At 37.6% G+C, this 72,089-nt stretch overlaps 3 protein-coding genes and 1 pseudogene across 4 annotated transcripts; 2 read left to right on the top strand and 2 right to left on the bottom strand.

Annotated features, from left to right (window-relative positions):
- Positions 1 to 15,669: 15,669 nt before the first annotated feature.
- LOC110689158 lies at positions 15,670 to 18,907 on the bottom strand. 2 transcript variants are annotated; one of them, XM_021865887.1, is made up of 4 exons: positions 18,541 to 18,902; positions 17,691 to 18,392; positions 16,647 to 17,638; positions 15,670 to 16,357 (listed from the first exon to the last, which is right to left on the bottom strand). In XM_021865887.1, exons 2-4 carry the CDS (start codon positions 17,777 to 17,779, stop codon positions 16,323 to 16,325), a joined length of 1,116 nt encoding a protein of 371 aa, XP_021721579.1. In that variant the 5' UTR covers positions 17,780 to 18,392; positions 18,541 to 18,902; the 3' UTR covers positions 15,670 to 16,322. The 2 variants fall into 2 exon arrangements, with proteins under 2 accessions (XP_021721579.1, XP_021721578.1); XM_021865886.1 differs by lacking the exon at positions 15,670 to 16,357 and having other exon boundaries at positions 16,366 to 17,638; positions 18,541 to 18,907.
- A 5,748-nt stretch (positions 18,908 to 24,655) lies between these two features.
- Positions 24,656 to 25,117, top strand: LOC110689096. Its single transcript, XM_021865826.1, has one exon. It carries the CDS (start codon positions 24,656 to 24,658, stop codon positions 25,115 to 25,117), a length of 462 nt encoding a protein of 153 aa, XP_021721518.1.
- A 6,746-nt stretch (positions 25,118 to 31,863) lies between these two features.
- LOC110689157 lies at positions 31,864 to 44,685 on the top strand (annotated as a pseudogene).
- A 2,204-nt stretch (positions 44,686 to 46,889) lies between these two features.
- On the bottom strand, positions 46,890 to 48,620 carry LOC110689156 (RING-H2 finger protein ATL2-like). The gene has a single exon (XM_021865885.1). It carries the CDS (start codon positions 48,363 to 48,365, stop codon positions 47,433 to 47,435), a length of 933 nt encoding a protein of 310 aa, XP_021721577.1. The 5' UTR covers positions 48,366 to 48,620; the 3' UTR covers positions 46,890 to 47,432.
- Between the last annotated feature and the right edge of the window lie 23,469 nt (positions 48,621 to 72,089).

The following is a 72,089-nucleotide window of genomic DNA, read 5'->3' as shown; positions in this document are numbered from 1 at the left end:
TTTTTCATTTTTCTTTGTTTTCCTTGTGTTTTGTTACAAATTTGGTTTTCATTTTTGTATCAACTTACTTGCTAACCAATTTGAGCCTTATTTCCCTTTCTTGACTTTACCATATTACTAACCTATCGGCCTATGTCTTACTGACCCTTGTAATTAGTGAAGCATTGGCTTGTGAGGTTTGATTTTTGAGATTGTTGGATATGAGCAAGAAAGATGTGTGAATTGATTCAAGTATAGTTTTGAAAGTTGAACAGGAAAAGAATATGCAAAAAGGCTTGAGAAGAAAGACGCAATTCAAGAAGACCAAAGAAAAGAAAAAAAAACGAATGAATGGTGAAAAGGGATGAAGTAATGTTGTGAGATTTGTATTGAAGGTTGTAGTTTGAGTTTTGGTTCAATTCTTAGGTTGTTCATGAGAGATGGCCACTCTTTTGCTTCACTTAGGTTTTGCCACCAAAATTTTCAAATTGATTCCCAACCTTAACCCTTAGCCATGACATTACAACCCTAGTTAAGACCCTTGGACTTTAGAGGAGCGAGGTCAAAGACCGGTGGAGGGAGATAGATTTCAACCCTATGGAGAGAGTATGAATAGTTGAGATGTCGGGATGATCTTATGATTCCACATAAAATTTCTTTTTATGGTTCCCTCAAGGAATCATGAGGAGCTAACTAAGGGATGAATTGAAGCTAGTGGAGAGAACGCGGACCGTCTTGGTTGGGGCTAGGGCGGAGAATGAAATCATTATCTCTATGCTTAGCTTAGGTTTGTCTCTTTCAACCTTGAGCATCTTAGAACGTGTTTTCCCCCTTTTTTAATTGAGAAAGGTAAGTATTCTTTGGTGCATTTATTTGCGTGTGAGTCCAAATGGAGCATTTCCTACCTTGAGGCTTGATTGGTTTTTCTAAAACCTTGTCATGTTATGTTTGTTGAGTTTGTCTCTTTGTTCTAGTTTTCCTTGCTTGAGGACAAGTAAGAGGCAAGTGTGGGGGATTTTGATGAGTGGCATTTACGCCACTCTTTTATCCTTTTTTCTCTAAGGATTTTCCCCTCATTTGCACTGTTTGGTCCTTTTCTAAGCATTTTTCCTTAGTTTTTTTTTCTCCTTTCCCTTCTCTTTTATCTTTATTTTTCTTAGTTTTTTGCCTTCTCTTTATTTTGATTTCCATGCTTGTGTTTCGTAGGTATCATATGCCAAAAGAAGGAGGACTTCAAGGAGCCAAGTATGTTGTTCTGCGCGGCCTACTGCGCGGCTACTGTGCGGGCATGCATCCTTGGCTGTGCGGGTGCGTAGCCCTGTCAGAACCCGCGCAGCCAAGCTCAAGAAACAGAGCCAAACCAGAGATTTTGGGCGACTTACTGTGCGGTCTCTGTGTGGGCGCGCGACCTGCTGCGCGGGCGCGCAGATTAGCAGTGTGGGCGCGCCTCGTTTCCCCGTACCCTCAAAATTACGGCCGTGCAAGATACTGAGAGGGCGCACATTGCTACTACGCGGGCGAGCATATTTCGTGTGCAGGCGCGCACCGATGGGTTTCTGATTTCTTTGCGCCTTGTTGCTCAAGTTTCTTTCTTTTGGGGGAGCCACATATATATAGTCCGGACACTTTGTAATGAGTTGAACTAAGTTCTAATTTTAGAATATTAGCTTAATCTAGAGAGAGAAAGTAGATTATTACTCAAGTTTCCTTATTGTATTCAACTTTGGTCAAGTTTAATCTTCAATCAAGCAACACTTCAAGTTTTCATCTTTCATTAATCCTTTCTTTAGTAATCTCTAATCCTTAATTTTAGCTTTATTTATTTGCTTTATTGTTGCTTATTTTTGTTAATCTTATTAGTTCATCTAGTTATTATTGATTTCATTGTTCCTAATCATGTTTTGTTTTGAATTTCTTGAGTTTGTTTCTAGTTTTGATATTATGTTTAATCTCCCTTCTCTAGGCTAATCTCTTAGCTAGGGGAAGGGGTGGAAAATATGTGTTGATATTGGATGAATGATGATGGTTGGATTGAACTCATGCCATAAATTGATGAAAGACATGATTTTTGATAGCTTGAGATTATTGTTGCACTTTATTTGATGTTTTCTAGTTTAAATGCATGAAAGTGATTTGAACTAGATTAAGATCATCTCTATTTTAATGATTGCATGAGAATGAGTTATTAAAGTGGAGTTTTATAGATCATGTTTCTTTATTCTCTTGATTTGATTGTAACTAATAGGATGCATGAGAATGATCCTTATTAGTATAGACATCTTTCATTGATTTGCCTAGACTATTGCATGAGAATGAATTGTTTAGGTAGAATCTTGTGTTCTTTGGCATGTTTTTCATGATAATCATCATTATTCCTCTCTTTCTAATCATATTCGACGCCCCCATATCCCTAGCGTCTTTTCCGTTGATTTTAATCTTCATTTTCCTTGCTTATTAGTAGTTTTAGTGCTCTTACTCAAAAAAAACCAACAAAAACAATTCCCTTTTGACTCTTGCATTAGTGAATATTGATGTTGAATTAGTGTGCTTCCCTAGTGGTTCGACCCTTTACTTGCCACTTACTAGTTTGGTGTAAGTTTAGGTATTATAAGTGATTAATTTGATTAGGGTAGTAGTTTAACGACCTATTTAACCCGTGATCAGCAATAACGATTGGCCCGTGAAGGTTACACCCCATTCATAATCCATGAGATTACTAACTCCATATGGTTTAGAACCACGAAAGGAGGATCGGAGATGATGGTACGAAGTGAGTCATGGAGTCATATAGTATTGGCCTCTACTCGATTCTTATAGTGAAAAGTGATTCCTGTGATCTCAAAGGCATGCAGATCTCCAAACTATAATTAGGCTAAATTGGTTGAATTATTAATGCAACATATAATTCTAAAATATTTGTGATCACTTGATTTAATAACAAGATTAAAAAGGAACCTAAACCAGTTATCTAAATTATCTTACTAGGCGTGATTTCAATTACATATTCCCTTTAACATGCAATATGGTGTTCAATAAATATAATAAAATCATCATTAATATTGGAAGCAATTCAACAATAAATTGTTACTCAAATCATATATAAATAAACCTAACCATGATACTCGCAACAAGAATAAAAATAAGAGTAATTCAATGATTAATTACTCACTTTCCACATTTACTTGAATTTCTACATCATGAATAAATCTTTAGTAACTTTAATAAAAATATAAATCAAATTGAAACTAAATTAAATAAAAGTTTTGTTGATTTGGTCCAAACCCTCAGTTAATTCTACCTTTTACGCCTTGGTTTAAGGAAAGAACCTCGGGTCAAGTATGGACTCCTTGGAGTGCTTAGGGATGTATGGTGGAAGAATAGGGTGGCTAGGGTTTAGGCTAAAGCAAGATAGAGAGAGAGAAAAGAGAATGATTGTTGGTGTAAAGGGAGAGAGAATGATTTTTTGGTGATCAAGATTGTTGATCATTGAAAAAGGGGTGATATAACTTTTATTTATAAAGATACAAAAAGGGTCAAAGAATCAAGAAAAGATCCAAATTCAAATCGGAATAAAACTCTTGCGATAGACAGCAGTTTTTGGGTTCTTGTTTTCATTATATCTTTTGATCCAGAAATTGGAATAAGATAAATAATATGTCGTTGGAAAGCTCTTGAAATATACTTTTTAACCCAATTAAAATCAGATTAAAATCATTTATGAAAAAAATATATAGCTGAAATAGTGGGATGGTGTCAGTTTTGGATAGAGTTTCGTATTTCTTTTATATCTTTTGTATTGTAACTCGGAATTAATATTATAATATATAATTAAAAAGATAATTTCAAGAGATATCCAACCATATAATATTTGGATAAGAAATATGAGGCATGAAAATAAAATCTGACTATCTTTGAACGTCTTTCAATTTGAAAAGAATTAGGACTTCCAAAAGAGGAATTTTATTCAATTTCAAACTCTTTCATCTTACCTTTTCAAAAAGGATAATTAAGATCTTTTAGAAACTTATAATAAATCCTTATTTGTTTATGAATGGGATTAAATCCTTTGGATCCTCCACATGATCATTGGGTCGTAGGTAAGGTAGGCTTAGGTTCGGTTTAGGCTTGGTTTAGTATTTTGGCCATAATTTATTCGTTATAACTCGGATTTGGGCGTATAATATATCGTTGGAAAGCTATTTTCAATACCTATCCAAATATTCAATCATTGGACCCAGATTATGGACCAAATTAAAATGTTCTAAACGTTTTTATAAAAGGACATGAAATGAATGATTTTAAGGGACACGAAATGAATTATTTTGGATTGAAAGGCACTCCAAGATTAAATACTCAACCCAAACAATTATGGCGATAAAAGGTTTTTTATCATCAGGTTTGATTTTGGGGAGACATTTTTAGGTGTCTACGACCTCCTGTATCTATAAGAGATCATCCATTTTTGCCTCTTGGCTAGCACACAACTCTAGAATTTCCTTCGAAACAATCCATCTCTACACCTCTTTCAACTTCTTTTCAATATCTTCAATTTGTTTATCAAGGTTCTCAAACATCCTTCCACTCCACCCCCTAAGTTCACCCATCGGATATTTAAGTCTTACCATAGTCGACAATCCAACAGAGTCCCTCTAAGCCCCTTTGACGGTCATCTTAGAAGAGTGATCAAGTAAATAGGCCATCTCAAATTTAAAATATATTTTTTTTTCTTTTCAATCTCTTTCATCCTATTCGACCGCTACGTTGGTTAGACTTGTAATGAACCAAGTTTTCAATTGTCTCGTTAGGGAATAAATTGCACCATTGCTCATTGCCACAATACCTGTATAGCCTTTTACAAACATGTGTTTTCTTCACCACTCCCCTTTCCCAAGTGAACCACGGCCCCACATATCCAAGGTCTTGCATGTTGCACACTTCTAGAGTCTCGCGAAATTCTAGAATAGCTCACCTTTCTAGGTCAGCCCCTCATTCTTTCTCCATATAAGTCAAAATCTCATTAAAATCCATCCTATCAAAATTAGACCATCGACAAAGTCACAAAGAGTAAGAATGAGGTGCCAAGTTTTACATTTACTACCTGGCTAACTTTAAATCCCCATAAACCTCAAGCCTTCCCATCCGACTCCAAAATGTCCCCACAAATATGATATGCGATAGAGATACTAAAGAGAAAGACAAAGAATCACTCTTCCCGCAAATGCGAAGACCACCAAACAAACCCGCACTACTAACACCTATAGCACAATAGAAAAAATTTATTATTTTTTGTCTTTGAAATAAATAACAAATCAAGGGTAAAAGACGTGCACAATCTACGTAGTGCTGCGAACTAATGGCCAAGATATTTTAGATATTATTTTACCATATTCTTCCATATATTTTTCTTAATAGAATCTATGTAATAATATATTAATAAAATTACTTGCTTTAAAATATAGGAAAAATTGTCAAAATTCTTACAAACTTTGAGCGGTCCGCTAAAAATAAGTCAAATTTTTTACTATTTCTAAATAAACAAACTTTGGGGGTGTCCGCTATAAACAAGTTATTTTATGTGCAACCTAAATGACCGGTTAATTTTTTTTCCTTTTTAATAAATTTGTTTAACAATTAAATTAAATCTTAATAACAACTTTAATGATGGCTAATTAACAATTAAAAAATAAAAAAATTTCTTCAAAAATATATTAAAAAAAATAACCATCTCCTCCAATAGCTACCATCGGCGCCAACCTCAGCTCCCTCCCAACCCCCTTAGCGCCGGCCATGCATCCATATCCTAGTCCCCAGTGCCGACTCCCCTCTCCCACACGTCACCCCTTCCTTTTTCCCTGACGCTAGTTGAACCACTAAAATCCCTCATCCACAAAACCACAGAAACTCCCTCCCCCGCAAAACCACCGAATTCCCTACCCCAAAATCCTTCCTCCCCTGCAAAACCACCAAAAACCCATGTCCCACACTTGAAAAACCCTAATTGAACCATTATCGGTGGCTAAGGAGGTCCGATTTGGGTTTTGTAAAGGTGGGATATGGGTTTTTATTGGTGGTTTTGCGAGGGAAGGAAATTTTGGGGGAAGGGGTTTGGTGGTTCAGGTCAGTGCCGGGGAAGGGGCACTACTACAAAAAAGGGAATAGAAAACGGTTGAAATAGGCCTTATATAACGCCTCAGAGGCATTCTTCTGCTAAGCGATGTGTAAATTTACATAACGGTTACAAGAGGCGTTATATATGCAAGGGAAAAGATAACGGGTACAAGAGACGTTCTATATACAAGAGATAACTGTTCTCTTTCCTATTTTATATGCTTATATTAAATGAATAAAAGAGAACCGTTAGCTAAGATAACCGTTCTCTTTGTCGTTTTTTTTTTTTAAATATATTAATTTTGCATCATAGAGGTTGCATACATAATAATTCCATAAATTAATCAAATTGAATTGAAATGAAATTGTAAAAGTCAAATATCAAATCAAAAAAAAACTTTTATTATCCTTATATTTAAATAATTACATCTCAATTACATTTTGATAGAATTCTATAACCTAACTTAGTAATTAACAATGTGCTAAACTGCTAACAACTTCAGAAGTGCAATTTGAATCAACTTGAATTGCCCTTGAAATTCGAAACCACCTCCACCTTAATAATCCAATTCAATCGCAACGATGCTTCAAAAACCTGAACCACTAGTAGCGTCTCCACCAACCTCGACCACCGTACGTAACGTCTCCACCAACCTCGACCACTGCAGCGTCTCCACCAATAGTGCACGCAAATAGTAAAGCCGCACTATATACCCACAAATTAAAGATGAAAAATAAGAAATTATAATCCAAATCATAACATAGAAATCAATTGATAAAAGTTATAGATCTAAAATTAATAATTGAGAATTAAAATGCACTTTTGAATTCGCACACCTCCACCACCTCACACGACCCACCAATCAAATTAATGCCACCGTTTGCAACCACCATCTACCTCGACATTGTAAAAACCCAATCAACCTATAACAATTTGCGACCATAAAAAGAGAAAAACCGAGATTCCAATGGTTAGAGCTTTCGTGCACCGTACTGCATCAGAGTTGGGGTTGGAAATCAAAGCAATGCAACGAATAGGACAGTTATAAATAGAGGATGAAGACGACAGAGAGGAGGTTAGTTATTGGACGTTAGATCAAATTTTTTAGGATCGAACTTTGATAGATGAAGGTAGAAGAGGAAGGAGTAAGGGTTTCAGATGAGGGAAGAAGTGCATGAGAGATGAGGAAATGAAGAGGGAAAGTTATTTGAGAATGACGGCTATCATAAGAGGAATATTTTGGGCCTCTTGGTATATGTTAGATTTTTTTTAAAAAAATAATAATGTTAAACATATAGAACGGTTAACTAAGAAGGGTGATCTATATTGTAAGTGTAAAATTTGGATATATCAAATAAAACAATTAACTAAGAAATACGTTCTATATAATTAAATCACAATTTAATAAAATAAAATAAATCAAATAAAACGGTTAACTAAGATAGGCGTTCTATATAATCCTAGAGATCGCCTATCTAAGTTAACCGTTCTGTATCTTGCGTTTCTTATTCTAGGTTTTTATTAGTGGCGGTGACGCGCAGGGGAGGGTAGGGCGCTGTAGACACCCAAATGTGTCTCCCCAAAATCAAACCCAGTGATGAATACCTTTCTTGTCATTGATTATCGAACAAAGCGAATGTGTGAAAAGTCTAGTGATGAGGATATTTTTATTAAAATATCTCTTCTTTCTGTTTTTGAAAATATTTCTTTTCTTACCCTATTTTTGAAAAACGTGCATTCCAGTTTAGTTTGGTCCATGATATTGGTCCAATAATTATGTAGTTGGATGGGGTTTGAAAAGACCTTTCCAACGATATATTATAAGCCTAATTCCGATGAATAATGAGGAAGTTATGGCCAAAATACTAAACTAGGCCCAAACCGGTTTTTACCTACGACCCAATGATCATGTGGAGGGTCCAAAGGTCTAATCCTATTCTTAAACTAATTAGGATTAATTAGAAGCTTCTATAATTTTCTAAAGATCTTAATTATCCTTTTTGAAAAGATAAGATTAAAGAATTTGAGTTAAATAAAAACTTTCCTTTTATAAAAACTTTCCTTTTTAAATCCTAATTCTATTCGAATTTAAAGATGTTCAAAGACAGTCAGATATTATTTTTGTGCCTCATAATCTTTATCCAAATCTTATATGGTTGGATAGATCTTGAAATTATCTTTCCAATGATATATTATAATATTAATTCCGAGCTATAACGAAAAAGATATGAATGGAATACAAAACTGTATCCAAAACTGACACCGTCCTACTATTTCGGCCATATTTTTTATCTACAACTTATTTTAATCTTATTCTAATTGGTTTGGAAATTAGATTTCAAGAGCTTTCCAACGACATATTATATGACTTATTTGGACTTCTGGATCAAAAGATACGATAAAAACAAAATCCGCAAAAACTATTGTCCATCGAGTTTTATTTCGATTCGAATTCGGATTCTTTTCTTATTCTTTGACCCTCTTTTTTCTCTATAAATAGAGGTCATATCTCCCCTTTTTTGAAATCATCAACTCTCATCAAGAAATCTTGATACTCTCTCTCTCTTTCTAAACCAACCTTTTTCAAACAAAATTCCGCATTCACAAGATCTAGACACCTAGTCAAATTCGAAGTTACCTTCGCCCTAGATGTGAAAGGTTTGATTTCTGAGGGTTTGGTCCCAAATCTAGTCTAAACTTTCTTAATATTTATTTAATTCAATTCTTTGATTATTATTTTCCTTGAAGTTACTAACGTGTGTATTTTGTTATTGGAAAGATATACGAGGCATCCAAGTGAGTGCTTTAATTGTTTAATTGATATTATGATATAGAAATCATGTTTAGGTTGTTATTTTGATTCCTAGTATCATGTTAGGATGCTTTTCTTAGTATGATGTTTAGGGTGACAACAATAAGTTCCTTATATCAATTATGATTTCTATGATGCTTCCTATTTCTTTCCTAATATCATGTTAGTATCATGTTAGGGATAAAGCTTTGATCTTTGATGTTTAGTGACATGCTAGGGTTTGTTATTAATCTTGTTAGTATCATACCTAGGATCTTGCTATTATTATGCTTTATTTTTAACATGAACATGATTATTTTTATAATTGTTATAATTATTATTATTATTTTAATGATGATTATTGTTGCTTAATTATATTTATTGTTATTGATGATCATGCCTTTTATGCATGTTTAAAGAGAATTTGTACTTGTAATCACGCTTAATAAGATAATTAATAATCTTGTTTAGGGTTAATATGATTATAATTCAAGTGATCGCCAATAATAGATTTATTTGTGCATTAATATTCAACCAACATAGATTAAACAGGCTTAGGGTTAATCCTATTGATTGCATGTTAGTCAGAATGCGCACATGAATACGAGAAGAATAAAGTAGAGGCCTATTATTAGGACAGGTTCAATTTCTTTTATGTTGGATTTGTACCTTCATCCCCGAACTTCCAGTCATGGTTCTAGACATATTGGAGTTAAGGATCTCTTAGATCGTTAAGGGGTGTAACCTTCACCCTGTGAACGGTTTACAAGTTCCTAAAACTTGTTGGCGACTCTTTTGCTCTAGCTTCCTTCCCTTTGGACGTCACCATACTTAAGTGTATGATCACAGTGGGGTTCAAGTTTGGGGTAATGCTTGAAATATTCCCTACAGGCGCCGACGCCGAAAGAAGGGATCTGGGTGCGGCCGACGCCGAGAGGCTGGGTAAGGTGGCAATGGTGGCTAGGTTGGTGGGGGAATAAGTTTTTTCAACAAAAAAATTAATTAAATACAATAAAAATATTTTTAAAATAAAAATAAATAAATAAATATATATCAAATTAAATTGCTAAACCAATAAAATTTTGACATGTATCCCATGTAATCTATTAATTAAGTTACTGACCGATTATAACTTGTTTTAGACGCAAACCCCCCAAAGTTTATATATTTAGAAAAAATCAAAAGTTTGACTTGTTTTTAGCGGACGCTCAAAGTTTGTATTATTTTGGAAAATTTCAATTACTACCACGTATTAATGTCATTTTGAAAATTACTACCGCAAATTAAAAAACTTGTGAATTACTACCGTAAAAATTTTTAAAAATTTGATTTTACTACTAGAATCCACTTTAGGCCATTGATGACGTCACTTTTCCCCTTAAACCACGTTTAAGCATTTAAGCAACAAAAAAAAAATCCCCTTAACCCATGGTTACCCCATCTAAACTAAAACCCCTTTCCTTTCTTTATCTCTCACAATTTCACTTTAATCCGCTAAACTTCAACCTCCATTATTGAAGAAAACTCTATAAATTGGGGTCACAAGTCTTCTGATCTGCAATGAATCCTTTACTTTGCAAAATTGACAAGAAATTCAAGCAATGAAGGAAAAGGGAGGGATCATAGAAGGAAGAGGAACAAAAAGAAACAATTTACAATTCCACGCTATAATTCGTTGATATATACTTTAATTCAAAGAAAAATCACATACTATGCATAATTGATAGCTTAATTCAAATAAAAAAATACAAAAGCCCTCTGTTAATCAACCCAAAATCATATATCATTAACCCTAAAATTCGAAAACCCTAAAATTGGAGAACCCTAGATTTCGAAAACCATAAAGACAAATTTATCAGAGGTGAATAACATATTCTCCTGAGCAATTATAGGATAAATGGAAAGAATTAGTGTGAATTTAGAGCAAGAATCTTGGGGGTGTTTAGAAATGGTGAAGGAGGAAGATTAACTAGGTAAAGTAACCATGGTTTAGATTTTTTAGGTCGTTTAAATAGTTAATCCACTAGGTTAGCACCCATGCTGATGCACGGGTTTCACGGTAATTTATCTTTGGATTTTTGTAAATTTTGTTTTCATATTTTTTTGAGTTCAAAATGTTCATAAGTTCAATTTAATTGACCTTAACTATGCTAACAACTTAAATAAAGACTCCAACAACCTAATATCAATGGTACCTTTTTTAAATTAATTATCTAAATAATAGTTGTTACCTATTAAAAATTAATTAGCATTTTGTTTTTTTTTTTTAAAGGATTTGAGTGGGAAATATTTTCATGAAATAACGCTACGTGTACAACTTTGAAAAAAGATGGCATCAGCGATTGCTACTTTAGTATTAGTTATAGAAGGTTAAACGTGGTTTAAGAGGTAAAAGTGACGTCATGGATGGTTTTAAGTTGAGTCTGGTAGTAAAATCAAATTTTTAAATTTTTTTGTGGTAGTAGCTCACAAGTTTTTTAATTCACAATAGTAATTTTCAAAATGACATTGTTACGCGATAGTAATTGGCAAATTTTCTTATTATTTTTTACAATTATTCCTAAAACTAGGAGTTCCTATGTGCGGGCTAGCGTTTCAAGAAGAGTTATTGCAATTAGTCCTTATGTCTTGTGTCGGTTTGCGTACTATTTTATTATAAACTAGGGTGTTTTGCGTGCGCTTCGCGCGCGTTACTAATTGGAATTTTAGGGTGTAATTGTTGTCTTGAGTGCGGCAATGTGGGTTTTTTTTCCTCAAATACGTAATGAGTTTAAAAAGAAATTTTATATCCGGGTGCTAGTTACATATGTGTCTAAAGTAGTATTGAGCATGGTTATTGTTTTAAAAAAATTGATAATAATGTTTTTGGTAAGGGGAAAAAATGAAGTTTTCTATTGATTTTCCCAATTATCATGCCCCTCTCCTAAGCTAATTGCCCTATTATCTAAAGTGATTCCTTAAGTGCTCTCTTGATTTTCTTATGTGATTTCTTTTCTTAAGTGATATTTATTTTTGAGTGATCTTTCTTCTTTATTGAAAATTCTTTAGTGATATCTCTCTTGATGTCGTTTTAGCATTTAGTAACTCTTTTTCCTAAGCTAATTTCTTTTTTAAGTGGTCTTTGTTAAGTTGTCTCTATTTTTTCATGTTAAGTGATCTTTCTTAAGTGGTATATCTCAATGATCTTTTTGTTAAGTGGCTTCTTTCTCTTTTTCTCTCTTTAGATTATTCCCTTGATTTTCTTAATCTTTTGTGTGGTCTCTTTTTCTCTCGCATTTTATTAAGCCTTTTTTCTAAGATAATTACATTTTCATAAGCTAATTGTCCTAACTTTCTTAGGTCATGGGTCTTTCCTTAAGTTGTCTCTCTCACTCATGGTTTCTTTCTCTCCCTCTCCTAAACTAATTACCCTAAGTTTCTCTCTAAACTAATTGTCCTGAGTTTCTCCTAAACTAATTGCCCTGATTTTCTTAAGTTATCATTCTTTTTTTAGTGATGTTTCTTCTTGGGTGATCTTTCTTTATCTTGAGTGATTTTTCTTCTTAAAGTGATATTTCTTAAGTGGTTTCTCTTTCTTGTTAGCATTTAAGCTTTTTTCTAAGCTAATCTTACTTATTTTCACAAGTGATTTTTTAAAAGTGGTCCTCCTCTTTTTGTCAAGGGATTTTTCTTAATTGGTTTATCTCAAATAATATTTCTTAAATGTTCTCTCACTTTCTTTATGTTTCTCTTTCTCACTCTCTCATGTGTTATTTTGTAATTGATCTCTCTCTTTCTCTCTCTCATTGATCTTTCTTCAGAATTTAACTTGAGAAAATGTGATTAGCTTAATTGGTCCAATGAACCTTTTCCTAAGCTAATAACTCTTATTTTCTTAAGTGAACTTTCTCTCTCTAATAATAGTAATCACGGAATCCCTTGCCATAGATGGATATTTAACTCAAAGTTCTACAACAATAACTTCCAAATAAAACATTTAATAAAGAACACAAAATAAATTGATAGGTAGAAGCAAGATAAATTGATGGATCATTTACTTACTTTGACATCATCACCTGCAATACTGAAAATTAATATTTGTGACCCTAAGAAAGAAATGAGTTAACATTATCAGTTTATAATCCTACATATTACATCTCATAATCATCAATTGTAATCTAAATTGATATTAAAAAATGTAACAAGAACAAACCTGCACACAACTCACACATCTCAACATTTGTGTGTTATCTTTCCAAAAATAATTCAGACTATGCTGGCCAAATTGCCAAAGACAATCAAATTAAAAAGAAACACCAAAGCACACACTTTGCTAATAGTTTTAGACTGCTTCATGAGATCGAACAGCTTGCTAACCAAGACACTAAATATTAAAATCGAGTGAACATGTGGTTGCTAAAATTTTCGGTGGTCTGATGATGGTCAGAATCTCCTTTGCTACAGCGTATTAGGTAGTGCACTGTCCAATATGGATCAATCACCTGCACCCAAAATCAAACCCCACAATAAATTTCCGAAAATTAGTACATTCCTAAGAAATTTGTCAAAGTAATTAGGGCTCAAAGCTTGAATGTTCTCATTGATCTCCCATCATATATGTAGAGTACATAGTTTCCTAAGATAACATCACAAGATATTCTAAGAATTATCTTGAGTTAATTAAGGCTATAATTAAGGAAACTAACTTAGATGATAATAATGAATAATATTCTCCTAATCTTTCCTAACACCCCCCTCAAGTTGGAGCGGGTGGAGTGAAGACGCCCAACTTGGGAAGGAGATGTTCAAATTGCGATTTGCCCAATGCTTTGGTGAAGATATCGGCCAATTGAACATGAGTAGGAACATAGGAGGGATCAATGATTCCATCTATGATAACATCTCGAACAAAGTGACAATCAACTTCAATATGCTTTGTTCGTTCGTGAAACACCGGGTTTTTAGCAATATGTAATGCAGACTGACTATCGCAGAACAATTTAATAGCTTTGGGATGATGTACACCTAAGCTCGAAAGGAGACCCTTCAACCACTTTAATTCACAAGTGAAGGCATACATGGAACGACACTCTGCATCTGCCGAACTAGTAGCCACAGTTGGTTGCTTTTTGGTCTTCCAAGAAATAGGTGAGAGGCCTAGAAACACCAGCCATCCTGTCAAAGATCTGCGTGTCAAGGGGCATGCAGCCCAATCTGAATCACACCAACCCTGCAGAGTTAGGTCACTGTCAGAACGTAACAAAATCCCTTGACCCGGAGTACTTTTTAGATACCTAAAAACTCGCAGAGCTGCTTCCCAGTGTTCTTTCCTTGGTTCCTGCATGAACTGAGATAAAATATGAACCGAATCGGCTAAATCCGGCCTAGTGACTGCAAGGTAGATCAACCTGCCAACAAGTCTGCGATAAGATTCAGGATCAGAAAGTACAGGACCACTTGCTAGACCAAGTTTGTGGTTTTGTACCATAGGAAAATCGGCGGGCTTGGAACCTAATAATCCTGCTTCTTAAATAATGTCAAGAGTATATTTTCTCTGACACAAAAACAAACCAGAAGAACTACGGGCAACCTCTATACCCAAAAATTATTTCAGAGTGCCAAGATCCTTCATATGAAAACAGTCACTGAGATATGCCTTGAATGCCCTTAGAGCAGCGGAATTATTCCCAGAGATAATTAGATCATCAACATACACAAACACATAAATTTGTGTGTGACAATTAGTGTAAGTAAACAAAGAATAATCTGAGTATGACTGGAAGAAACCATATGCCTTCAAAGCAGAAGTAAGTTTTGCAAACCAGCATCGAGGAGCCTGAATTTCATTTTGCATTGATTTTCTCCAACCTGCGTCCTTCATAGCCTCCTTAAAAGACCTTGGCTCTTTGCCAGAAGTAATAGCTGCAATAAAATTTCGGTAATATGGAGAAAAACTCACAATTAATATAATGCGCTATAGGATAAGGAGTACCTGAGGGATGCGTTGGAGATGGAGTGTTAGGAGATGAAGATGATGGACTATTAGTGAGGACCGTGTGAGTCACATAATCCCGGTGTCGAACATTGGGAAACTTCTCACGCATACCCCGACCCAATTTCTCTTCTTGAGCTGCTGTTTGGGGTTGATTTAAAGGGGTGGCGCTGCTTGAGGTGTGCACTGAAGATGTTGGAGAAGTGGCAGGAGGCTGCCGCGGTTGAGCAGGGGCAGCAAGCTCACGTGGCTGCTGATCCGTGAGCTGCTGTGTGGGAGGAACAGCAAGCTCCGCAGCCTCCCTGCGGTGAGCACTTGTATGCCGCGGGGGGCTTGCGGAGGAGTCTGCTTCCTTTGGTGTATGTGGGGAAAGCACTACTAATTCTTCCCCATTAAATAATGTAGCATTATTTTCAACTTGCACCTCATTACCCAAGTTACAATTAGCTTGATTTTCCAAAGGGACATCAATAAAATCGAAATCTACAGGAATATTCATGGGCACAATTTTTTCAGGTACGATATTGGATGAGGTCGGATCAAGAAATGGAAAAACATCCTCGAAAAATTTAACATCTTGCGACACAAAAAAATCTTTCGATTCAAGATCAAATAAATTCCAACCTTTCTTCCCAAAGGGATAACCCACAAACACACACTTACGACTCCAACTAGCAAATTTGTCTCCCTTAGTTTTCTGATTATGGGCAAAACAAAGACACCCAAAGGTACGAATAGTAGTGTAAGATGGAGGAGAGCCAAATAAAATTTCGTTGGGGGTTTTATTTTGCAAAAGAGGAGAGGGAGTACGATTAATTAAATGGGCAGCAGCTAAAACACTCTCCCCCCAAAAATAAATCGGAAAATTAGCCTGAAAACGCAAAGCCCTCCCTACATTGAGAATGTGTTTATGTTTCCTCTCTACCCTACCATTTTGTTGCGGGGTTCCGACACATGAGGTTTGAAATAATATGTCAGTTGCATTGAAAAACTCACGCAAACAATTAAATTCTGTGCCATTATCACTTTGAACAATTTTAATTATTTGAGAGAATTGTCTATCAACCATTGCCACAAAAGACATAAACATACGAAACACCTCAGTTTTATCAATAAGCAAATATATCCAAACAGCACATGAAAAATCATCCACTATTGTCAAGAAATAACGAGCACCACAAGACGATGCATGCCTATAAGAACCCCACAAATCACAATGTATCTTTTCAAAAATTCTAGTAGTTTTATTCTCACTAATGGGAAAACTATCTCTAGGGTGTTTAGAACGAAAACAAACTTCACATGCTTTATTTAAACGACCCTTACAATTTTGAACGGGAGAGAGAAGCTTAATAACTTTTTTCGAAGGATGACCTAAACGCTTGTGCCACAGTTCTAGCAATTCAGACGACTCAGAAGTAGCCACATGTTGCACGGAAGCCCTTCTTTCGAAGTAAAATAGTCCATCTCGCCTAACACTCGTTCCAATCAGCTCCTTCGACTGGTCCTGTATAGCACACATATTTGAGTGAAATTGGACAGTATAATTTGTATCATCAATTAACTGAGATACCGAAATTAAATTGCAACGTAAATCAGGAACAAATAGCACATGAGTAAGAATGATTTTTGATGATAATCGAACCGAGCCTTCCTTTGTGGCATAAACAGTTTTGCCATTCGGAAGACCACCGGGCAATTAGAGATGGGTTGAGTATCAAAAAGCCACTTGTCACAACAAGTAACATGTCTAGAAGCACCGGTATCCACTATCCACAATGCATTATCAAACTCACCATTCAATCGGTCATCGGGGACCTTTGTGTTACCAATAAACCCGGCAATTGCCTTCCATTGATCCGCGGTGAACATTTGCGAAGAAGTGGCAGCAATATCCGCATTGTTTGGCTGAGATGTAGACCCGGCAACAGTTGCATTTGCTCGAGCCTGCCCACGACCCTTGGTCCCTGCCTTCCCTCGCTTCGAAGGGTTTGGCCACCACTCCGGAAAGCCCTTCAATTCAAAGCAGCTCGAGACTAGATGTCCTGTTTTCTTGCAGTGAGAACAGAGCATAGCAGCCCTGTCAGATTTGTTCTCGGAAGCACCTGGTTTCGGCTTCCCTTGATTTGTTCGGAGAGCGAACCCCACCACATCAGGTGGCTGCACGTCTGGAACTTGAGTAGAGGTACGAATGCGTTCGTCTTGCGTGATCAATTGATATGCCCTGTCTAGAGTAGGCAACGGGTCTTGGGATAGAATGTTGGTGCGAGTTGAAGCATAAAAATCGGTGTACAACCCCATCAGAAATTCGTGAAGACGAGCAGTATCCCGATGCTTCTCATGCTCGATGCCTGCTGTACACTTATCACAACAAGAGCAAGTGATAAGAGGTTCATGGTTGTTCAATTCTTCCCACAACGCTGTCAATTTACCAAAATACGAAGCCACGGTCATAGCCTTCGATTGCTCACATCGTGCAATTGAGGACTTCAATTGTTGAATCCTTGGACCATTAACAACCGCAAAACGCATCTTTAGAGTGTCCCATAGTCGTTTCGCATCCTTGTACTTCGAAAGAGTGCTCTTCACTTCGGGGTCTATTGTGTTCATAAGCCATGAAATTAACATGGCATGGATTGTGTTCCAATCCGTTTGAGTACACGGAGAGGAAGGTGTGGTGATGGTTCCATCAAGAAAGACAAATTTCCGACGTGCCTCCAACGCAGTTTGTATATCCCCTGCCCATTCATCGTAATTTTCGCCACGAAGTCGGGTCGGAGTAATGAAGAGAAATATCTACCGGAGCAGGCGCTATTCGAGAACAATTAGCCGAAATGAAGTCATCAGGTCTGTCATGGGGACCGAGATAGTACGGGGAAGTAATGTCTATACGCGGTGGTGGAGGCGGTGGTGTATCATCACCAGGCATGGTCGGTGTTTATGGCTCTCTGTTTTTTTTTTTTTTTTTTTTTTTTTTTTTGATGATTAAGTTACCTCGGCGACTGATACCATGTCAAAGTAATTAGGGCTCAAAGCTTGAATGTTCTCATTGATCTCCCATCATATATGTAGAGTACATAGTTTCCTAAGATAGCATCACAAGATATTCTAAGAATTATCTTGAGTTAATTAAGGCTATAATTAAGGAAACTAACTTAGATGATAATAATGAATAATATTCTCCTAATCTTTCCTAACAAAATTTCAATAATCTAATAATTTTTCACACCCTAAAACATCTTAAACTCACAAATTACTTAATACAAATATACCCCAGAAAGTAAATTTAACAATTCTACCAGTAAATATATCATCTCACGTTCTGATAATTACGATTACTAACAAAATTTCTCAGCCGAAAAGGAATTATTTGTTTTTTCGCCCAAAATTTCGCTATCTCCTCAAATTTCTCCAGATTTGTAAAACCCCAAATAAGAAATATGGGTGAATTATAAATGATAAAGTTTTTCTTCTCACGCGCCGTCGCCGCACTCAATACAAGAATTTTGTGTAACCTTGATCTGTTTTCGAAGCTCATCAACCTAAAAAACAAGAAGATAAAAAGGAAAAAAAAAAAAAAATCAAAAACCAAGGATCTGAGAAAAACCCTAGAAAATAGAGAACGAAATTAGGGATTGAAATGGGGTAAAATTACAAACAAATTGAAATAATTACTCATTAAATATACACCTTGTGACGGATCGTATGAAAGAGAGAGAGAGATGAGCATGGTGAGATACTTCCAGAATTAAAGATCACTCGCCGCCATTAGGAAGAAGATTGAGGTCGACATCATCGGAAGAGTTGATGAGAAATCCGACAGAATTGGGAGAAGAATTCCTTCTCTAAGCAATTATGGGCGACTGTGGTTGTGTTCTTCATGAGTGTCGTTGGTGAGATAAGGAAGAAGGACGAGATTGAGAAGAGGAGAGAGAACATAGAAGTTTGTCTGTGTGATGAAGGATGAGAGAGGAAAGAGATGTGTACATAGAGGTGAATGGGAATTTTGTCTTTTTCATTGCAAAATAATTGGAGGGCAAAATAGGAAGACCGCTGTAGATAAGGAAACCAAAGGCAAAATACAGGAGTGAAATCGTCCGGCCACTGTTCATAAGGATTCCAACCTTTGAGCAATTCTAATTTGTGTTCCCTCGCTTTTATAGGGTAGGGATACTTGTATATACATGTGATTAATGTGTCGAATGTTGTGTATCTTTTCAATGTTCTAAACGGGGATGCCCCACTTTCTCATAGTGAATAAATCAACAACTTTTTAACTATAGTGGACTCCACAATTGAATAAAGTTGAATAAAGTTGTTGGTTTATTTATGAAAATGCTATGTGAGAAACAAATTTTGTTTCTCAATATGAGAAAGAGGGAATTTCTCTTTCTAAACTTTAGCAACCTACTTTAGTATAATTAGACCCTATTCACCTCACCTTACAAAAATAACATTCAGTAAAAATAATTTCAATTCAGTAAAATTAATTTTAGTTCAGTAAAAATAAGTTTAGTTCTGCACGCAAAAATAATTTTAGTACAGTAAAAATAATTTCATTTCAATAAAAATCAGTAAACTTAAAGAAGAAATATAATACCATTTTAGTTAAAATAATTTCAGTTCAGCAAAAATAAATTCAGTTCAGTAAAATTAATTTCAGTTTAATAAAAATAACTTCATTTCAGCTAAAATAATTTCATTTCAGTAAAAATAATTTCAATTCAGCAAAAATAAGGTGAAGTGAACGAGGCCTTAGTAAGGGAATTGTGAAAAAAAAATTGTGTTCTAGAAATACAAATGTTTGATATATTTAAAGTACGAGTACATAATAAGATGAATCAATTAAACGTAAAATGATTAATATCACACGTCTATATTTTACTTGTATTTTGTATTATTAGAATTAATTTAAAGTCTTTATTATACTAAATACAAACTCTTATACGTGACTTGTCACATCGTGTGACTAGCTGGGGTTACTTTGTTAGTGTTGTAGGAGTTAATTCGTCAGTGTTTTAAGGATTACTCGATTTTGGTTGGTGTTATAGGGTTACTTGATAGCGTGATATGGCTTAAGTACACTCTTCAACACTATTATTGGGGTTTTTTCCTCAACATTTCCTTTTTTAACTTCTTATACATACCCCTATGTTTATTTTCTTTATATTTTTGAACAGATTATCGAGGTTACTTCATTGTATTTTTTACAACGATATTATTGCAAGTTATATATTTTTTTATTTTTACTATATATATATATATATATATATATATATATATATATATATATATATATGATAGATTGATAACACAATATGTGCACGATTAAAGTAGTATAACATCCATTCTGCATACCAAAAGCTTTTAGCAGTTAACATCTTTATTGCAGCTTAATTATTACCTTTATCATCTTTATTTTACTCAATAATTTGCACTTATCTCTTCGTCTAATGCAAAATTTAGAACACTAAATACTGTCATATGATCTTGTAATGCTTTGCCGCTTTGTAGTATCAATTTCTTAAGCACATTTTTTTTTAATTTATTTATTTTTTTTAAAAAAAAAAAAAAAAAGTAGTTATTGAGTGTAAAAATGTGTAACTAAATAGTTTGAAGGATAAAATTGAAAACATACAATTCATAAGAGTAATTGAGGATAAATGTGTAACTAAACATTTTGAAGGGTAGAATTGAAAGCACACTATTCATAAGGGTAAAGAAGATATATATTAATAATAGATACAATTAATAATAAATACTTGTATAAAATTCTTGTATAAATACTTATATATGTATTAATACTAATAAATATGTATTTTTATAATGTATATATACTCTAAAAATGTATGAGGTATTTAAACCATTCAAACCACACCACCAACTCCTTCATTGTAACTTCAAACCATGCTTTAATAATGGCAACAACCTGATCTCTTCCTCTTACCTTCCATTTTCATTATTTTTTTTTTGCTCTCTCTCCCCCCTTAACAATGCAAGGCCTAAACCTCTTAAGAAACAAAGCTCAAACTCTCGAAACCCTAAACTCTGATTGAGTTGCAGTTACAATGAAAATATTCAACGTTTTTTACAAGAATAGATTTCCCTCCCTCTCTTTGACGATGATGGTGGGAATTCGACAGAGGGGTTGTGGTGAGTGATAACAAAATTGTAGGTGAAGCTGAAAATAGAAGTGGAGACTAGAGAGTGGGGAGGTAAATTGTGGTGGTATTTCTAAATTATGGTGACAGACTGACAGTGTGAAGATGGTTGATAACATGGATGTAGTAAAGAACAACACGCATTGATTGAGGTGAAAAGGCAAGAGGGATGGTAAATGAGGGTATGATATTTTCTTTTACGTTGAAATTAAACGATAAGGATAAATAAGGAAAAGTATAGTGTAAAATTTGCCAAAGAAGGAAAAATGTCAAGTAAAAAGAATTTTTTCAAAAAGGAACACGGATAAACTAATACTAGATTAACTGACAAAGGAAGTATGGAATTTGAAATTCTATTAGGTAGTGTTTGAATATAATCATTTTAATTTGAAATGCTTCATTTCAAATCTGACATTTAAATACAGAAATTGAATTCCAAATTCTTTGTTTGGAAAAATTTAAGAATTTTAAATCAAACATTTCAAAGCTAGTATTTTGTTTGAAAAAAATGAACTTCCAATATTGAAATTAATTTTCAGGATTTCAACTTTCTCACTCATTTATCCATTTATTTCCTCATAAACTCTTAAAATTTCACCTACACATCTTGTCTAACTTTTAGATAACATCTTGTAATCAGAAGATCAAGAATAATTACGTTAGTCAAGCTGCATGCGGAGGATGGCAATAATGGTGGAAATAGCGATCGAAGTTATATAAAGTTGTGGTGTTGGTGGTTGTGCAGTAGAAGTTGTAGGGAAGGTGCAACGAGAGTTATACAGTGACATAGAAGAAGAGCCAATTGTAATTTAGACAGCGGGAGAAATCAGGAACGACAGTATTACCAGCGAGCGGCGTAACGATGGCTGAAGAAATAGAAATTAGAGATTTGAGGAGAGAGAAAATGGTAAGTGTTAAGGAGTGAGAAGTGCTAGAGGGAAGAAGTATAGAATCATAAAGATTAGAATTCGAAATGAAATCTTACCATATGTAAAATTTGAAATTCTTGAATCTACACAGTAATTAAGAGTGTTAAGGATTTGGATGAAATCCAATTCCAAATTCTTCCATTTGTCAAACACTCCATTGTAGGAGTTTATAGGTACTATAAAGCGGAAAAATCATGAATCATATTCATAAAGCACCTAATCCCGAGATCGCATGCATAACACACAAGACACATAATCATACCTTTGAAGCGTGAATTCCACAAAGCTATTTGACAGGAAAATCAGGGAGAGAATAGAGCCCCAAGCGTTGCTCCTCTACTTGGTCCACGGGATTCTAATGAGCCGTCCACCAATAGATTGGTAAAGTGAAGGGAAGAACCACGATCACCACCTTTAACGAACAATCGACCACCACCACGAACCACCACCGGCGCCGAGGAGGAGGATAGAGCCGTGAGAGTTTGAGAGAGTTGGCTTCGTGTTTGCTAATTCGAGTTTGTTTAAACTGATCACTGAATACTATTGTAAAAACCCTAGACACTTGTCTATTTATAATTCCATTATAATTAGACTAAGTCACGAAGCCCAAAAACCCTTCTAAACCTCCCTATGGCTAACCACCTAGAGTGACTTGGCCCGTGATGGGCCTCGTCCTCTAATGCTCAATATAGGCCCTTTGTGTGATCGCATAGGATCCGTCCATTGGGCTTTGACCTATTATACTAGCCCAAAGATCGTTAGTACGTCTAGTTATGACATAACGACGACCCAAATGTACGAACTTAATTATCTCCATAATTTGATCCACTTATATATTTAGTAATTGCACACGACAAAGACATAATTCCTTTATCCAATTCCTCAAATTCCAATATTTGAAATGAAATCTTATATCCAAACACATCATTTTAATTACTAAAGCGAATCCGTGTAAATGTACGAGATATTATGTAGAAGTTTTTCATAAAGTTATTGGTATTGATAGTTATTTGTTTATTTTTGTAATGATTTAGTATTAGATTCAAATATCAGACATTTGATTATTTTTAATTTACTAATTGATTTTAAATGGTAAGAACAACCGCAATAAACTCAAGGATATAATCTTTTATCAAATTCAAAATTTATACCAAGTCTTATTTTGATTTATTGAAATGAGCTGAACTGAATGGAGCTGAACTAAACTGAACTAAGTTGAATATTTTGTGAAAGAAGGAAATTAAAAAGTAAATTGAATTGAAAAATAAGCGAAAGAGAACATGCCTTAATTAAATAATTAATTTTTTTTTTTTTTTTTTTTTTACAAAAGGAAGAGGAAAATCCAATTTTTGTACTATTAAAAAAAGAGCTGCCCCCAGTAATATGCCATATTAACAAACTTTGTTAATATGGCTCTCTCTCATCTCCTCCCCTCCAAAAGCAATTTGTTCTCTCTCCTCCCCTCCCAAAGCACTTCAGACTCACTCCTTTACTCAGCCATAGTTGCAGGACCACCCTTGAAGTTATAATCTGGCCGGTCATGTAAATTGGGGCCATACTAACCCTTTAGGGGAAGGAATTTGCTCGTGCGGCGGTGTTAATGGTCGTGGCGGTGGCGCTAATGGTCGAAATGGTGGTTTCAATGGTGTTGTGGTGGTCGCGCAATAGTGTTAACGGTAATACAGTGGTCGCGAGATGGTGTTAACGGAAGTACGGTAGTCGTGCGGTGATGTTGGTGGTCGTGCAGTGGGTGGTGCGTATGGTTGTGAGGTGGTGACAGGTGGGTTGAAGGTGTAGGTAGAGGAGAGAGAAAGGGGGTAAAGCTAAGAAAATACAAAAATACCCTCATATTAACATTTTTTGTTAATATGGCATATTAATAGGTATTTTCTCTTAAATGTTATAAAATGTGTTAATGGATGGTCATTATAGCTTATAACTATCCCTTTTATGACTATCTTAAGTGTGGTTGTAATAGCATCCTTGTAATCCTCCTTTGTCATTAGTTCACATTAACCCTCTCATGAATGGACTCTTCATTGTCCATATAGGTTATAATGTTCTATCATGTATATATATAGGTGACTCATGAAATGGATGAATATAGACAATACAATTTCCATCTACATCTCTCTCTAATCTTCTCCCTTTTCCCCTTATTTTATAATACGTTATTAGCACCATACTCTAAACGAAACTATTACATTGATCACTCCGTAAGTATTCTAGCCTAGAAAAAGTCCAAAGTTTATGATTATATGCGGCCACTTTCATAGAAATTTTCACCTTCTCCTTATATGCCTTCGAATTATGTTAGTTTATGCTTATTAGTTTATGATTATTAGATATCAATATATCATGATGATGTTAATTTTGCTTCTGACTTTTCCTGACCATGGTCACGTCTTTAATTGTTCATGTTTTGCTTCTGACTTGTTCCTGACCATTGCTTATAAATATATACTTGTATGTTTTTAGAGTATACATCACAAAACATGCACAATTTTTCTTCTGACTTGTTCCTGACCATTTTAGTTTGATGACTATTTTGCTTAGACTACTAATTTGTCTCGTAAATTTGTTAAGAATTGTATAATTCATGATATCCCCTTCATATGTGATTAAATCATTAACAGTAGTAAGTATTATTATTTTTATATAGTATATGTTCATTGTATGCTATTTAATATTTTATTGTTATTTTGTATAGTGAAAATGTTGAATCTTACCAAGCTTGAATTTGTGGCCCTTGATATTATCGGAAAGAATTATCTATCATGGGTGTTAGATGCTGAAATACACCTAGATGCTAAAGGCCTTGGTGAAACCATTAAGGAGGGTAATAAAGCAACACTCCAAGATAAGGCAAAGGCCATGATATTCCTTCGCCATCACCTCCATGAAGGACTCAAAAATGAATATTTAACTGTGAAAGATCCACAAATCCTTTGGAGTAATCTAAAGGAAAGGTATGACCACCAAAAAACAGTGATACTACCTAGAGCTCGTTATGATTGGTTGAATTTGAGATTGCAAGATTTTAAATCTGTTAGTGAATATAACTCAGCTATGTTTAAAATAACTTCTCAATTGAAATTATGTGGAGAAAATATTACTGATGCAGAAATGCTTGAAAAGACGTACTCTACTTTCCATGCAAATAATATTGTCTTGTAGACACAATATAGAGAAAAAGGTTTTAAAAAATATTCTGAATTAATATCTTGTCTTCTTGTGGCTGAGCAAAATAACGAGTTGTTAATGAAAAATCATGAATCACGTCCAACTGGCTCTACTCCATTCCCTGAAGCGAATGTGACAACTCATAACGGAAAAGAAACTAAAAACAAAGACAATTCCAGTAGTAGTGGTCGAGGTAGAGGTCGTGGACGCGGTCGTGGTTTTAGTGGATATGGTAAAGGTCGTGGAGGTCATTACAGAAATTCTCATTCCAACCAGAAGTGGGAACGTAGGGATGATAAAGAGAAAAAATGAGACCAATATATGTTACCGTTGTGGAGGAAAAGGCCATTGGTCTCGGGTTTGTAGAACTCCAAAGCATCTTGTTGACCTTTATCAAGAATCATTGAAGAAAGGAAAGAAAGTTGAGGCAAACCTTGTTCTTGAAGAAGGTGAAGGTGATTTTGATTTTGGCAATGCAAATCATTTCGATGTTGCTAATTTTCTTACTTCCCCGGAAGGGAATAATTTTTTATTTTGGCAGTACAACTCATTTAGAAGTTGGTGATTTCTTCAATGCTTCGGAAGGGAATAATTAAATTTATATTATTTTATGTCAACTTTAAGTATTAGACTTCATCTAGTTATTTACTTATGTTATTTTCTATGGTTGTAATAAGGACTTTATATGCTTTATGAATTTATGAACTATTTAGGTTTTTCTATTGAATTATTTATTTCATCATCTTTATTTTTATACTTAATATTTTGACATATATTTTATTTCATGAAGAACATGGATATTACTCAAGTTCAGTTTGCTATGAATGGTGAAGAATTGTGTCTTGTTGACAGTGCAACTACTCATACAATACTTAGAAATAAAAAATACTTCTCTACATTAATGATGAAAAGGATTAATGTGAGTACCATATCGGGTAGTACAAATATTATTGAGGGCTCCGGAAGAGCCACTATAAAATTGCCTTGGGGAACTGAAATTAAAATAATTGATGCTTTATACTCCCCATTGTCTCAAAGAAATTTATTAAGTTTTAAGGATATTCGCAACAATGGTTATCATATTGAGACAATCAATGAAGAAAATAACGAATTCCTTCAAATCACAAATATAACTCAAGGCACAAAACATGTTTTGGAGAAACTCCCTACATTCTCCAGTGGTTTGTACTACACAAAAATCAATACTATTGAAACTCATGCTATAGTAAACCAGAAGTTTACTGATAATTTTGTTGTTTGGCATGACCGATTAGGCCATCCTGGTTCAATAATGATGCGAAAAATAATTACGAATTCATGTGGACATTCTTTGAAGAGCCAGCAGATTCTTCATAATATTTTTTCATGTGCTGCTTGCTTAGAAGGCAAGTTAATAATTCGCCCATCACCAGCTAAAATTAATTTTGAATCAATTAGTTTTCTGGAACGTATACAAGGAGATATTTGTGGGCCCATACATCCCCCATGTGGACCATTTAGATATTTTATGGTTTTAATTGATGCATCAACTAGATGGTCACATGTGTCCTTGTTATCAACTCGTAACCTGGCGTTTGCGAGATTACTTGCCCAATTGATTAAGTTGCGGGCACATTTTCCATATACTCCTATTAAGACTATTCGGCTTGATAATGCTGGTGAATTTACATCTCAAGCTTTCAATGATTATTGCATGTCCATTGGGATAAATGTTGAACATCCTGTAGCACATGTTCATACACAAAATGGTCTGGCTGAGTCATTAATTAAACGTCTTCAGTTAATTGCTAGACCATTGCTTATGAAATCCAATCTCCCAATTTCTGCTTGGGGACATGCTATATTACATGCAGTAGCACTAATTCGCATTAGGCCAACAAGTTATAATAAGTTCTCCCCATTACAATTAGTTTATGATCAGGAACCAAATATTTCCCATCTAAGAATTTTTGGATGTGTGGTTTATGTTCCGATAGCTCCACCACAACGCTCTAAGATGGGTCCTCGAAGGAGGTTGGGAATATATGTTGGTTTTGAATCCCCATCAATAATTAAATATCTCGAGCCTACAACAGGTGTAGACACCTAAAAATGTCTCCCCAAAACCAAACCCGGTGATGAACAACCTTTTACTGCCAATATTGGTCGGGTTGAGTATTTAATCTTTGGAGTGCTTAAATCCATATTCAAATCCATATTTTCATTTCATAAACCAATACAATTCCTAGCACATTTCCCCAAACCATAACTTATTTTCCTCTTTTCGTGCCTTTAAACCCAAAATAATTCATTTTGTGTCCTTAAAAATCATTCATTTCGTGTCCTTTTTATAAAAACGTTTGATACAGTTTATTTTGGTCCATAATCTGGGTCCAATAAATGAATAGTTGGATGGGTATTTAAAAGAGCTTTCCAACGATATATTATAAGCCCAAATCCGAGTTATAACGAATAAGTTATGGCCAAAATATTAAACTGAGCCCAAATCGAACCTAAACCCACCTTACCTATGACCCAATGATTATGTGGAGGGTCCAAATGATTTAATCCAATTCCTAAACCAATTAGGATTAATTGGAAGCTTCTATAAGTTTCTAAAAGATCCTAATTATCCTTTTTGAAAAGATAAGATTAAATAGTTTGAAATTGAATAAAACTCCTTTTTTTGAAAATCCTATTTATATCCGAATTGAAAGACGTTCAAAGATAGACAGATATTATTTTCGTGCATCATATTTTTTATCCAAATTTTATATTGTTGGATATCCCTTGAAATTATCTTTCCAATAATATATTATAATATCAATTCCGAGCTATAACGGAAAAGATATGTATAAAATGTCAAACTCTATTCAAAACTGACACCGTCTCACTATTTCGGCCATATCTTTACTTCTACAGAATATTTTAATCTGATTATAATTGGGTTAGAAAGTAAACTTCAAGATATTTCCAACAATATCTTATTCATCTTATTCCGATTTCTGTATCAAAAGATATGATAAAAACAAAAACCGCAAAAACTGCTGTGTATCGCAAGAGTTTTAATCCGATTCGAACTCGATCTTTTCTTGATTCTTCGACCCTCTTTTTCCCTATAAATAGAAGTCATATCACCCCTTTTTCAATCATCAACAATCTTGATCATAAAATCATTCTCTTCTCCCTCTTTAGACTAAACACTAGCCACCCTATTCTCTCAAAATACTTCCCCTAATTAAGCACTCCAAGGAGTTCATACAATACCCAAAGTTCTATACTTTAACTAAGGCGTGAAAGGTATAAATAACTGAGCGTTTGGACCAAATCAAATCTACATTTATTTAATTTAATTTTAATTTGATTTATATTTTTATTGAAGTTACTAACAGTTTATTCATGATGTAGCAATTTCAAGGAAATGCGGAAAGTGAGTAGTTAATCATTTAATTACTCTTATTTTTATTCTTGTTGCTAGCATCATGATTAGGTTATTTTATATTTAATTTGAATAACGCTATTATTGTTAAATTGCTTCCAATATTAATGTTTATTCTATTATATTTTTTATGATCACCATATTGCATGTTAAGGGGAATATGTAATTGAAAATCACGCCTAATAAGATAATTTGGACAACCGGTTTAGGATCCTTTTTAATCTTGTTGTTTAATTCAAGTGATCAAAATATTATAGAATTATGTGTTGCATTAATATTAAACCAATTTAGCTTAATAATAGTTTGGAGCAAATTGAATATTTTATTTGTATGCCTTTGAGATCGCAGGAATTACTTTTCACTATAAGAATCGAGTAGAGGCCAATAGGGGCGAATGTGACTCCATGACTCACTTCGTACCATCATCCCCGATCCTCCTTTCGTGGTTTCGAACCATATGGAATAATAATCTCATGGATTATGAATGGGGTGTAACCTTCACGGGTCAATCGTTGTTGCCTTCGTTGTCCCTTTATTCGCGGTTGCCTTAAATGATCCGTGAACGGTTTACAAGTTCCTTAAAAACTTGTTGGCGGCTCCCTACTTTCCTTGTCCCTAATCGTATATGTCAATTCCCACTTCCTAAGAGTGTCATGCATATTCACACATGCTTTTACGTAGGGCGCACTTCGAACGACGCCTACAACAAGGGATTTATTTACGACTCGTTTTGCAGATTGTCATTTTAACGAGTCACTTTTCCAAACATTAGGGGGAGAAAAGAGAGAGCTGGAAAAAGAAATAAAATGGAATGAATTATCATTATCTTATCTTGATCCTCGAACTAAACAATGTGAATTGGAAGTTCAAAAGATAATTCATTTACAATGTTTAGTAAATCAATTGCCAGACTCGTTTGCTGACCCAAAAAGAGTGACCAAGTCACATATTCCAACTGTAAATGCTCCATTTAAAATAGATGTCCCAGAAGGACAAAATAAATTTGCTAATGAGTCTAAACCACGTCAGAAACGTGGAAGACCAATAGTTTCCAAAGATAAGAATCCTCGGAAAAGAAAAGGAGCATTGATTGATGATGGTCAAATTGAAGAAACAAATTCCGAAGGATCTCCAGAAGAGAATTTAGACATGATACAGGAAGAAATTCAGGTACCTGATAATGAAGAAATTTCAACAAATTATATCATGTTTAGAATTACATGGAACCGAAATAAAATCGACGTCGATAATGTTTTTGCATGCAATATAGCATTAGATGTTATGGATAATAATGAGGATCATGAACCAAAATCCATTGAAGAATGTAGACAAAGAAATGATTGGCCAAAATGGAAAGAAGCAATTGAATCAGAATTAAAATCTCTTGGAAAAAGAGAAGTATTCGGACCTGTAGTCCGTACACCTGAAGGTGTAAAGCCAGTGGGATATAAATGGGTCTTTGTGCGAAAGAGAAATGAAAAGGGTGAAGTTGTAAGATATAAGGCACGCTTAGTTGCACAAGGATTCTCACAAAGACCTGGTATTGATTATGAGGAGGATGCAACTACTTTTAGATTTTTTATAAGTCTGGCAATAAGAGAAGGGCTTGACTTATGTTTGATGGATGTAGTCACAACTTACTTATATGGCCCACTGGATAATGACATTTACATGAAGCTCCCAGAAGGATTCAAGCTGCCAGAAGTAGCAAAATCTAGTTCTCGAGAACATTTCTGTATTAAATTGAACAAATCTCTTTATGGATTGAAACAATCTGGGCGTATGTGGTATAACCGTCTAAGTGAGTATTTGTTAAAGGAAGGTTATAAGAATGATCCTATTAGCCCATGTATTTTTATAAAGAAATTTGGATCAGGATTTGTTATAATTGTGGTGTATATTGATGATTTGAATATCATTGGAACTCCTGAAGAGATCTCAGTGACTGTCAATTATTTAAAGAAAGAGTTCGAAATGAAAGATCTTGGAAAGACAAAATTCTGCTTGGGGTTACAAATAGAGCACCTAGAGAATGAAATCCTTGTGCATCAATCAACATACATAGAAAAGGTTCTTAAAAGATTTTCTATGGATACAACACATCCATTGAGCAACCCTATGGTTGTAAGATCACTTGAAGTAGAAAAAGATCAATTCCGACCTCGGGAAAATGATGAAGAAATTCTTGGTCCTGAAGTACCATATCTTAGTGCAATTGGAGCACTAATGTATTTTGCAAGTCATACACGACCCGACATATCATTTTCAGTTAATTTATTAGCAAGGTTTAGTTCATGTCCAACTCGGAGGCATTGGAATGGGATCAAACATTTACTTCATTATCTTCAAGGTACGAAGGATATGAGTTTATTTTTCCCAAAGTTGTCCAAAGAAAATTTGATTGGTTTTGCAGATGCAGGTTATTTATCTGATCCTCATAATGGTCGATCACAAAACTGGATATGTGTTCAAGTATGGTGGTACTGCCATTTCTTGGCGTTCCATGAAACAAATCATTGCAGCTACTTCTTCCAATCTGAGATTTTAGCAATTCACGAGGCTAGTCGTGAATGTGTATGGTTAAGGTCGGTAATTCAACACATAAAAGAAGTTTGTTATTTATCATCCGGGAAAGAGGCACTGACAACTCTATATGAGGATAATGCAGCTTGTATTGCTCAACTTAAGGAAGGATATATCAAAGGTGACAGAACAAAGCACATCTTACCCAATTTTTTTTTTCACTCATGATCTTCAGAAGAATGGAGATATAAAAGTATTGCAGATTCGTTCAAGTGAAAATTTAGCAGACTTATTCACTAAGGCTCTTCCGACAACAACATTTAAAAAGTTAGTTTATCGTATTGGATTGCGTCGTCTCAAAGATCTTCAGTGATATAATAATGAGGGGGAGTAATTTCGCGCTGCACTCTTTTTCCCTTATCCATGGTTTTTTCCCACAGGGTTTTTCCTGGAAAGGTTTTTAATGAGGCAGCATATATGCACATTAAATCTATTTTAGATAATGCCCATCCAAGGGGGAGTGTTATAAAATGTGTTAATGGATGGTCATTATAGCTTATAACTATCCCTTTTATGACTATCTTAAGTGTGGTTGTAATAGCATCCTTGTAATCCTCCTTTCATCCTTTGTCATTAGTTCACATTAACCCTCTCATGAATGGACTCTTCATTGTCCATGTAGGTTATAATGTTCTATCATGTATATATATAGGTGACTCATGAAATGGATGAATATAGACAATACAATTCCCATCTACATCTCTCTCTAATCTTCTCCCTTTTCCCCTTATTTTATAATATTAAACAAATTCATTTGCTACTTATATTTCGATTTTTCACGAGCAGGCGGGAAAACCGGTCATCTAAAATTTTGAACGCCTTTCTCTATCCTATCCAACTTCCCTCACTTTTGCTACAGCTTCAATCGACAATCTTCCAAGAACAACCAAAACCCCCAAATTTCTTATCTCAATCTCAAATTTCCTCCATTTTCTTCCATTAGTCACATTTAATTCAATAGAACTACAACGAATCGCGACAAAAGCACCAAACCCGAAAACCCTAAGTCAATTTTAGGGTTTTTTCCACCTCAATTTCCCCCAAAATCAAGTCTTTTATTAGGGTTTCAGTAGAAATTCCAGTGATGGTTTTGCAGTAATGGAGAATGCGATTCTATTAGACGAATTATGGAAAGCGAGAGTCAAGACCCAAATAGTGGAATTGCTGGGAATAACAATGTCATTCATACTGTTCAAGCGCATAGAGACCTTGAATCTAATTGGGGTGTCGATCTTGCAAAAAACCTTGAAGATTATCTTTTGAAGATTTGTTCTGGTGAAATATCTGGAAGAGATGATGCCCATTTATCCGTTAATTTTGCTGAAGGTTTGAGTTTAATTTTTATAAGTTTTTTGCTTTTTTGAAGAAATTTAATGGGGTTTGATTTTTCTTGGTGCTGTGAATTAACAATTTTGTTGCTTTTTTGTTGGTAAATTGTAGCTGCTTTGTTGCTTCAAGGTTCGATACAAGTGTATAGTCGTAAAGTTGAGTACCTTTACAACTTAGTATTGCATGCTTTGGAGTTTGTTTCTCAAACAAGGTTTGTTTTTGGATGCACCCATCTTATTCTATCGTTTGGTTTTCATTGAACTTGCTTGTCTGCTTATTTTCGTATAATTTGTGGCCCCAAGATATATTTTTTCTTTTACACTAGTAGCAAATAGCTCTTTGAATTGGTAATGTTATTGTGATGCATTGCAAGTTGCTAAAAACAAGTTTAAGACTTGGGGTGACATCATCATTTTGAGTCTTAAGATTTATGCTTAAGGGTTTCCCATTTTTCTTCAAAAATCTCAAGCAAGTCTCAAGTTGAGTCTTGAAAAATTTCAAGACTCAACTTAAGACTTGAGATTAGGGCCCACTTCACTTTTATTTTTATTATCTCTTTTTTTTTTTACACTTTTCTACATATAATATGTCAAATATATAAATCTTAGGGCTAAAGTGATAAATTTGTGTAAGTTTGAGTGAGTCTTAACAATAATTTGATGACATCATTTTCAATGGGGACCACCAAAAATGATGTCACATCCAACTCTTAAGACTTAGGGCTAAACTTGCTCTAAATGGTAATTTTATGGAGTATGTTGCAACTTGGGTTGGTTTTTTTTATTTTTTTTTCTTTGGTTGCTCAACACTGAATACCCGAAAGGCATCAGTTGCCATCACCAATGGTGATAAGCAGATGGAAGGAAGAGAGAAACACTCCCTCTGTGTGAGTGTCTGGAAATAATAGTCATGTATGCTGTTTTTAGATGCTAGAAAAATTGTCAAGTTTGATAATATTTGACAGATTTTGGTTTAATTCCCGAACATAATACGTTTATATGAAGTGATGGAGAGAGGATGGGAAGAGGGCACAAGTTATGTGTGAATACTTTAGTGAAATCACAATACATCCCTAATTATGTGGGGTTGGAACTATGCTGCACTTAATTCCAGACGTAGGGAGTATTAATATGGTTGTGACTCCAAAGTAGTGTTTTTATTGTTCAACTTTCTAATAATTGATAAATGGTGTGTTAAATTACTTCTTTCAATAAACTTGAAATGTCTTCAATGGCGGTATTGTGGCTGAATAATAGAAATTGGCATACAAAACACATTGATCTATTGATTGCAGTTTACCTAGTTTTGAGATGTGGAATTGAGAAGTTGTAGATAAGAGAAACTTATATTTTGATCTCATTATTGTTAATAGGAGCCAAAAGAGTTTTATTAAGATTTTTTATGTTAAATATTAGGATTTTTTTGTTCAAAATCTACCTTATACAACTCAAAATTTATGAGAAACTACCTAATAAAAAAATGTTGTAAGAAACTACCTATCAAATAAAAATGTTGAAGAAACTGCCTATTAAAATAAAAATGTAGAAGAAAGACGTCAGTTTCGGAAAAAGAGTTCAAAAGTAAATAACTTGAACTAAAGGGGATTCTTGATTAGATAACAAATCCATTTTTTCGTTTTTGGATTCATTATAGATAAAAGAGCTTCCTATGGTATACTATTCAATTCGTGACGGCAAATTGATATGATATCTAAGATATGATTATTCCAGATTCTGATTAAATATCATCAACACATAAAGTTTGGATTATCTCTATGCGATTAAATCTCGAGTTAATCGTACGTAGAAAAATGATAAGATTATGGAGGTAAATAATCTCAAATTTATTGCTATTGCACTATTCATTATAGTTTATACTGTCTTTTTCCTTATTATCTATGTAAAAACGGATGGCCAGAATCATTAATTTGAATAATACTTTATTTTGTAGCTCTTTGACGAATTCCAAGATAAGTGAAACTTATATTTTGAACTCATTATTGTTAATTGGAGCCAAAAGAGTTTTATTAAAATCTTATATGTTAAATAGTTTTTTTTTTTTTTTTTTTTTTTTTTTTATTTTTTTTTTGTCAAAAACTGCCTATTACAACTCAAGTTTTGTGAGGAACAACCATATAAAGAAAATGTGGTAAAGAACAACTGATTAAAATAAAATGTTGTAAGAAACTACCTATTAAAGTAAAAATGTTGTAAAAGATTACCCTTTGCGGCTTCGCTAGGTTTCCATCATTGACTAAGGGCCTGTTCTCATTGGCTGAAATGAGCTGAATTAAACTTAACTGAAACGAATATTTTATGAGAGAAGGAAATTAGGAGTTGAAGAACTGAACTTATTATGAGAACATGCCCTAATTTCTTCGACGTTGATTGGCCATGTGATTTTAATTAACCAAATTCTCACCTTTTTTTCCCCAATTCGGTGCCCAACATCCCAATTTCATCTTTATATCCCTCAATTTCTCCTTCCATTGCTTCCCTTGCATCATTTTCCCCTTCCCTTGCATCATCCCTAATTTTGAGCAACACTTTTTCTTCCATTTGACAATATGCAATATGGGTTTTTTAAATTTGGGCTAATTTTGCGGGCTGCAATTGCTACAATTTATGTCGTGGGCTGTTGTGCTATTGTTGTTGGTGTAGCGTGGTTAGAATGATGGTTGTTGTGGCTGCTGCTTGTGGTTTGGTAGGGGAGCATGGAAGGATGACTCCTTGTGATATTGATGTGGCTGCTATTTGTCGGTGTGTCAGTGGCTGGGTATTGCAGTGAGGCGAGAGATATGAGCAGTGAGGCGAGAGATATGAGCAGCGAGGTATGTTGAAGAAGAGAGTGCGCTGGTGTTATTGTTGGTGGCGTCAGGAGGTAGAGATGGTGTGTGGTGGTGCGGTGATGGCGTGCGAAAATGCGACAAGGAATTGTGAAGGAGAGAGCGCTTGTGTTGGTTTTGCAGATGCGTGAGGTTGGTATTCGGGGTTTTTTTGAAGTGGGTTGGGGTGTTATGGTGGTGGGTCAAAATGGTGCGGTGGTGATGAAGGTGGCACAGCTGGTGGGGCATGGAAATAAAAACAAAAAAAAAGCTTTCTAAAGGACCCGTGACCGGCACGTGTATGGTCGTAGAAATTAGACAACGGTGGAAATTCGGTGAACGGTAGTCTTTCACAAATTTTTTATTTTAATAGGTAGTTTTTTACAAATTTTTTTTATTTAGTAGTTTCTCGCAAAATCTAAGTTGTATTAGGTAGCTTTTGACAAAAAAAATCTAAATATCATCTAATATGAAATGGTTGTCTAGAATTATTTTCTTTATTGACATCTTTTAATCTTTCTTACTACATCTTCTTTTTATGATTACAATATCCTATTTAACACTTTTTCTTCTCATTTGTTTTATTGGTCATACTATGAGATCATGTTATAGTTTGGTAATTCACAATTCCCACTGCTAGGTGCAATGTTACCTTACTATGAAGATGTTAATATGAGTTTTGCATTGTTTCAAAATACCCTTTTGCACATGTTTAGACTTTTCAAGTTTGTATACACCTCATATGCATAGTTGACAATTTGAAGTATACCGATGTGCTTGATGCAAGGATGTAGGACTAATATTATGTCTCTTGAAAGCTTAGGCTTGATGTCTTGAGATTCGTTCATGTCATTTTATTTGTGAAATCAGGTGATGCTTGAATAAATTTCAAGGTCTATATAGAACACCTGCATGAATGGAATTTATCATTTCATATATTATTATTAAGGTTGTTTAAACTGTTATACTATGTGTGATTAGAGGTATCCTTTCATACATAACCATGCTCCTTTTTTGAATTCATTCATATTCGTGCGGAACCTGTTTGTTTGCACATGTTCACAAGTCTTCCATGTTATTTGTAAATTTGAAAATGATAGTGTAATGTTGTAGCTAATTTTATTTCACCGAAATTTCAAAGATTTTGTCTCATTAATACAAATTAACTTTCCTATGTTTTCAAGTAGTTTCACTGTGAATTGATTGCCTTTAAAGTTTTAAAGATGAGTATTTCTAAGTAAACAAATGAACGCTTAAAACTTAAATGTTTACTAGTGCTCACAACTGGAACCTGGTTGAAGCTTTTTGGTCTAAAGATGCAACACCGTTGGAAGAGAAGAGAATTCATTGTTCATAGTAGATTTTAAGTGATGAAATCCATGAGTAACTTGATATGTATAGCTCAAAAAGGGCGCATGCACTGTTTTGGAATTACAATAATACTATCCACATCCCGAGTACTCCACTTTGACGAGGTTATTTATAAATAGATAAAAGCATAGTCATGTAAGATATTGTTAGATTTGTCCTAACATATAGTTTCAAGATGTCATCTTTTTATAAGTTTAACTGATAGACAATTAACGACATTAAGGGTCAAAGTTATAGCATTGGTAGATGAGCAAAATTAAAATGAAGCAACTAAAAAAATTAAGGAAGAATTTATTTCTAATTTTCTTCAGTTTTCAAAGGTTGAGATAGCCCATAGGGTGGGTGAGTAAAAATTTTCAAAGGGTGCTAATGACTTTCTATACATATATAGATCACAAGAAAATGTGGGAAGCACCTCAGATCAGCCTGAAGCCAGTTCTTCTCATGCAGTTCATGACGAGGAAGATCAGTTTTGGGTCTCAGATGATATTCCTGGTATTCAGATAGTTTCTGCTACCTATTCTGTGTTTTTTGTCAGGTTGGTAACTTTTGTTGTTGTCTTAACCCTGATTCTATGGCAGTGGATGCTAAAAATTGCCTGGATAATGTGACCAGCAAAGGCACTTCTTTGGACCACTACGTAAAGCCACCTGCTAACTTAGTTGTACTTGAAGGTGATTGTTTAGATTCTACTGATGATGGTGAACTGGAATCATACCTGGTAACATTTTGTCTTTTATAATATCTTAGAGGATAATATACTTTGATTTTACACTAATAACTCCCGTTCATATATGGTTGCAGTTGGCCACCAACAATCTCTATTGTGATTTTATCCTCTTAGACCCATGTGATGCAGTGGCTGTAGATAAGTTTCTGAAGGATGATAAAACTGGTGAAACACAGCATAGTAGCCATAGAGGGAGCTCATTGATCTCAAAAGCTCATAAAAGTTTCCTGTCTCCTGCCAGATACACTGGAGGGACAGCCCGCAAGTCTTCTTCCAAGAAAGGGTTGGATAATTTTGGTCAGGCTTTGCCTTTTGGCGAGACCAGCAGAAATTTAAACGAAGATTTTGAGCATGGTCCTTCCAATAATGGTATTTCTGATCATGGTGAATGTGGATTTGAATCAGATGATAATAACCCACATAACGATGATTTTGATGATTCTGATGGTGATGATGATGATCCTTGGAAGCCTTTGAATCCCCATGAACCTGGAAACTTAAAAGTGAAGCCTTTCAGAAAAGGTTCTTATAATGCTTGGCAATATGTTCTTACGATGGTGTTCTTGTATTTTTTTTTTTTTTTTTTTTTTGATCTAAAATTTGCTGAATATATCTGACAGTTAATACTCTCAAGAAGACAAGGATGAGGAAGAATGTCAGTGTAGTTCATCAGTTTCCCCTAGCAAAGCTGCATGGAACAGTTAGTCCCGAGCTCCTAGAGATATGGGAGTTGCACTTTCGTTCTTGTAAAAAACAAGAGGAATCACAACCAATTCCATTGTTTGAAAAGGTATGTTTTCTGTAGTGGCTGGAAATTTATATTGCATGTTTGGGCTTGCATGACTTCTTAAATTCAAATGCAGCTGCGCCAAACCCTTGTTGGAGGGCATTCGAATCCTGATTCATTTTTCACTCCTGAAAACGGTGAAGCAGAAGATATTTCAGATGATGGGATCCCTGATTTTGATCAACATGATTTTGACATGCCAGGCGTCAATTATATGGATGAAGGAGTTGATTTTAACACAGATAAGGTCAGGAAAGCTTGTCTTTCCTATAATCTCTTGTGATTGCTGATATTGTTATATGAGGAGAGAAAGAAACTTGGAGGGTTGCAATCTTTGATATCCTGCTTTTGGAACTATATACGATTTCATCTTCTTATTAGCTTATTCATGGATGCAGCATGATGATTTTGCTGATCACTATGATGCTGCCAATGCTGATGTAAATGAGGACCTAACTTCTCAACCTAGCTTGGAAGATCTATGTCGCGCTCATCTGGTAAGACTTGGTCTTTTCATGACGACTTATCAATTTCTGGGGCTGTATTTGTTTTTGCACCTTGTACTATCTATTTGTAGTGCTACAATTCTTTTGGATATCTTGATTTATTTTACATATTTGAATCAAGGTTCTATACAATCAGGGATTTTTGGACCTTGTGAAAGTGGGATCAGTAACCTTTGTCATTTCATTGATACGGTGCCTTTGATGAAAGAAAAGAGAGTTAGTGAATAAAATAAGATAGTAGATATAATGAAAGATACTTGTGTGTGTGTGTGTGTGTGTGAGAGAGAGAGAGAGAGAGAGAGAGAGAGAGAGAGAGAGAGAGAGAGAGAGAGAGAGAGAGAGAGAGAGAGAGGGAGGGAGGGAGGGAGGGAGAGAGAGAGAGAGAGAGAGAGGTGGGGGTGGATAATTGTGTTCCATAAGACCATACACTCTCATCTTGCAAGATAACCATGTTAATTAAGTTAATATACATTGATTGCTTTTCGACTGTGGTAGCAAAATAAGGAAGGAGTTGAAAAATGATCACATGAAAGAGATCCCATTCTAGATTGAAGAAGGTAGCAAGGTTGGGGGAAGTGCTTTTAATGCTAAATGTTTAAAATTAGCAATAGGAACACTTATTGCCTCAAGGCCGAATTGGACTACTCATTCAGCATCAAACCTAAAATGTGTTGCTCTGAAAAATTTACCCTCTTTGTTCCTTTTTATTGGTTGTGTTTTTACTTAACACGTTTGCCAATGCACTTGTTTGACCATTAATAACTTTCAATGCATCCTTGTAAAAATTATAATGATTGAATATTAATAAAGTACTCGTTGTGATGAATCAAACAAGAACCCACATGACTATATTATGTCTTATATATTGGAAATAAATAAGAAGAATATCTCATTCTATGAATAGTGCTAAAAATCAAAATGTAACTAATAATAAGGAACATAGGGAGTATTAGGTATCATGAGCCATAGTTTATACTGTGGATAGTTGATACAGACCAAGCACTTAATTAAAGCTTTACTAAGCTTGATGGCTTTAATTCTTGAGGGATTTGTTGATTTTGTTTCTATTTATGGGCTTAATAGGTATGAATGTATGACAGTGGGGTGTGCTGGGCCCTGCTGGCCAGCCTATTCCTCTGCCTTCATGCCTGGGCCTTGTTCAGGCACATCCAAGTAGCTTCTTGCCTTGCACCCTTGCTTGGTGTTAGAACAAACATGACATCCATGCCAAGTGAGTTTGGCTTGCGCAAGCTGATGTTCTAAGTGAAACTTTTTAGATTGGTTATTAAGTTTATGACCTAATAATCTAATAGGAAAAGGTATACTTTGTTTTCTTACTTGTTCTACTTTGACTTTGACCATCATTTGTTATACAGAATGAAAAATATCGTTTTGTTGGATATTGTTAGATTTGCCTCAACATATTAAAATTCAGTACAAGTATTTTTTATTTATTATTTTTATAATTAAGTAATTAAAGGTATCAATGGTCAAAGTTGCATATTGGAAAACGTGCTTATTCATAAATCATGTTAAAATAACTTGAAAAAGAGATGTTCTAAGAACAAAGCATCACTAATAATGCAATCATTAATTTAGGATATATGTGCTGGCTATACCTTCTGCTTGATCTACTTGCCATTTTTCTTGCCAGTCGTGGGAACAGTCATTTCCGCAAATTATGGCCCTAGCATGGACATGTCCACCCCTCCTTCCCCTTCAGATTTAGGGTTGGTTTACTCCCACATCTGTTAGGCTTAATTACTTTTGTGGCTCAAGAATTATTCAGTATGGTGTGTGTGTTTTTCAGTTAGTTTAACAAGCAGGTGTAGGTTATGAATAATTTGTGGGCCTTTGTGGCCTTGCCGAGGTTGTAGGAATTGTGTGTTGGGGACAACCAAACTAATGTGGATAGCAAAGAATGAAGGAAAGGAAGGGGAGGGAAAAAGGAGGAAGGGGATTAAAGAGAAAGGGTAGGGAATGGTGAGCTCCATTTTTCCTCCAAATCTCTTCAATTTTGGAGGGATTTTGCTTATTAAAAAGAGGGAAATGGTTCCCTCCCTCTCCTTCCCCTTCCTTCCCCCTATCCTTTACCCCCAAACAAGAGAAATTGTCCTCCCTTTCTCTTCGCTTCTTTTCTTCCATTTACTTCTATTTAAACAAAGTTTAAAATAGTAAATAATTGGTGAAAATCTGTAACTGTAAGTGCTAAGAGATTGATTCGGTCTAGTCTTCATGAGCTAGAGGTCAAAGGTCCATTATTTGCAGACTTGCTGCGGGGGGTAGGGATTTCAATTCTCACTTTAAGCTTTAGTATGTTTGATATGAAAAATCATGTTTGTGCTTTGTGCACACAATTCTCAGCCTCAAACCTAAGCTTTTGGAGAACTCTGTATCATCCACTGTTTCACATACTAAAATTATAGAAACCAAGTAGCTCTGAACACGCAGATAAGTTTTCTGTAAAAACTTGTGTTTTTTCTTCCTGATCTATTTCCCATGAGAAACATCCTTATTATTTTTTTTTTCCTCAGGATTCACTTCTTGCTAGCATAGCTGAAAATGAGACGCAGACTGAGTTGGCTGCTCGAGTTTCATCATGGAAGCAAAGAACAGAACATGACTTAGAAGAGGAAGTATGCCCTTTTCAACCATATATTACAACTAAAATTTCAGTCAATTGCTGCTGTTTCATTCAGTTCTAAGGTCCATCCTTTTTGTTTCAGGACTCACGCCCACCATTTGACATACATGAATATGGTGAAGCAGTGTTGGACAGAATATCTCAAAGTGAAGATGGAAGTGTTGTGTCCTTCACAGATGTGGTTACGGGACAAGAGAAACATGATATTGCACGGACTTTTTCTGCCCTTCTACAACTGGTTAGATTTTGAGTAGTGTTGCTGTTTTTCTTGTTTTTATACTGTTTATACTCTTTTTAGCGTCTTTGTTGAATGAGGACTGTTTTGCTTGATTTTGTAGGTAAATGACAGAAAAGTTGACTTGGATAGGAGCACTTCAACAAATGATTCGTTTTGTTACACAGTTGAAAATCCATTTCATGTCAGACTTCTTAGCCATGCCAAGGGGGCAAAGAAAATGCAATTTCAGATTGGTAAGAAGAGGCAAAAATCTCCCGTCAAACTTGGATGCAACAAAGATAAAATTGACCGCTTGAGCAGACATCCCTCAACTATTAGCTCACCATCTTCCGGATCTAAATCAAGATCTATTTTAGCGCAACCAAATTGTAAATATTCTTTGGAGCTGGAGAAGGGTGGGCTGGGGTGCACTCCTGATGGGAAGCGCAGGCGAAGATCTCAGGTAGCGAGTCAGTTGACTTGAACTCAGCAAGATGACATGATATTCGAGAACATCTATGTAGTGTATTCCAGTGATGATTCATAGCTTTAGATTAGCTAATACTGACCAATTAGCGCCTTCAAGATTGTTTCTTTCGGTCATAACTTAAATCAGTATATGTAATTGTAAGTCATTAGTCATTGTAACATCTTTTATCAGCAAGTTTAGTTGTATCCATTCTTTTTTTTTTTTTTTTTTTTTTTTTTTTTTTTTTTTTTTTTTTTAGTGAAGTAGCTGTATCCATTCTATGTAATATATGTATTACATTCATAATTTTTAGTTGGAAAAAATGGTTTTAATAATCCAAATTTTAGATTATTTACTTTAAATAATCCTAGTTTTTTGGAGTGTTTTATTTCAACATGCCAAATGATCAGTGATTTGATTTAGAGGCCTTTTTTTCCTTGTTAAATGTCATGTGTTGCAATTTAATTGATTAATTTTTTTGCTTTTTTTTCAAAAACTTGAAACTCCCTTCTCGAATCCCATCCGGCAAAACCCCAACCCCTCCCTTCCCCTTGTCGAAAAGTCTAACCCCCCTGCTCTTTCCTTGCCCGAAACCACAACCCTTACTCGAAACCCCTTCCCTCCCTTATTTACATTGGAATTCACCTTGAGCCCTCCAAAGTTGGGAACTTGGGGTTATTGCAGAATAATTAAAATTTAGATTATTTAAAGTAAACTAGCATTTTGGTTCGTTTGATGCACAAGTTGTTACTTAGATTATTTTTATACGTAGGTATATTTTTCAATAGTTGAAACTTTTGATATAAAATACGAAATAATTGTTTCATGACCATTAAGATAGATAAAGTTCATTATTCAAACTTAAAGCAAAGAGAGTGAGGGCGGAATTGTGGAAGAAGAGGAAGGGATTTAGTTACGTATGTATACATACATGAATATTGTGGGATGAAATGACACATTGATTTTAAGTTATATTTTTAAGTTTAGGAGATGAAAAGAATATTCTTATTGTATTTCATATGTTTATTAATATGTATTAATTAGTTCAACTTTAATTTATTATGGTGAAAATGAAACACTTCATTTTTTTTTACTGAATTTTGCAAGTTATAGAATGCATAAAAGACTTTTATTTTATTTTATTTTAAGTGATACTACCTCCGTTTTTAAATACTTGCTCCACTTTTCTTTTCCGGCCATTTTTAAATACTTGCTCCATTCATTTTTTATAGGAAAATTTGATTTAAATAATCCAACCTTTGACGTATTTGTTTTTAATAATCCAACTTTTTGATTATTCTCCAATAATCCAAGCTTTAATGGTTGTTCTTTTTTATCAGGCCATTATGACCGGTTACCTTCTCTACAGGTAATTTTTTTTATACATTACAACTTTTTCACAAAAAGGTAAAAAAAAAACCTCAAACCACCAGCCCCCCACGCTTCCCCGGGAAACACCCTACCCCTCCCTTCACTCGCCGGCAAATAACCTCTACCCCTGCCTTCCCCCGTCGCCGCAAGTCACCGGAAAACCCACCCGCATCCACTACAACTTCAAACAACAACACACACCAACGCAGCTCCTCTGCTCAACCATCGTCCATCGCCACCCATCCCACATCACCTCCCACAGGCAGCGCAGAAGCACAACTCCACCACCAACTTCGCCCAACCATCAATCATCCTCCATTCAATTGATTAATTCCATAAACATTCCCAATATAACCCAAATTTCTTCTCTCCCACAATAACCAACCCAGAATTCCAAATCCAAGTCCCATAGGATCGATTGAATTTTTGATTAAATCATTGAGTTCTTGAGGAAGCTCCATTCTTGATCTTGCAAAACCCTAATCAAATTGGGGGTAAATTATAGGGTTTTGAAGATCGAAGCTTTCTTGCAAATTGATGGAAATTGAAACAAAAAGAGAAAGAAGAGGGAGAAGGAGGGAAGAGGGTCGGGTTTTCGATGGTTTTGGGCAAAATTCGTCTCGACACCCAGAAGATAAGCTACGAAAACCACTCCAAACACCCCGAAATCCAAAAATCGGCGGTGGGGCAGGGGTTTTCGATGGTTTTGAGCAAGGTTTTGGGGGAGGATGGATGGGTTTTTGTTCTGGTTTTGCGTGACGGTGGTGGGGTGTTCTGGGTTCGAGGGTCAGGTTCAAACAAGGTTCGAAGGGTTTCTGGGTTCGAGGGTGTCTTGTTTCTGGGTTTGTGATGGGGCTGCTGGTGGTGGGTCTTTGATCTGGTGGTGGGATTAGGGAGGCTAGTCTTCGATGTGGTGGCTGCTCTAAGCTTGGTAGCAGGAAGTTATGGAGGGGATGAAGGTAGGGGAAGGGAAAATGAAATAAAAAAATATAGGCAAATCAAAATATAACACGTGGCAAGGTAACCTACTGTTGTAGGTTGGTGACCGGTTTGGCCTAATAAAATGGAATACCCCCTAAAACTTGAATTATTTGAGGATAATATAAAGGTTGGATTATTAAAAACAAATACGTTAAAGGTTGGATTATTTAAATCAAATTTTCCTTTTTTATAAAGCTTTTACAATATTAAATTCAATTTTCACACTTAGTGGACCCAACCTGATACTCTATCTCCTCCTATTCTTCAATTACTTGTGCTTTTTACATTTTTTATTTTCTCAACTACCCCACTACTTCCATATTTTATTACTTTCTCCAATTTATCTTAAAACTCCGCGCATGGAGAAATGGAGCAAATATTTAAAAACGGAGGGAGTATTTAAAAGTAAAAGAAAGATTAGGAGATGTGGCACATGATTAATTTGCAATGACATGTGGCACATGAGTAATTTGTAGTGACACGTGGCATAAGATTAATTTGTGGTTTGTATTTTTAAATACTAACTAAGTATTGATTGATTGATTGATATTGATATCTCAAATTGGGATTAACAAAATCAAATTTTCCTTTTTAATATGACTTATTTCTTTTAGGATGGGGTTAGAGGTGGGCAACGAGCCGTGCTAGGCCGGCGCATGTCGTGCCACGCCGTGCCTGATGGTGGCTCATGTCATACCGTGCCTGCATCTTGGCGTGTCGTGCCGTGCCGAGCCACCATTTAGCACACCCCACCCCACGGCACGACACGACACAACACAACGACCCACGTGGCTGGCGTGTTGTGTCATGTTGGACATCGGATTGCCCATAATATTTTTTAATTTTTTTTTAATTTTTTGAACGACTTATAAAATGGATATACTATTTAAATAATTTTATTAATGTATGTTTATTTATTTTATTATTATTGTATTATTATTGTTTTTTTTTATTATTATAGTTCTTAATTATTATTTATGTTATTTTATGGCCGTGCTAAGACGGGCTAAACTATTGTGCCACCCGTGGAGGAAGTACTAATGAAGGTTTGATATGTATTTGAAAATACATATCAAACCTTAAAATATTAAAAAGTATTGTAAGCACATGAGGGTGAGAGAAAGGAGGAGAGAGATTAGCAAGTGGGTCCAATTTTTAAATGTACCACTAAAAGCTTATATAATATAATTGAATATGTAGTGATATTATTTCTATACGTAGTTGGTACCACTAAATGAATATATAGTACCATTGAATGAATATATAGTACCACTGAATGTTCAATGATACTATTTGATCATTTAGTGATACTATTAATCACTCAATGGTATACTTAAATCCAGCACGTGGGGGTGAGAGAAAAGGAGGAGAGACATGGGTAAATTTCATGCGAAATGTCTCAAATGCCCCTTGATATGTATATACAAGTACCTATCAAACCTCCCTTTGGAAGGCCTCGCCACTCGTGGATTCGTGCCGTACTCGTGTCGAATTCTTGAAATTGTGTGTACCTGTTGCACGCAAATATTTAGCTGGACCCGAGACCAACTACTGCTGGCCGGTCCCGAGGTAAAATGGTACCGTTTTTCCACTTCAATGGCTTTTCTCTTTATCTTCTCCTTCCTCTTTCCAAATTTCAAACTCAGGATTTTGTCTGTGGCCTGTGCTCACCATTCTTGCGAGTTGAGTCGTCTTCTTCTCACCACAACCATCAAATTTCCAAAGCTCGCCATCATGGGGTTTGTCTCTAATTTTTCTCTCTGCTCTCTTAAATGTTATTGATTTTTTCATTGCTCTTTTGCTCATTTTTCTTGCATTATTGTCCTTCTAATTTCTCTTTGTTCACTGTTGATGATTTAAAGGGTTTATAGTTTCTGCATTCGTATGAAAAGTGGTTGTATTTCACATTTGTTCACTCTTATGTTCATTTTTTCTTTCAATCAATATAAATTTTGTACACTTTTGAGTTAGTAATTGTCCATTTATGTTCAACCATAAAATGTTTATTTTTATCATAAATGCTCATTTTTCTAATGAAGGACCAACCACAATTGGCTAGTCATGAAAGCAACAAAAAATGTTCATTATTTTTCTAGTAAATGTTCATTTTTGTTGGGAAGACAACCTTAAGTAAGAAAATGTTCATTTTTTTTTTGGCAAAGAGAACTACAAACTAAAACAAAGACTAAAAAACAAAAGACAATAATTCCCTATGCCGAGCCACTTCTGCTAAATCATGCGCCTGAGTAACAGAAGACCTCGACACCTTACGAATGTGGCAAACCATAAAGGAACAAAGAAGCCTTTTAATATCGTTAACAATCCAAGCCACAGTGATATCCGCAGGCCCATAATCTAAAAGTAAGTGCGGAATAACTGAACAGCCCGTCAGAAAATGTTCATTTTTATTATATTAAACGCTTATTTTCAATATGAGGGACCAGGTATAATTAGCTGGTCTCGAGACCAACTAATACCAACTGCCACTTGCATTTAATCATTCTCTGATACGTTAGGGAAATATTAAGAACAACACTAAAGTAATAAGTATCAATTTTATCACATCTATTTACCATAATGCGGAGTACCGAATAAATAAACTAACCCATACTTTTCCTTTACTAACAAAGTCTACGGCTAGAAATGTACACCATAATTTTCACTGAAGAACAACAAATTAAAAATTGAACAAATTGCAAAATACTGTATATTTTTTTTCATACTTGTATATGCCGTATTTACATAGTCAATACTGAAATTTGATGGTCTCCAAAAGTATGCCATAAATGTATGAAATGACCGTTTTACCCTTAACAAAAACGGGTCTCGCCCACGTGTCAAGCAGGTCACATTCATTGACCAGAGCTAGCTCGACGTATGAACACCACGACTCTCTGACAACTTCCGCCGAATGTTTTCAAAATTCCAACGACTTTTTTAATATTAGCGCCGTCGCGTGTACGTCACGTGCCCTTAGATCTCGCCCCAATTTTTCCCACTCACTTGAAAAATATGATTATCTTTTAAAATTAGGAAATGACGAAATTTGATCGCAGATTTTGTATACTGTACCAATTAATCACCTCGGCGTTAAGACCTGACCCGACGATTCAACTCGACCCGACTCAATATCCAACTCGCAACAACTCGACCCGGCACCCGAAGGCGAAGGGAGCGGAGACCTTTTATCCCTACTCAATATCCTCTTCAATGACATTATCCGACTCGTTGGCGATCTAACACCCGAAGCCGGGGAACGACTCGGCCCCGGCTCGTCCGAGTTAGACCCTTGAAAACAAAAACTCTGGGTCCTTCTCGGCACCTCAATTGACACCCCCACCAAATCCAACCCCTTCCTCCTCCCCGCAAACGACGACGATCCCGTAGTTAAAACGTCCGACTCACCGTGACTCGGACTTAAATTGTTTCTTGATTCGGCTACATTAACACTTTGCGACAGCTCACCCAGCTCAACAACCACCTCATCGCCTTTCACAGTAGGCGATGGTGGCGGAACATCTTCGGCGTCGACGGGGGAGCGGCAAAGGGGACACGTGGAGTGAGAATGGAACCACATGTCAATACACTCAACATGAAAACAGTGTTTACATTTAGGCAATAAACGCCCTTTTTCTCTCTCCTCAAATTCTGACAAACAAACAGCGCATTCCAGCTCTTCCCCTTCGACAAGTTCAACCACCTTGTCCTCCCCAAACGTAAAAGTCGGTAAAAATTTAAGCACAGCCGCGTCGAGCCCCTGCGATTGGGCGAGAGCAATGTCGGAAGGATTATCCGGCTCGATGTAGAATACGAGGTGGGTACGACGACGAGCGCGACGGATCTGTCGCCGTCGCGCTCGTAATATATACCATCGGGCGTACACGTGAAGACATACCATTATTACAACCACGGCGAATAGAATCACGATTGCGCTTAGCATTATCCTGCCGCTGAGGGCGTATCTCTTCTGTTCGTGAGGGATATTGTAATCCTTACCAATATGATCCGCCATTTTTTAGGAAAATTATTCAATTCAACAAATAAATTGTAATAAGTTATGAAGATTGTGAATAAAGAAGAGGAAGAAATACGAGTTTGAAGTTTAAATGAGTATTGAGAAAGAGGAAGGTTCAAGAAAGTTTCGGAAGTAGAAAAATGGAGTCAAGGGTAAATGTGGGGGAAAGGGAGGTATTGGGCGTCCACAAAGGGACGAGAGACGGCAGACGCCCAAGTTGACGCGGGTTTTAATTTTAATTTTATTTTTCTTTCTTTTGTTATTCTTTTTGGTTAAAAAGATAGAAATTTAGAATTTAATGTTATTTTAAAAAGACAAAAAAGGAGCCAACTTGGTGGTTGTTGTTGCTGACTATGAAATTAGGAGATGGACTCTGTCGTGAAAACTGATTTTTAATTTTAATTTTAATTTTATGAGATTGTTTTTTGGGTTTAGGAAATTACTTGGACATTGCAACTTGGTAAGTTGTTGGATGAAGTCATTGATTTACTTGTCGGAGTCAGTCCTAGGACGAAACTAACTAGTTGCTCAATAATAAGTACAAGACGTGCGTTCCATGAACTTTTGGTTGGATTTATATGGAGTAGTTTATAGATGAGTGATGAATGTTTCATTATATCTGAATTATGGAGTGATATTTACGTACCAAACGTAATACAAGTAGATATTGTTTACGACTTTACGTTAATATTCCTCTTAATCTTTACGTACCAAACGTAATTATTGGTTAAGTTGAAAGATGCTTATTATATTAAGGGCTTGTATGTTTCGTTTGGTATTATTTACAGGCCATTTTGTGTTTAAAAGAACAGAAATAACCGTTATAATACTGACCAGGGCCGTAGCTGGGGCGGGGAAGGTGGGGCAACCGCCCAGGGCCCAAGACTGTAAAGCCCAAGTTTCGTTTAAAACAGGGCCTCAAATTATCCAAGAAAAAAAAATCTATAATTACTTGAGCATTTAACTCTGATGTAGTTATGGTGTAGTTGAGTAGTTCGACAATTTCCTAAGCAAAGTAAGCATTTAACTCCCTTGATTTTCGCATTTTATATTCAGTTTTTGCCTAGATGAATCCCTTTATTTCTAAAATTAAATTATCTCTTTCAACCTTTCCAAATTTCACCGAGATCCCATTTTCCTAATATAATCAATTGAAGATGAAAATAATTTTTAACACTGAAATAACTCTTTTATTTTGTTTTTTATGAAAATAAATTCTCTGTAACTTGTATCTTCTGTTTTTTTATATTACATAATCTACATAATTACTTGATTATTGAGTGGGTTAGTAATCTGAACATGGACAAAACTTTTTCAATATTCAGGGCCTGTTCATATTTACTGAACTGAGCTGAACTGAACTGATTGGAGCTGAACTGAACTGAACTGAACTAAACTAAACTAAGCTGAAATGAATATTTTATGAGAGAGGGAAATTAAGAGCTGAACTGAACTGAACTGAACTGATTGGAACTGAACTGAACTGAACTGAAGTAAATATGAACAAGCCCTCACCCTGTCTCCAAATCGCTCTTGCTACGACGTTGTATAATATTTTTGCAAGGTTTGTGTTCAACCTTCTACAATTTCTTTCATTTGAATGTTTTTATCTTTATTTTTTTTTATTTTATTTTAATTTTTTGTGGCTTGTAATTTTTCCTCAAAAAAAATTAAAATTATTTGGCTTGTAATTTCATACTTACGGAGGAGCAGTAGTACATTACTGTAGTAGTTTTGTTTTGTTTTCTACTTTTGTTTTGTTTTTTCCAACCTGTTGGAAAGATGAATGGAAACAAATGCAATGGCTTAAACTAATTAGACAAGCGATTTGACTATTTTACCAAATAGGCAAATATTACTCATTGTTTCGAGATTTTGTTACTCCGTCCTAATTAACATATAACAGCATGTAGCTAGTAAGCTTTCATTGTCTTTTAGCGTAGTTTTGATATGAATTTGGAATTAAAATCGAGGAGGTTAATCTTTCATTTTGCATACCCTTCCAAGTTAAAAATTAAAAATAAAAATCATATGTATATACCTTGTACTTCTTATATAATATAATGGGTGTTAATTAATTAAGGCCCCAATTTATATGTTCGCCCTAGGCCACCAAATTCTCAGAAACGGGTCTGATACTGACTAAATAGCCCATGTAATACTCACCGAGTAATCCCTATAACATTGACCAATTAACCTTATAATATTGGCGAAGAAACTTCTTTAACGCTAACCAAGTAACTCTCATAATGGAAGACCACATGGTGTGACCAGCCACATAAACCTTTGCCAAAAAAATTAACTTTTGAGTAGGCAGTAGCCATTGGTATTTTTTCTATAGTTGTAGGGAGGGGGGGGGGATATTATTTATCTCTAAACAAATTCTTATACTACCTCCGTTTATTGTTATCTGCAACTTTGGAATATTTTATATCTCTCAAATAATACCTTAAAGTTGCAAATAACAATTAACGGAGGTAGTATACAATGTGGTCATCCATCAAAGGGTTACTCTGTTAATGTTATATAGGGGTTACTCTGTCAACAAGGCTAGGGTTACTTTGTCAGTAGTATAGGAGTTACTCAGTCAATGATAAACGGGATACTTCGTTAGTGCTATAGAGGTTAGTCGGTTAATGATAAAAGGGTTATTTCGTTAGCGTTATAGGGGTTACTCGGTCAGTGATACAAGAGTTACTTCATCAGCGCTATATGATTGGTCAATATTAAAGAGATTACTCGATCAGTATTATAAGGGTTATTCGATCAATGTTATAAAAATACTTTATTTTTTATACTAGCCACACACAATACAAGTTTGATAATTTTTACTCAGCTCACTTCTAATTTTGATAAAAATTACTTAGAAATGATTATCTAAGGATTGAACCTCAATTCGTGGATTTTGATAAAAATACAGTTGGAGAGCTGCTGGGAATGCCATTCCAAGTGGATTTTGAACCTCAATTCGTACCTAGAAATGATTATCTAAGGATTGAAGTTCTCATTAACCTAGGTGAACCTCTCATCCCAGGATTCTTCTTGAAGCTAGATGATGATGCAGTGATTTGGATCCAGCTAAGGTATGAAAATCTTTTCAAGTACTGTGTTAGATGTGGTAGAATTAGGCACAAATTTTCAAGATGCAGGAGGCACGAAGATCTCATCCTGCAGGATATCAGCCATGCTATGATGCATTACCAATCAAGGGGCATTCCCACCCTTGAAACTAATGAAGGCTTCTCGATGTTCAATCTGGATATGAGAGCAACGCCGTTCTTAGAACGTACAATAACACCAAGAGAACAATTTGGGGATGATCCCACTCACCCACCATCGCCAAATTTCCGTGTATCGGACATTATGGTAGACTTTGATCTGGGAATCCAGAGTGGGGGTAGAACTGTGAGACCTGGTGAAAGATTCAACAATGGGAACATCCCCTTTAGAGGTCTAGTAGTCAATCAAAACAACACTCATCAAGATGCAAGACAACAACAAGCAAGAGTGGACATGGAAACAGATGAGCAGGGGGCAAATAGAGAAAACCTGGAAGCTGACGAGGTTGCTCATGCTGAGAATGTTATCGGAGCCACAGGTCACAACCAAGGAAGCGATCCTTATGAGTCAGCAGCAGCTGCAATTCCGGCACAAGAAGCAGCTACGAGTGTTTTGGGTGTTTTTGTCCCTCGGGAGAGTTACAACACGAAGAATGATCCGGGGTGAGCTGTACCTGCAAAACAAACGGAGATACCAGTTGGGTGGTGCTCTACCTCCGACGCACAAGTTAGAAACTTGAAGGGAGAAAAAGGTGCGGAAATTTAGGTAGGGATCTGCTCGGATTCCAAGCTCAGGATGTCTCTATCAAAGAGTAAATGTGTAATAAATGATAAAACGTGCCCTCAAAAAGAGGGACATCTCCCTATTTATAGGGTCTTTGGGATTTGTGCCCCTGATTAGGTCACTGTACCCTAATCAGTGGTGGGCTGCGCCGCTTTGCGGCTTTCTCGGGATTTGGGCCTAAAGGCCGCCTTTTTTCCCTTATTTTCTGGAGTGACACGTGTCAAGCAGAGATTGGTCCACTTTGGGCCATCCTGAGGCTGACACGTGTCATCCTCTGATTGGACCACGTGGCGGGGTAAAATTACCCTAAACATTTGCCCCTCACAGATGTGACGTGGCACGCCACGTGGCATCTGTGACATGTGTCATGCTCCGATTGGCGGTAATTTTACCATTAAAGAGTAACCGTTCACCTTCCGGGTAAATTACGAAAATGCCCCCGTATTTACCCTCTATATATAGCCGTTTACCCTCATAATTTTTGGTACGTTTACAAAAAATTTTCTAGAGAGAACTTTGAGAGAGCAGAAGTCATCCGTTTGAGTCAAGCGCAAGCAAGAAAGCTCGTCCACCAGAGACCCAGCGGACCTGCCTAGTTTCAGATATCTCTTCAAAAGGTACCGTCTCTGCCTCTCTCGGCTCTTTCTCTTTTTTCACCGCTTGTACATATTTCTTGCAATAAATGGATGCATCACCAACACACACGACACAGCCTAGGTTAGAGTCCAGCCGGTCATCAGGGACGGCTGAGTCTAGGACTGGGAGTGCCGTCTCGGGGTGTTGGGACCACCCTTTGCCTCGGATTCCGACCAGTTACGTGTCTGTGCAGGACACAGTGGCTCGGATAATGCAGACGGCGATTGATCCAAATTACAAGAACGAAGGCTCAGGCGGCCAAACGCCTGAGGGAGAAACGTCTAGTCAGGGTGACCAGACGGCTCTGGAAAGATCCCCTCCGCGCGCCCCTTCAACCCCTGCTGACTCTTTCTTGGAAGAGTGCGACCAAGGCGGCGACGAGGCCGTCTCTGCCCCCTTGGGTCAAAGTGATGAGGAGACGGAGAGCGACAGCTCCGCCTCTACCTCTGAGTGTAGTGACGATTTACCCCCGCTTCCGGATAGCGAGGAGGAAGAAAGGAAAAAGTAGAACGAGAAGGATGATCCCTTCAACATCCACGTCTCCTCCAAGGACCGGATCCAAATGGAGGAAAACTTGAAGAATTTTACTAAAATGCACCCTCTTGGAGATGGGTACAGGATCCGGGAGCCGCCTGAGAATGGCACCGTCGCCTGGGAGGACGATCAGGAGAACGCCAACAGCTATTTTGGCTGTTATGAGGCGGTGTTCAAGGCTGGTCTCCGCTTTCCCCTTCACCAGGCGGTAAAGGCAATTTTGAGAGGCTACGGCCTCGGAGTCAGGAAACTTACCCCCAACTCTTGGACAAACATTCTAGGGTATGTTGCCGCCTGCGAGTTTCAAGGGCTTAACCCCGGATGGGAGGCTTTTGCTAGCATGCATTATCTTAGCAGAAGCCCAGGCGGCTGGAGGCCGTGGTACACTCTAACCACGCAGCCCCAATATATGATGACCTTGGACAAGGTCTCGAAATTCGATGGCTGGAAGCACAGGTTCTTCCTGATGTCAGCTCCAACCAGACGAGAGAATTATGAATTCCGTCTGTACAATAAGAAGCCCGACTTGTTGGGCCGGAAGTGTGCTCTTCCCCGGGTTCCAGAGGAAGACTTTGACAAGATCATTGAGGCAGACTTTTTTGGCCTCACAGATGCGACCTTTTCAATCGGGGAGACAATAAAGGTCCCCAAGAACTGGATCCCCAAGAGCGCCTGGTTTAGGGACGAGTGCTTCCTAGCCGCCTGCGGGCTAGGGCACATGTTTTCCAAACGTATGCGCCTGAGTTTATATCCGTCTGTAGTAGCTTTTTACTAGAATTGATTTATGATATTGACCAATTTCCTTATTTTTGCAGAAGAAGCATTAAACATGTTGCAGACGGAGAAAACCCCCAAGCGATCCTCTGCAGTCATCCGCAAGGCGCTTGCGGAAAAGGCTGCGGCTGAGGTCAAAGCCAAGGTAACAAACGCCTGACCCTTTCATAAGTTGATCTTTTAAAATCATTTTTCCCGGATGCTAACCTTAACTTTGGTTATTTTTGCAGGGAGGAGATGTTGGAAAGTCGTTTGAGAAACAACTCAAATGGGCTAGAGAGGAGACCCCTGCCGTTCTCAACAAAATAAAAAAATCCACCTCTGCATCAACTCCTGGCGCCTCAGCCGGGCATCAGCAGATGCGGATAGCGGGGCGACTCGAGAAGATAGGCGGCAGCGTGTGCCTTGATCTTTTCAACCCCTTATCAGCAGCCGCGGGGTTTACCACGCCTGCAAGCGGTTCCCGCTTGGCTGGCTCTGAAGGTAAGAACCCTTTTGAATCCCCGCTTGAGATGGGGTGGCCTTTGCGGGTGAAATCCCACTCTCAACAGACGTCATCTTCAGATGGCCGGCAACAAATAGGTGCTGCCTTAGTTTCACACTCATCACGTATTGATTGTGGTGCAGATCAATCTCCCCGCTGGCCAGACGTCCAGAAGCACGCCAAGGCCATGCTGGAAGCCGTCCGGAAGAGGGATAAAGATTGTATCCCTGGGATAGAGACGTTCAATCTTGAATGCATTCTATCTCTTCTGGCTGAGGTAAGAAACTTGTCAATTCAATTTTATTTTTTCCAAGTGTTTTATCCCGCCTGCGATACTCACATCGCTTGCTTCTCTGCAGGCTATGCTGCGGGTGGACGGGCTCAAACGTCCTTATTCCCGCAAACGGGAAGAGGTAAAAAGGGCCAAGAAGTTCGCCATAGACGCTGACAATATTGCTTTACACTCAACTATCGTAAATGAACTTGAAACTAAAGCAATCATTATGACACAGGCATCTAGAATCCAGCAGCTGGAGTCAGATCTGGAGGCGGCCAAGCAGCGGGCGACTAATGCTGAGACGGCCCGGAAGGAGGAGGAGGAGGCCTAGAAGAAGGCTGCTCAGAGTGCCAAAAAGGCTGATGAGGCGCTCAAGAAGGCCCAGACGGACCTTGGCAATCTTCAGGGTGTTTTTGAAGAGAACACCAATCTGAAGACCAAGGTTCAAAAATTGGAGAAGGAGGCTGCTCAGGCTCAGATAAACTTTGCAGCAACCTTGGAGGCGGAGCAAAACCGTCTAGTTGCTGAGAGTGACGCTGATAATGACGCCCGGATGAAGATCGCCTGGGCTGCCTTGTACCCGGATGCGGATTATGGCGTCTGGGCACTGGCTCACAGGTATGCCGAGGACGTGGTGTACCTGAGAGAGAAGGGTGACCCAGAGCCTGAATCCTTCGACGCCTGGGTTAATGCCAACAATGAGCCCCTCGTACCTCAGCTACCTGGTCCGGGTGAAGCGCAGGAGATACCCTCAGATGATGAGGAGGACCAGGAGGAGCCGCCTGCAGGCCAGAAGTGACTTTTCAGCGGCAGTATGCCAATCTATGTTTTTTTTCTTTCTTTTATTTAGCGGCAGTATGCCAAAAATTGTTTTTTCCGGCCTGCGTGCCGAGTATATTTGTATTTACCGGCTAAGGAGCCTGGTTAATTAACAATTTCTCTTTCTCCCGGACGAGGTCCGGTTAACATTTGATCCATCACAACCGTTTGGTTGGGTGGTCTTTATGTAATGCACCGACTGAGTCGGTTTTGATCATTTTGCATTTGAATTTTTAATTTTTCATTTTTTCCCAACTTATCAAAAGCATGCGGCGATTTTCATTTTTGCCTAACTATCAATAGTCCAGCTGTCCTTGCCCCTGGACGGCTGTGTGGTTGGTTTCAAGTGGAGTTAGTTGATTGACTTGAAAACGTCTGATGCTGTAAAGAGCATGATATGTTTGCAAGTCAATCAATCACAATAGTAATTGCCCCAAACCAAGTGCACAGCCGTACACCAACAGGCGTTGCAGTTACTACCTAGACGGTGCTTATCCGTCTTGGTAGAGATTTCATAGCCATTGCACGACTCCTTTGCCCCAATTGAGGTAGGATTGCAATTTTGGAATAAATAACCAAGTGAGATCTTTAGCCGATGACCGACTGATGCCCCAGGGCATTCGGTATTCGACAACTTGATCATTCTTCACCGGTCATTTTGGTCAGACGGCTATGAGTTGACTAATTTGGTTGTTCAATTTTTGCCGTCTGCATGGGTACGTAGAATCGACAAAGTCTTTTCTCTGCGACGATTGCACCCAGAGGGGTGTCGCCGGACGCCTTTGTCCATGTTGGGACAGGCGATTTTATAAAATGAGCAACCATCCGGCCATTTTAGCCTCTGGTCTTGTTTGAGACTGGTTGTATAGCCACTAAACGTTTTTGTGCTTAGTTTTTAGTCAGTATTGAATTTACACTAAGTATCGAACTTAGTTTTTTAAACAAGCGAGTTTGTCTGGGTATTACCCAGACGAACAGGCAAATATTTGATCATACTAAGTATCAAACTTAGTTAGGTAAATGAAGGATCTGTCTGAGTATTACCAAGGCAGATAATCAGGCAGTTGAATAAACAAAGTATCAAACTTAAATAAACAAGGGATCCGAGTATTACCCAGGCGGTCCAACAAATGTAACCTTTACTAAGTGTCAAACTTAGTTAGGTAAAAGAAGAATCCGCCTGGGTATTACCCGGATGGATAATCAGACAATAACTCAATTTTGCAAACAGAGTCTGAATCTTCATTAATTGATTTACTGTTTACAAAAAGTTTACAATTACAATCTCAGAAGTAGTAATTTTTTAGATTGTCTACATTCCAAGCTCTAGGCAGACGCCTGCCGTCTGGAGTTTCCAGGCGGTAGGTGCCATCCCTTACTTCTTCATAGATCCGGTAGGGGCCTTCCCAATTTGGGGTTAGCTTCCCCAGCTCATTGGCCCTACCGGTTGCCTCCATTTTTCGTAACACTAAGTCGTCAACTTTCAAAGGACGCTTGTGTACTTTTTTGTTGTAGGCTCTCGTCATTCTCAGACGGTAAATCTCATGACGCAAGGCGACATTGTCCCTCCGTTCTGGGAGTGAATCCAATGCCAAGCGCATTGCTTCCCAATTTGCCTCTTCATCATATAGCATGACTCTGAGGGTCGGCTCGTAATGTTCGATGGGCAAGACGGCTTCAGCACCGTAAACCATGCAAAATGGGGTTTCACCGGTTGCCCCCTTTGCTGTTGTCTGGATGGCCCATAGGACATGGATTAACTCTTCTGCCCATAAGCCACCGACTCTTTCTATTTTCTTCTTAATGCCGCCTGAGATGAGTTTATTGAAGGCTTCAACTTGGCCGTTTGCTTGGGGCCGGCCAACGGATGCAAAATAGCTTGAGGTCCCCTGATCTCCCAACCAAGTTTTTAGCTGAGGCGTCTCAAACTGAGGACCATTATCAAACACCATAGACATAGGTACCCCATACCGGGTGATAATGTTTTTCCAGATGAAGGAAATCACGTCTGAGGTTTTGATGTTTTTAACCGCCTCAGCTTCTACCCACTTGGTGAAATAATCCACAGCCACCAAGATGTAGCGCTTTCCGCCTGGAGCAGGCGTGTAAGGACCTAAAATGTCCAAGCCCCATTTTGCAAACGGGATTGGGCTGTGGATGGCCGTCAGATCAGTAGCCGGACGGTGAATGAGTTTGCCAAATTTTTGGCACTTGTCACATTTCTTTACCAACTCCTTGGCGTCTGCCTCAAGAGTGGGCCAAAAATAATGCCGTCTTGCTCTGACGACTAGGGACCTGCCGCCTATATGAGAGGTGCAGAATCCCGAGTGCAGGTCTTTGAGAACTTCTTTCCCCTTTTCTGGGGTGACACACTTAAACAAAGGCTTCAGAAACCCCGCCTTGAAGAGTTCTCCATTTTTCAACTCGAATCTTGCAGCTCGTTTTTTTTAGAACGGCTGCCTCCTGTGGCGAATCAGGAAGTGTGCCGTCTGAAATATAGGCCCGGATGCCATCCATCCAGGTAGAGCTTCGGTCCAGGATTCCAATGGGGTCTTCATAGATGCTTCTCTTTTCAAGAACTTTCCAGAAGACTGACCGAGGCGTATCATGGCAGGCGGAAGACGCCAGTTTTGACAATGCATCCGCCTGATTGTTTTCCGACCTAGGCACTTGACTCAGCCGGAATTCCTCAAGTGCCTTGGTCTCTTCTTTGACTGCCTGAAGATATTTAATCATAGCCGGTTGAGTAGCCTCGTAGCTTCCCTCATACTGGCTAACAACCAATTGAGAATCAGAGTAGGCGTCAATTTTCATGGCCCCTGCCACCTTATACATGCGAATGCCGGCTAACAGGGCTTCATATTCCGCCTCATTGTTAGAGGCTTGAAATTTGAAGCATAGTGCATACTCAAATCTGTCCGCCTCATTGTTAGAGGCTTAGGCGCTTTAAGCTAAGTGAGACGATCTTTCATCAGGTCGATCACTATGTGTAATCAAGCCGATTACTAAAAATCGTGTCAAATTGCTTAGAGGGGCTAACTGGCATACCAAGGAACCCAAAATATATTGAAAAAAATTAGAACAACCTCCCCGAGTGGCTGAATATCCTGGCGCCGCTGAAAACACATCAGCGCCACACAACTGGCTGTAGCGCCAAACGCTGGGATTGGCGCCAGGCGCCAAGCCTATCTGTTGACGCCAAGGTCTAGCGCTTGGTGCCAGAATAGGGTATTCCTTAAATACCCTTTTCTTCTTCATTTTCGCTGTTACTCGTCGTTCTTGCTCGTTCTTAAATCTCCAGAAATTCACTTGCTTCGTTCTTGCTCGTTTCTCACCCAAATTCGCTCAAATTTGTTGCAAGTCAAAGCTTATTTCATCCATTTTCCCGGTCTATGTAAGTTTTCTTTTAACTCACACCGGTTTTATGAATTTTACATGTGTTTATTTTCGAATTTCATGAAATTTCAAAACTTGGAATGCTCAATTCTCTTTGTTTGTCAAATTTTATGCCATGAAATTGCTTGATTATGTTTATATATTGCCTTGGGAGTAATTTTAGACTTTTTTGACTCAATTTGGTGAAGAAATGAACGAATTGCCATTGTTGGACCTCTTGAGGTCGGGAATACAATGTGGCTCGTTCTTGATGTTTTTGCTATCAATTCTTGTCCAATTTGTCACAATAATTACTGTAGTATTGCAAGAAATTGTTTGATTGCTTGAAAAAATGCTGTTATGCTCAATTTGAATTTGTGCTCTGTTTTAGTACTACGTACTCTGTTTTTTTTTCGCGAACATAGTATCATGCAGCTAGGCGAACCTTAGATACTATAGAACCTTAATTTATGATAATTATGCACAATGTAGCATGGCTAGACAGCGAGGCTCTTGTTCACGGTCCCGAGACGCTCGACGGGAGCACGAGCCCGTGGAGGACGATGCCAAGTCGTCCACTTCGCTTGGTCGACTCCCCGAGTGGGATGAGCGAACCTTGTTCTTTTCCCCCGTCCACCACATTTCTGAGAGGGTGAGACAGGGTATTATCGTTAGAAGGACGCGCTGTCATGGCTCCGGCTGTGACGGTTTAGGCGATCTATACAAGATGTACATCGCCATGGATGTCGAGACGAGACTCCTATGGGAGTCTTGCGGTCTTTCTGCGATGTACGAGACCACCGAGGCAATGGTTGCCTCCAGCGGGGGTCATCATGTAGTGCGTGCTCTGGTGGAGTTCTTTTGGGACACCACAAACACTTTCCACTTTCCTTGGGGTGAGATGATGGTCACTCCTACCGACTTCAGTCTCATCACAGGATTGGAGTTTAGCTCCAAGCCACTGCCGTTCGACAGCAGGATCGACGTCTTTTCCCCTGAGGTCCAGGAGCTGTTGGGAACGATTACCATTCGGGCTCGAGCTGAGGTAAAGTCGTCTCAGTTTAGCGCTAGGGGGATTCGCCGCTCGACTCTGGCAGCGGCTTTTGACGATGGTGCGACCACCCGAGAGCAGCGGGTGCGCATCTTTGTGCTTATTTTGTTGTCAAGGACGTTCTCCCCTCACAAGAGTAGTAGGGCGCTGCTTTAACTACCTTCTTGCTGTCCGCGATCTAAATCGGATCGGGACTTATGACTGGGCCAGCTTAGCCTATGGTGACTTCATTCGAGCGTTGAGGGACTCGTGTCGACACCGGTCCTTTGGGACGAATGTTGCTCAGTTCAGCTTTTGGAGGGTCGTAGAGGTAAACATTATTTCCTACAAAGTTTAGCTCTACGTTTTATCTAGCACTTGCTGATAATTTTAATTCCTTGTAGATCCGGTTCTACGAGTACTTCCCTTCAGCTGCACCGGCGAGACCATCGCCGCGCAGGTTTCCAGTCAGTGCTTCTTGGGGCAGCCGCCATGTGGGGATGTCCACTGCGTATGTCCGAGACTGGATCATCGCGTTATGATTCTTTTCTTTTTTGCCATTTTGTGATGCTTTAGATAGATTCTCGCCTGATTGACGCTCTTTGTAGGAGCCTGAGGTGCTGTACCGGTCGTGGGTCGGCTTGGCAGTCCTTGGGTTAGCCGCGCAGTATTGCGCTGAGCGTCGCTATTTCCTGGGGACTTATGGAGCGATCGCATACCTTGGAGAGAGGGTTGCTAGACAGCATCCCTCCGATACCTTTTTCGTTCCTGCTCCTCTACCATGTCACATGTTTAACGCCGCGAGGTTGTTGAGCATGTCAGAGGGAGCTGGTACCCCTTGGCAATCTTGCATGATCCTTGGGCGATGCTATGCGGAGGAGCTACTGCCATTGTTAGCTCCGGTTCCTGTACCGGCTAAGGATGTGGCGGTACGATTTTTTAGCTTTTATCTTTCGTTAAGTAGCCCCCAAGTAATGCTTCTAACTTTGTTTTGCCTTATCAAGACAATGCTGCTGAGTTCATGCCACCCCGTATGTCTATCCATTACCAGGGGACATACGGGCCGATTGAGGAGATGATTCCTCCGGCTCCTGAGGACGAGCGCTTCGTAGAGCGGTCGATTCCTCGCCACCAAACTCGGGTTAGCTTATTTATTTGCAACTTTTTCCATATATATTATACATGTTTACTGACTTATTTCTTTGACAGTTCTCGCATGAGGTGGTTTCGGCGATGGCATGATGTATAGATGCTTTCCGGAGCCATCTTGTCCGGATGAGGAATGTGGCTACCTGCCGTCGGGACGACGCCGTTCAGGAGGTAGTCTTTCTTTCATATGTTTTTGCACTATCGCTTCGATTTCGCCTTGTTTCTGATTTTAATTCCTTTTGCAGGGTCAGCCTATTCCTTCTCGTACCCCCACGAGACCTAATGCGCGGAGGGATCCGGCGAGGTCTAGCTCGAGGCGTCGCCGCACTACTTCGGGAGGTAGAGGCGGTCGCTCTAAGGCTGCCCGTACTGATGTGGCAGAGGGTTCGGGTTCTTCCTCTGAGGGTGCTCATGCTGCACCAGTAGGCCAGGGAGAGGCTACCTTGGCTCTTAGAGGTGGTGGGATGTACGAGGTTGGCTCGTCATCGCAGCAGCCTCAGCCTCAGGTTGATCTTGGGTGGACAGGTCCCACTTGAGTTTTCCTCCTTCTACGGAGACTGGAGCTGATACTAGAGCTGGAGCTGGAGTAGGTGGAGAGGCTACTCCTCGTACGACGGAGTTTTATGCGATGATGGGTTTACCTCCCCAGGCGCCGTAGTTTGTACCTGTGCTTTTTATTATTTATTTGACTTTGTATAGAACTTTGCCTTTTAGTTAGACTCATTTTTTAGACATATTTTGTATATACCTACTGTTATGAGTTTATTTTATTTATCAAGTTTTTTCATTTTTTTATTATTATCATTATTATGTGCATGTTTGTGTGTGCAAGAAAGTGTGACAAATAATTTTGCGCAAAAACTCCGTCATTTTTATTATAGATGGAGGGTATCCGACTTTCTCCCCCAAAAAGAAAAAATGAAAAAAGGAAAAGGTAAATAAAAATTTGGGTTTATAAAAACTTGGAAATTAACCTAAATAAAATCCAAAAAAGAATAAATATAATTAATATAATAGCTATATTAATTAAAAAAGAATAAAAATATGTTTAGAAAAAGATAAGGAAGCCGTAAAGTCATTAGTAGACTCGAATTAAGGTAAAAACACGGTTTTAGAAAGCGCGTACGACGAGTAAAATTGGCGCCAGCTGGCGCCACGCGTATTGGTGTAGCGCCAGGCGCGACACTTAGCGTTTGGCGCCAATAGCGGCGTCTAGCGCCAAATAGCGCTGACTCCGTATCCTTCCCAGATTAAAATTGCTCCGATTTCGTGCATAAATAGCCCTCTGCCCAGCCGATTCTTTTCATAATTTCAGCAAATAAAATAATTCTTAGCTTTAGAAAAGTAATATCATGTCTCTAGTCACCAAAAATTGTACGCAATAAACCCATGAATGGTGTCAGTCTCTTAATGCCAAAGAAAGAAAAGAATTAGATGCGTTCCACTTGGGGGGAATTTATGGTATCAAAGGGGTAGATCTTGACTTAGATTTTATTCATACCGCTCTAGAATATTGGGATGTTGATACTCATTGCTTTAGATAGGGTATGATGACATTAGCCCTTTGCCAGAAGAATTTGGTGCTATTTTACGTTTCCCTGCAATTGATCTCGTAGTAATCCCTAGAATAGATGCTTATTATTATAAAGACTTTGAACGCTTCTTCAATTTAAAAGAAAGGGATTTATCAAAAATAGTAGATGGCAACATAGTTAACTTGAAAGAATTTGCTCACCATTATTTGATAAACCTTTCTTCGAATCTTTTCATATTTATAGAAGAAGGGCTTTCTTATTTTGTATGCTTAATCAATTTTTTCTCGGTACTAGTAAAAAAATGAGGGTCAATCAATTATAACCACCGTACTAGAACAAATTGAATCAGGGAGAAATCCAATGCCATTGATAGTTGGAGAGACTATGATTAGTCTTGATGAATGGAAAAGGAACCCAAAAGCACCTTTTTGAGGTTCTCCAATTTTATTACAGGTAGAAAAATAATATTTTTAATTACAGAAATCAAAAAATATATTTTTGTATAGTAATAATAATTTATTTGCATTGGAATTTTGTTACAAATGTGGATAATGGAAAGGCTAGAACTAATTAGTCCTCCGGATAACATTGAGAAGTACACTCCGAATTGTTTTGTGAGGAGGAAGAAACACTTCTCTAAAATGGGGTGCCACGAATGGAAAAGGGTCTTCGAATCTCGCAATTTTGCTATCAAGTAGGTCGTCCTGTGGTGGAAAATAGAAAGGATGGTTGGTGTCAACAAGAAACCTTTCTGCCGTCTTCCATGTTTGTCCCGTATGACTTATTACTATCCCTGCAGGGTAAAAAGGCAATACGGCTTACTTCAGAATATTCCTTCCGAAGATCTTCGTCCTCCCTACGAGTTCCCTGTCTCCCGAGAAGTAAACAAATTTGATGCTTATTGGAGTGCCAGACCTCTATGGGAAGTAATTACCCAAAAGGTTCCTCCTTCCTTGCCCAATGATGTGAAGAAGTGGTTGCTGAAGAAACCTTCAAAGGACTTGAAGAAAAATCAGGGTAAAACTGATGTGAAGAGTCGTCTAGGTGACAGGGTGATTCCTGCTAAGGAACGCTTTGGTGAAAGAGTTGAATTCAAAACACCTGCAATGCCTAGGAAGAAAATTACTCCAAAAGATAAGGGAAAAAGGAAAGTTGACAACACAGAGAAAAAAGCTTGGGTAGAAAAGAAGCATGGAGTCCTAGCTGAAGGGGAAACTATCTACTCTAAGATTGGATGTAGGTCCTCTAAAGGATACCTACTAGCTAAGGTTATGGATGAGGAGGAGGAGGCAGACAAAAATTGGAAAAGGGATAGGAAAGAAAAGGAAGATTAGGGGCATTGCTTAATTTCAAATTATTAGACTTAGTTTATATTTTTTATTTAAAGTTAATTTATTTCAGCTTTATTTAAATTCCATCAATAATGTAGTTTATTTTATTAATGAAATTCCAGCTTTTTTTAATTAAATTATTTACTTTAAATTTATTTTATTAAAGCAATGAAAACCGAAAAATATTATTTTTCCAGAAATTTTTCGAGTACGGAAGTCGAAAATTTTCCGAAAAACACCGAAATATTCCTAAAATTTAACTGTGAATTGGCGTCTCTTGTCTGCGACTGGCGCCGGTCACAGCAGTCTGGCGTCAGGCGACGGTGCCGTCGTCTGGCGCTGATGGTCCTTGGCTGGCGCAAGAGTTTTTTCTGCGACGCCGATATTTCGCCGATCTTCTGTCGAATTTTTAATGAATTCTGGGACGCGAGATTTTCGAAAAAATAAAGTGGCCGCACCCGTAAAGGGTTGCCTACGTATCCTTTCTTAAGGAATCAGGCCAAACGTAGCTCTCTTGAGTATCCTACTCAAGTAATTATGGGTAGTACTTCTTAAGTAGGTCAGATTTGTCATGTTCGAGAACTCATTGCCATCTTATCAGTTAGTTTTGCTGCACCTCCTGACAAGATTGTTTTGACAATGTAGGGTCCAGATCAATTAGGTCTAAATTTTCCCCTTGGATCTAAAACATTTTTCCTTAATGCTTTTAACACCAAGTCTTCTACTTTGATGTTCTTTGTCTTGACCTTCTTATTAAAATGCCTAGCCATACGAGTTTGATAACACTGAGTGTGATGTAGAGCTTCTAGTCGCTTTTCATCGAGTAAAATCAATTCTTCATATCTTGCCCTAGTCCATTTGACTTCATCGAGTTTACTCTCTAATGAAATGCGTAGAGATGGAATTTCTAGTTCGACAGGTTGTACGACATCCATTCCATAAACCAAGGAAAACGGCGTATTTCCTGTTGATGTACGGATTGACGTGAGGTAACCCCACAATGCGAAGTGAAGTTTGTCAAGCTAATCCTTATAATTTTCCGTCATTTTTTCGATGATAGTCTTTAAATTTTTATTCGCTGCCTCGAATGCTCCATTTGCTTGAGGTCTGTTAGGGGAAAAATGATGATGTTGAATGCCATATTTTTGTAACAATTCTTCACATTCGGCTTGAAAGTGAGTTCCACTGTCACTTATCATTACATGTGGGACTCCGTATCGACAAATAATATTTCTCTTGATAAATAGTGCTACATATTTTGCAGTGAGTTTAGCGTATGATTGCGCTTCAACCCACTTTGTGAAGTAATCAATTGCTACTAGTATTTATTCATGGCCTCCTGTTCCTAGGGGAGTGATTTTGCCGATGATGTCAATTCCCCATGTAGAAAATGGCCATGGCGATGTGTAGGTGTAGAGCAAGGATGGAGGAACATGTTGTAAATTGGCATAAATTTGGAATTTAGGGCATCTTTTTACATATTGATGGCAATCCCTATTCATTGTAGTCCAATAATATCCTTCTCGCATTATCTTTTGAACTAACATTTTGCCATTTATGTGCGTGCCACAGATTCCTTCGTGGACTATTATCATTGCTCTTTGTGCATCCTTTTTTCCGACACATAAGAGAGCTCGACCCTTAGGTACCCTTTTTTGTATTTCGTTGTCTATGAGTACATATTGGGAAGCCAAGAGTCTTAATGCTCGTTTTGCTCTTTTGTCAGCGTGGGTAGGGTATTCTCCTTTGGTTACATAATTGAGTATATTTGTGTACCACGGTTCTTCTTCTTCTTCTTCTTCTTCTTCTTCTTCTTTTTTTTTTTTTTTTTTTTTTTTTTTTTTCTTCTTCTTCTTCTTCTTCTTTCTTCTTCTTCTTCTTCTTCTTCTTCTTCTTCTTCTTTCTTCTTCTTCTTCTTCTTTCTTCTTCTTCTTCTTCTTCTTCTTCTTCTTCTTTCTTCTTCTTCTTCTTCTTCTTCTTCTTCTTCTTCTTCTTCTTCTTGGACTACTTCGTCGTCTTCTATAGCCTGGATGTATGTTGGTTTGTGCCTTTTCTCTATAGTTAGAGGCATTTGCTCGATTTCCGTGGGAATCCTAACCATTGAGGCTAGTCTTGCCAAGGCATCAACAAATTGATTTTCTTCCCTAGGTAGATATGTGTATTCTACCTTCTCTAACTGATCGATAAGAGTTTCCAGATAGGTTTTGTAAGGGGCTAGACTTTCGCTCCTTACTTTCCACCTTTTAGATATTTTATTGATAATCAAAGAAGAGTCTCTAAATATCCTTAACTTTTTTTACTCCCAATGTCAAAGCTGTTTCAAGGCCTACCACGCATGCTTCATATTCAGCAGCATTGTTGGTAACGTCAAAATCAAGCTTTATGGAGATTGGAACATGCTCTTCTTTAGGTGATACTAGTAATACTCCAACGCCACATCCTTTTTGGTTTGAGGCTCCGTCGAAGTACAAGGTCCAAGTATCATCTTCAGTGACCATTAAGTCTTCATCTGGAAATTCATTGTCTTGTATTGGCGTCTAGTCTTCTATTGGAAAGTCTGCTAGAAAGTCTGACACCACAGATCCTTTGATAGCTTTTTGCGGCATAAACCTTACATCAAACTGGGCTAAATTGACTATCCATCTCGATATGCGTCCATTGAGTGTAGATTTCTCAAATAGATACTTGAGTGGATCTAATCGGGAGACTACGAAGACGGTATGCACTAGCATGTAATGTCTTAACTTGGTTGTGGCCCACACCAAGGCGAGGCACAACTTCTCAAGTGGTGTGTAGCGTGCTTCGTATTCAAGCATCTTTTTGCTTAGATAGTAGATTGCGTTTTCTTTGCCTTATACTTCTTGTGCTAGCATAGCTCCCATTGTCTCTTTGGTAACCGTCAAATATAACCGAAGAGGTATTCCGGGAAGTGCTGGTACTAATACGGGAGGATTTGCGAGATAGGCTTTGATATTTTCAAAGGCTTTTTGACACTCCTCATCCCATATCACTGGTACATTCTTTTTGAGTTTTTTGAAGATTGGTTTACATATTGTCGTCAATTTTGATATGAACCTACTTATGTATTGCAACCGGCCAATAAATCCTCGAATCTGTTTCTCGGTTTTGGGCGGTGGCATCGACATGATTGCTTTGATTTTGGTTGGGTCTATCTCTATTCCTCTAGAGCTTATGACATAACCTAAAAGCTTGCCTGAGGTGACTCCAAAAGCACACTTAGATGGATTTAACCTCATATTATATTTTCTTAGCCTTTCGGAAAAATTTCCTTAAGGCTACTTTATGGCCTGGGCGGTCTTTTGATTTTACAATCGTGTCGTTGACATATACTTCGACTTCTTTATGCATCATGTCATGGAGTAAGGCAGTTGCTGCACGTTGGTAAGTAGCACCCGCGTTTTTCAACCTGAATGGCATCACCGTGTAGCAGTAAGTGCCCCATGGTGTTATGAAAGTTGTTTTCTCCATGTCTTATTCTGCCATGAGAATCTGGTAGTAACCCGCGTACCCATCCATGAATGAGAAAAGCGCCTGATTTGCCGTGTTATCTACCAGAATATCGATGTGTGGTAAAGGGAAGTCGTCCTTTGGACTTGCCTTATTTAGATCTCGATAGTCGACACACATTCTTACCCTTCCGTATTTTTTCGGAACTGGGACGACGTTGGCGACCCATTCGGGGTATTTGGATACCTTGATGAAACCTGCAGTTATTTGTTTTTGAACATCTTCTTTTATTTTAAGAGCTACGTCGGGTTTCATTCGACGTAACTTTTGTTTTACAGGTTTCATTCCTGGAATTAGTGGTATAGTGTGTTGAGCTATTTCTCTATTAATGCCTGGCATATCTTCGTATGACCAAGCAAATACATCGATAAATTCTTAAGTAAGTTAATTACATCGGTTCTTTCTTGCTCATTAAGTGTTAATCCGATTTTAACTTCTCTTTTATTGGTTGAATCATTTGAGATATCAACCGTTTCAGTTTCTTCAATTACCGGTGTTTTCTTTTCAAGTGTTTCCATTGCTTTAATAATTTCTTTGTCTTTTTCATTGTTAGTTAAGCAATGCTCGTCATCTTGGGTTAGAGAAGAACACAAGAAATAAGGAGAAGGAGAAATATTATTATACTCTGAGATCATTACATCAAAGAGTGATATGTCCTCAGGGACTTGATCACTAACTATTATAGGAGAAGAAATAGAGGGAGGAGGTGCTACTACTAAAGACCTAGATTACTCTATAGGGAGAGACTCCGACTTAGACTCTAACTCAGACGACTCTTCAAACATTGGTCCTTGCCCTGTCGTGATGGATATTTTTCTTCCACTTGGAGTAATCACCTTGATAGTCTTGCGCCACCGTGGTAGTGATCCTTCAGCTGGAGTGATTAGCTTTGAGGAATTGAAGCTTTCGCTTTGTAGGACTGTTTGAATGAGCGAGGAGTTATCCTCTTTATAAGTTGGCTCATTCTTTTCTCGCCAAAATAGTAATCCCATGACGTTAAAGTCAAAGCATGGGGTTGCTTTCTCCTTATGGACAGGAGTTGGGATTTCATCTGTGAAATAACAATCCAAGAAAATCTCAAATCCCGGTTGCCTTATGCCGTTTACAACAAATGGCTCGGGAAATTCATGGCATGGATAGTCCTCTCCTTCTTTTATAAATTGACCATTAAATGTAAGATGGTACTGATCCATTGGGATTGCTTTCTTTTGAGTGGGAGCGTCTCTACGTGCTTTTGATTTTTCCTGGGCTCGCTTGAGATCTTTCCGAGTCGGTTCGAAACCAAGTCCGAAAGTGTCTAACTTAGGGAGGCCAGGTGACTCCAGCGATTTTGCTATTCCTTTCTTCTTTCCTAGGGTCATCCCAGGAAAATGTCCTTGTTTCTTCAGAATAGCATTTACAATCATGTTGGAATGGGGGTCATGGCAAAGAGGGGTCCTTTCATCCTCCTAGATTAAGGAGACTTCTTTGTTAAAGCCCCATAAGTCTTCATCATACTCGTCGTGCTCCACATTAATGATTGGATTTTCTATAGACTTGATCCTCATAGGCGAAGCATCGATGGTGACAGGAATTTCCCCAACTATAGCTTTTACTTGTTGGTGGAGAGATGAGGGGACGACTTTTAGGTCATGAAGCCAAGGGCGCCCCAACAGCAAATTAAACGAAGCTTTAATGTCTACTACTTGGAAAGTGGTAGCATATTCTATTGCTCCCGCCGTTACATTCATGGTAATTTTACCAAGAGCTTGATGACGAGTGTTGTCGTAGGCCCTTATGCCTTGTGTAGACGGAGTTAAATCTTCATCCCTTATGCGTAGCATCCTCGCAGTTCTAAGTGGACAGACGTTGATGGTCGATCCATTGTCTACAAGAGTCATAGGGACATTCATTCTCTTGCAAACTACTGTGAGGTTTAATGCCTTGTAATGTTTGTTGCCTTCTGGAGGTAAATCCTTGTCAGAAAAGGTGATCAAATTGATCGGACTAGGAAGATCACTTGTGAGGAAGTTGGCTAACCCCTTAGGAGTAGTGTCAGAATCTATCTCTATTTTGTCCAAGGCATTCATTACAGCCAACCTATGTTCTCGAGATGTCGCCAAAAGTTTCCATACATTCATTTCAACTTTTGTTTTCTTAAACTGCTTAACGATATCATTGTCTTCAATGATAGGTATGGGAATTTGCTGTGTGGTTGGCATGGGTTGTGTTGAAATGGGAGGTTGCATTCTCTCGGATCTTGTGAGGACGTCTATCGATGAGTCTTCTTCAGTCCAACAGTCATCCATGGCGTACGACGCAGAAGGTGGAGATCCTACTATATCTTTTAAATAGACGTCTTCTTCATCACTGTCCCAAACTCCATTAAAGGTTGCATCGTCCTCTTGTGGAACTTGGACTAGTTTCTTTTCATCAATCAGTTTCTGAATTAAATCCTTTAATTTAAAACAGTTTTCGATAGTGTGACCCCCTGATTGATGATACTGACAGTAATATCTATCTGTCCTTTTCAATGATTTGAATGGTCTCGGTTCGAGAGGTTTGATCTTGCCACTCTCGGAGAGTATTTCGAACATTTGTACCTATGGGATCCCGATTGGAGTGTAGATTCTACTACTCTTCTTGGGTTTTTCAGTGACTTGTAAAGAAAAACGTTTTGCCTCATAAGTTGTTCTCATGGGTGTGAATTCTCTCTTAGGTTCATCTTTCGAGAGTGGAACCTCGTCATATTTCTTTTGAAGTTCCTTTATAGCTTTGAGAGTTTCACGTAGTAAATGCGATCCTTCCATCATAGACAGTGTAAGCGATTGTATGTCTTCTTTACTTACCGGTTCTGGAAGGCTATACATGGTGTCGAAGAATATCTTCTCGTCTTCTTCAATGGGATGGATTTCTTTGACAAGTTTAATGAGAGACGAGGGGTCAACCTCGTTTTCCTCATCAGAGATAGACAAGGCATGAGCAAGAGGTGCATTATTAATGCTTAGATTCTTACTGGCAGGGGGCAATGGCAGCTTGTTGTTGTCGATTAAATCTTGGATATCTTCCTTAAGCTTCCAACAGTTTTCGGTGAGATGGCCCCTACCTTGGTGATACTTACAGTGTGCATTGGGGTTCCAATTAGCCGACCTCTTTTCGACTGGTGGGTCCCCAAATGGTCCAATAGGAGTTATAAGACCTTTTGCATTTAATCAATCAAATGCGGTGTCATAACTCATGCCAATAGGAGTAAAGTTCCTCCTAAATGGTTTCTTTTGTCCATGATTGTTCATAGCAAGGACTTTACCTAAATTAAAAGTGCAAACGTTTTTTGAGTGGGTGGATTTGGAAGAAGAAGGATTGTCGTTCTTCTTTCCTTTCCAGCCACTGTTGGAGTTATTGTTGGCAGCTTTTAACTTAACCAGGTCGTCTTCAATATTGATTCCAATGGCGTAGACGGCCTTGAAGGTATGGAGATTATTTTGATACTTGAGATGTTTGGAATATTTTTCTTGAAGGTTTTTGATGAACAACCTTACAGACTCTTTTTCACTTGGCACCTCAATCATCTTAGCTGAGGTTTCTCTCGATTTGTTAAAGAAAGAGGTGAAGCCTTCGTTCTCTTTCTGCTTGAGGATTTCAAGTTCTCTATTGTCAGTCTCAATTTGGATGTTACACTTGTATTTATCAACGAAAGCGTTTGCTATGGACTCCCAGGTAGAGGTCTTTTCTTTCTCGAGAGAAAAAAACCATTGTTGGCAAACGGTCTCGAGAGATAGTGAGAACAGAGAGGGGAAAACCTTCTTATCGATACCCTTAATACTCATTATTGTTTCAAAGGCTCTTAAATGAAAATAAGGGTTATCAGTTGCTTTGAATTTTGGGATGTTGTTGGCGTTGAACTTCTCCGGAAGAAGATCTTTTTCCACCGAGACCCCTTGTGAAGTAAGCCCTTGAAACTTGTAGTCGCTAGATAGCTTGCTTAGACTCTCTTGCATGAGGTCCATCTGTTGTTGTTTCACGGGATCATCGATATTAAGTGTGAGGAGCTTTAGTGCCTCAGTCACGGTAACCAGTTGGTTCCTAAGCTCATTGACTTCTTCTTGTGTTGCCATTATGGTCCTAGCTTTCCTCTTACGAGCTATGGGTTTGTCGAAAAGTTGGACTTGTACGAAAAGGTTGTCTTTAATTAACCGTCCTTCCTTTCTTGACCACACGCTGTAATTTAAACCATTTTGCGTTTTAATTACTTGAATCGAATCGACTTGACTTTACGGTTTTTTAAAGAAAAAATAAAAATGGATGCATATTTTTAGCAAAAATAATGTATATATTTTTAAGGAATTAAATATTTTAAATTGGAGGATTAATATCCGACTTACCCCCCTAAAAAAATGATGGAAAAAAAAACGCGCATACAAGAATCT

The sequence above is a fragment of the Chenopodium quinoa genome, unplaced genomic scaffold (genome assembly GCF_001683475.1).
Source record: "Chenopodium quinoa cultivar QQ74 unplaced genomic scaffold, ASM168347v1, whole genome shotgun sequence".
In the NCBI taxonomy this organism is placed as follows: domain Eukaryota; kingdom Viridiplantae; phylum Streptophyta; class Magnoliopsida; order Caryophyllales; family Amaranthaceae; genus Chenopodium; species Chenopodium quinoa.
Note: the sequence above shows the minus strand (reverse complement) of the source record. Positions and strands in the feature narration are given on the sequence as shown.

Excerpts from the sequence above, each read along its gene's own strand:
- LOC110689158 (XM_021865886.1), bottom strand. The coding sequence starts at position 17,779 with ATGCCTGGTGATGATACACCACCGCCTCCACCACCGCGTATAGACATT. Across the intron at positions 17,639-17,690 it reads CCCCATGACAGACCTGATGA|CTTCATTACTCCGACCCGAC; the intron begins CTTCATTTCGGC and ends GTAGATATTTCT.
- LOC110689096 (XM_021865826.1), top strand. The coding sequence starts at position 24,656 with ATGTTGAATCTTACCAAGCTTGAATTTGTGGCCCTTGATATTATCGGA.
- LOC110689156 (XM_021865885.1), bottom strand. The coding sequence starts at position 48,365 with ATGGCGGATCATATTGGTAAGGATTACAATATCCCTCACGAACAGAAG.